At 42.0% G+C, this 60,948-nt stretch overlaps 6 protein-coding genes, 2 long non-coding RNA genes and 1 other non-coding gene across 19 annotated transcripts in view; 6 read left to right on the forward strand and 3 right to left on the reverse strand.

Annotated features, from left to right (window-relative positions):
- Positions 1-9,107, forward strand: part of slc24a2 (solute carrier family 24 member 2) — a 16,931-nt gene extending 7,824 nt beyond the window's left edge. For both annotated transcript variants that reach the window (XM_027019926.2, XM_027019927.2), the window contains exons 8-10: positions 30-119; positions 688-854; positions 7,821-9,107. In XM_027019926.2, the coding sequence (XP_026875727.2) occupies positions 30-119; positions 688-854; positions 7,821-8,070 (507 nt within the window). In that variant the 3' untranslated portion in view covers positions 8,071-9,107. The remainder of the gene's footprint in view (positions 1-29; positions 120-687; positions 855-7,820) is intronic.
- A 731-nt stretch (positions 9,108-9,838) lies between these two features.
- Positions 9,839-13,395, forward strand: saraf (store-operated calcium entry-associated regulatory factor). Its single transcript, XM_027019935.2, has 7 exons — positions 9,839-10,051; positions 10,509-10,588; positions 10,828-11,006; positions 11,185-11,644; positions 11,864-12,035; positions 12,316-12,404; positions 12,513-13,395. Exons 2-7 carry the CDS (start codon positions 10,519-10,521, stop codon positions 12,536-12,538), a joined length of 996 nt encoding a protein of 331 aa, XP_026875736.1. The 5' UTR covers positions 9,839-10,051; positions 10,509-10,518; the 3' UTR covers positions 12,539-13,395.
- Positions 13,396-13,589: 194 nt separating this feature from the next.
- trnai-aau lies at positions 13,590-13,663 on the reverse strand. The gene has a single exon. It is a non-coding gene; the product is annotated as a tRNA-Ile (tRNA).
- Positions 13,664-13,697: 34 nt separating this feature from the next.
- Positions 13,698-18,794, forward strand: xpa (xeroderma pigmentosum, complementation group A). Of its 2 annotated transcripts, none has more exons than XM_035529932.1 (7): positions 13,698-13,907; positions 14,369-14,559; positions 14,770-14,883; positions 15,036-15,141; positions 16,457-16,622; positions 17,387-17,504; positions 17,832-18,794. In XM_035529932.1, the coding sequence occupies exons 2-7, from the start codon at positions 14,394-14,396 to the stop codon at positions 17,984-17,986; spliced, it is 825 nt and encodes a 274-aa protein (XP_035385825.1). In that variant the 5' UTR covers positions 13,698-13,907; positions 14,369-14,393; the 3' UTR covers positions 17,987-18,794. The 2 variants fall into 2 exon arrangements, with proteins under 2 accessions (XP_035385825.1, XP_026875726.1); XM_027019925.2 differs by having other exon boundaries at positions 14,454-14,559.
- Positions 18,795-22,644: 3,850 nt separating this feature from the next.
- On the forward strand, positions 22,645-28,953 carry LOC113583547 (uncharacterized protein C4orf54-like). Of its 2 annotated transcripts, none has more exons than XM_035529930.1 (2): positions 22,645-27,215; positions 28,752-28,953. In XM_035529930.1, exon 1 carries the CDS (start codon positions 22,782-22,784, stop codon positions 27,207-27,209), a length of 4,428 nt encoding a protein of 1,475 aa, XP_035385823.1. In that variant the 5' UTR covers positions 22,645-22,781; the 3' UTR covers positions 27,210-27,215; positions 28,752-28,953. The 2 variants fall into 2 exon arrangements, with proteins under 2 accessions (XP_035385823.1, XP_026875724.2); XM_027019923.2 differs by lacking the exon at positions 28,752-28,953 and adding an exon at positions 28,618-28,741.
- Positions 28,954-28,962: 9 nt separating this feature from the next.
- On the forward strand, positions 28,963-30,163 carry LOC113583533. Its single transcript, XR_003411301.2, has 2 exons — positions 28,963-29,209; positions 29,870-30,163. It is a non-coding gene; the product is annotated as an uncharacterized LOC113583533 (long non-coding RNA).
- Positions 30,164-30,527: 364 nt separating this feature from the next.
- On the forward strand, positions 30,528-55,837 carry LOC118241984. Of its 8 annotated transcripts, XR_004776480.1 has the most exons (10): positions 30,528-30,990; positions 31,476-32,892; positions 34,268-34,401; positions 34,757-35,083; positions 35,805-35,929; positions 39,329-39,470; positions 40,986-41,077; positions 44,408-44,646; positions 52,139-52,288; positions 53,625-55,837. It is a non-coding gene; the product is annotated as an uncharacterized LOC118241984 (long non-coding RNA). The 8 variants fall into 8 exon arrangements; XR_004776476.1 differs by having other exon boundaries at positions 30,528-32,892; XR_004776479.1 differs by having other exon boundaries at positions 30,528-32,892; positions 39,332-39,470.
- On the reverse strand, positions 32,899-44,578 carry LOC113583531 (microsomal triglyceride transfer protein). Its single transcript, XM_027019899.2, has 18 exons — positions 44,497-44,578; positions 42,971-43,158; positions 42,698-42,841; positions 42,387-42,494; positions 41,943-42,059; positions 41,677-41,816; positions 41,352-41,502; positions 40,968-41,125; positions 39,326-39,494; positions 38,789-38,896; positions 38,239-38,451; positions 37,729-37,940; positions 37,397-37,494; positions 37,071-37,192; positions 36,540-36,767; positions 35,767-35,891; positions 34,721-34,891; positions 32,899-34,375 (listed from the first exon to the last, which is right to left on the reverse strand). The coding sequence occupies exons 1-18, from the start codon at positions 44,555-44,557 to the stop codon at positions 34,228-34,230; spliced, it is 2,661 nt and encodes an 886-aa protein (XP_026875700.2). The 5' UTR covers positions 44,558-44,578; the 3' UTR covers positions 32,899-34,227.
- Positions 50,374-59,396, reverse strand: LOC118241983 (beta-1,4-galactosyltransferase 1-like). The gene is made up of 6 exons (XM_035529931.1): positions 58,689-59,396; positions 53,065-53,297; positions 51,813-52,000; positions 51,233-51,355; positions 50,633-50,737; positions 50,374-50,538 (listed from the first exon to the last, which is right to left on the reverse strand). Exons 1-6 carry the CDS (start codon positions 58,906-58,908, stop codon positions 50,409-50,411), a joined length of 999 nt encoding a protein of 332 aa, XP_035385824.1. The 5' UTR covers positions 58,909-59,396; the 3' UTR covers positions 50,374-50,408.
- Between the last annotated feature and the right edge of the window lie 1,552 nt (positions 59,397-60,948).

Below are 60,948 nucleotides of genomic sequence, written 5' to 3' on the forward strand. Positions count from 1 at the left end.
ACTTTTAATTTTTTCTTTCTTTCACACAGAGTTCAAAGAGGTTCTTTCCCATTACATTTCTGGGTTCTATCAGTTGGATTGCCATCTTCTCCTATCTGATGGTGTGGTGGGCTCACCAGGTGAGCAGGACACACACACACACACTCACACAAACACACACACACACACACTCTCGCACGCACGTACGCACGCACGCACGCACACACACACACACACACACACACACACACACAAACACACACACACACACACTCTCGCACGCACGTACGCACGCACGCACGCACACACACACACACACACACACACACACACACACACACAGGGACTTCGCAGGTTACATAAGTATGGTAGTATTGGTGCTAGGTTGTCGGTCTTCCCTTCATCACATTCTTTGGTGTTTTCTCCACTCCAGCAAACCTGTTTGAATTCATAACTGACTTAGTCATTAGCTGATGACCTTAGTCAGGTGTGTTGGGAGAGGAGAAGCTAAACTTTACAATGACTAAAACTGAGAAACACCATTCTAAAGTGTGTGAGTGTGTGTGTGTGTGTGTGTGCGTGCACGCGCACCTGTGTGTATCTTCACATACGCATGAGTGCGTGTGTGTGAGTGCACGTGTGCACATATGAGTATGCACGCATGTGTGTTTTCTGAATCTCATAGGCCTGTTCCGGATTATCCCGCAGGTGGGCGAGACAATTGGCATCTCAGAGGAGATCATGGGCCTGACAATCCTGGCGGCCGGAACCTCCATCCCGGACCTCATCACCAGCGTAATCGTGGCCCGCAAGGGTCTGGGGGACATGGCCGTGTCCAGCTCCGTGGGGTCCAACATCTTTGACATCACCGTGGGGTACAAAAGTTCTCTCCTTCATCATCATCACAATAAAACAGCAATCACACACACTGGAGGTCATTTCCCTAACACTAGTTTGTTGTTAAAGTGCATAAATAAATGCTGTGAATTGAGCAACAAATTATAAACAAAAAATCTAATCAAAATGTAAATATATAGTGCTTTTTACATCAAATGTTGTCACAAAGCAGCTTTACAAATGTTTGAGTCCAAGCCCCCAGTGAGCAAGCCAAGGGCAACAGTCGGGAGGGGAAAAAAACCCTAGAGCATGAGGAAGAACCTTGAGAGGAACCAAGACTCAAAGGGGAGGCCCATCCTCCTCTGGCCAACAACGGTTACCACAATAATATCCATTTTAAGATAAAAATAACTAAAAAACTAAAAAATAAGCATGTCTAGTCCAACTTTCTAGAGATGCTATTATGGATCTCTTATTAAATGCTTATTTATCTCTTATTAAGCTCTTATTAAGCTCTCATTAAGCGCTTATTAAAATCATTTGAAGATATTGTTAATCCTGTTTTAAACTCAAGCTCTCGTTGAGCTCTTATTAAATTCTTACTAAGCTCTTATTAAACTTATTAAGCTCTTATTAAACTCTTAAGCTCTTATTGAATTCTTGTGAAGCTCTTAATAAACTATTATTTAACTTAAGCTCTTATTAAACTCTTATTAAGCTCCTATTAAACTTATTAAGCTCTTATAAAACTCTTATTTAAGATCTTACTAAGCTCTTATTAAGATCGTATTAAACTCTTATTAAGCTCTTATTAAACTTATTAAGCTCTTAAGATCTTATTGAATTCTTATTAAGCTCTTACTAAACTCATAAAAAAGTTAAGCTCTTATTAAGCTCTAATAAACTCTTATTAAACCTATTGAGCTTGTATTAAACTCTTATTAAGATCTTATTAACCTCTTAATAAGCTCTATTTAAACTCTTAAGCTCTTATTAAACTTATTTAGCTCCTATTAAAGCTCTTAAACTCATATTAAGATGTTATTAAACTCTTATTAAGATCTTATTTAACCTATTAAGCTCATATTAAGATCTTATTAAGCTCTATTAAACTCTTATTAAGCTCGTAATAAGCTCTTATTAAGCTTTTATTAAGCTCTTATTAGCCTCTTATTAAACTCTTATTAAACGCTTATTAAGCTATTATTAAACTGTTATTAAGCACTTATTAAACATATGCGCTTATTAAATTGCTATTAAGCTTTTATTAACCTCTTATTAAGCTCATAAGCACTCAGTAAACTCTTATTAAACTTTTTAAGATCTGATTAAGCTCTTATTAAACTCTTATTCAGCTCTTATTAAACTTATTAAACCTATTAAGTTTGTAATAAGATCTTATTAAGCTCAAATTAAGCTCTTATTAAACTCTAAGTTCTTATTAAATTTATTAAGCTCTTAGTGAACACTTATTAAACCTATTAAACTCTTATTAAACTGTCAGTAAGATCTTATCAAATTCTTATTAACCTCTTATTAAGCTTTTATTAAACTATTATCAAACTCTTATTAAGCACTTATTAAACTTATGCTGTTAATAAACTCTTATTAAGCTCTTATTAAACTCTAAATAAGCACTTATTAAACTTATTAAGCTCTTACTAAACTCTTATTAAACTCTCAGTAAGATCTTATTAAACTCATATTAACCTCTTAATAAGCTCTTAATAAACTCTTATTAAGCTCTTATTAAACTCTTAATAAGCGCTTATTAAACTTATTAAGCTCTTACTAAACTCTTATTAAACTCTCAGGAAGCTCTTATTAAACTCATATTAACCTCTTAATAAGCTCTTAATAAACTCTTATTAAGCTCTTATTAAACTCTTAATAAGCACCTATTAAACTTATTAAGCTCTTACTAAACTCTTATTAAACTCTCAGGAAGCTCTTATTAAACTCATATTAACCTCTTAATAAGCTCTTAATAAACTCTTATTAAGCTCTTATTAAACTCTTAATAAGCGCTTATTAAACTTATTAAGCTCTTACTAAACTCTTACTAAACTCTGAAGCTTTTATTAAACTTATAAAGCTCTTATTAAATTCCTATTAAGCTCTTATTAAATTCCTATTAAGCTCTTATTACACTCTTATTAAGCTATTATTAAACTCTTATTAAGCTATTATAAACTCTTCAGCTCTTACTAAGCTCTTATTAAACTCTTATTAAGCTCTTATTAAACTCTTACTAAGCTCTTACTAAACTCTTATAAACTCTCAGTAAGATCTTATTAAATTCTTATTAACCTCATTAAGATCTTAATAAGCTATTATTAAACTATTATTAAACTCTTATTAAACACTAATTAAACTTATGCTCTTATTAAATTCCTATTAAGCTTTTATTAAACTCTTATTAAGCTCGTAAGCACTCAGTAAACTCTTATTAAACCTATTAAGCTCATACTACAGTCTTATTAAGCTCTTACTAAACTCTTATTAAGCTATTATTAAACTCTTCAGCTCTTACTAAGCTCTTATTAAACTCATATTAAGCTCTTATTAACCTCTTATTAAACTCTTAAGCTCTTATTAAGCTCTTGTTAAACTCTTAAGATCATATTAAGCTCTTATTAAACTCCCAAGATCTTATTAAACTCTTATTAAACTCTTATTAAACTGATTAAACTCTTATTAAGCTCTTATTAAACTCTTAAGATCATATTAAATTCTTAATAAATTCTTATTAATAAATAATTCTTATTCTTATTAATCCTATTAAGCTTGTATTAAACTTTTATTAAGCTTTTATTAAGCTTATTAAACTCTTACTAAGCTCTTACTAAACTCTTATAAAACTCTTAGTAAACTCTTATGAAACTCTTAAGCTCTTATTAAGCTCTTATTAAACTCATATTGAGCTCTTATTAAGCTTTTATTAAACTCTTATTAAGCTCTTATTAAACTCTTATTAAACTCTTGTTAAGTTCTTATTAAACTCTTACTAAGCTCTTACTAAACTCTTATAAATTCTCAGTAAGATCTTAGTAAATTCTTATTAACCTCATTAAGATCTTATAAGCTCTTATTAAATTCTTATTAAGCTCTTATTAAACTCTTATTAGGCTATTATTAAAATATTATTAAACTCTTATTAAACACTTATTAAACTTATGCTCTTATTAAATTCCTATTAAGCTTTTATTAAACTCTTATTAAGCTCATAAGCACTCAGTAAAGTCTTATTAAACCTATTAAGCTCATATTAAAGTCTTATTAAGCTCTTACTAAACTCTTAATAAGCGCTTATTAAACTTATTAAGCTCCTACTAGCTCTTATTAAACTATCAGTAAGCTCTTATAAACCTTTTATTTAACTCTTAATAAGATCGTATTAAACCCTTAAGCGCTTATTAAATTCATATTAAGCTTTAATTAAACTCTTATTAAGCTCTTATTAACTTCTTATTAAACTCTTATTAAGCTCTTAAGTACTCATTAAACTTAATAAACTTTTTAAGCTCTGATTAAGCTCTTATGAAACTCTTATTAAACTCATATTGAGCTCTTATTAAGTTTTTATTAAACTCTTATTAAGCTATTATTAAACTCAAGCTCTTATTAAACTCTTATTAAACCTATTAAACTCTTATTAAGCTCTTATTAAACTCTTAAGATCATATTAAATTCTTATTAACTTCTTAAGCTCTTATTAATCTTTTATTAAACTCTTAAGATATTATTAAACTCTTATTAACCTCTTATTAAGCTCTTATTAAGCTTTTATTAAACTCTTATTAAGCTATTATTAAACTCTTAAACTCTTATTAAACTCTTATTAAACCTATTAAGCTCATATTAAAGTCTTATTAAGCTCTTATTAAACTCTTAATAAGTGCTTATTAAACTTATTAAGTTCTTACTAAACTGTTATTAAACTCTCAGTAAGCTTTTATTAAACTCGTATTAACCTCTTAATAAGTTCTTAATAAGGTCTTCTTAAACCCTTAAGCTCTTATTAAACTTATAAATCTCTTATTAAATTCATATTAAGATTTTATTAAACTCTTATTAAGCTCTTATTAAACTCTTATTAAATTCTTATTAAACTCTTATTAAACTTATTAAACTCTTATTAAACTCTTAAGCTCTTATTAATCTCTTGTTAAGATCTTATTAAATTTATTAAGCTCTTCTTAAATGACTATTAAGATCTTACTAAACTCTTATTAACCTCTTAATAAGCTCTTATTAAACTTTTATTAAGATCTTATTAGTCTTGTTAAACTCTTCTTAAGCTCTTAAGCACTTATTAATCACCATTATTAAACTCTTAAGATGGTATTAAACTCTTATTAAACTCTTATGATCTTATTAAATTCTTATTAAACCTACTATGCTTGTATTATTAAGATTTTATTAAGCTCTTACTACGTGCTCACTTATAAAACTGTTAGTAAACTCTTATTAAGCTCTTATTAAACTCTTAAGTTCTTATTAAACTCTTAAACTCTTATTAAGCTCTTACTAAGCTCTTACTAAACTATTATTACACTCTTAAGCTCTTACTAAACTCTTATTAAACTCTCGGTAAGATCTTATTAAACTCTTACTAAGCTCTTACTAAACTATTATTAGATTCTTATTAAACCTATTAAGCTCGTATTAAACTCTTAAGCTCTTATTAGCTCATATTAAACTCTTACTAAGATGTTACTAAGCTCTTACTAAACTATTTTAAACTCTTATTAAGCTCTTACTAAACTCTTATTAAATTCTCAGTAAGATCTTATTAAACTCTTATTAAACTCTTACTAAACTCTTACTAAGCCCTTACTAAACTATTATTAAACTCTTAAGCTCTTACTAAACTCTTATTAAACTCTCAGTAAGATCTTATTAAACTCTTATTAAACTCTTACTAAGCTCTTACTAAGGTCTTACTAAACTATTATTAAACTCTTGTTAAACCTATTAAGCTCGTATTAAACTCTTAAGCTCTTATTAGCTCATATTAAACTCTTACTAAGCTGTTACTAAGCTGTTACTAAACTATTTTTAAACTCTTATTAAGCTCTTACTAAACTCTTATTAAATTCTCAGTAAGATCTTATTAAACTTATGCTCTTATTAAATTCCTATTAAGCTTTAATTAAACTCTTATTAAGCTCTTATTAAGCTCTTAATAAACTCTTATTAAGATCTTTAGCAATCATTAAACTCTTATTAAACTTTTTAAGCTCTGATTAAGGTATTATTAATCTCTTATTAAGGTCTTATTAAACTCTTATTAAACCTATTAAGCTCGTATTAAACTCTTAAGTGCTTATTAAACTTATTAAGATTGTACTAAACTCTTATTAATCTCTCAGTAAGATCTTATTAATCTCTTATTAACCTCTTAATAAGCTCTTAATAAACTCTTATTAAGCTCTTATTAAACTCTTAAGATATTATTAAACTCTTAAGTGCTTATTCAATTTATTAAGCTCTTATTAAACTTATTTAGCTCTTATTAAACTCTTAAGATCTTATTACTCTTTTATTAAGATCTTATTTAACTATTATTAAACTCTCAGTAAGCTCTTATTAACCTTTTATTAAGATCATAATAAGATCTTATTAAACTCTTAAGCTCTTATTAAACTAATAAAGCTCTTATTAAATTCCTATTAAGCTCTTATTAAGCTCTTATTAAACTCTTAAACTATTATTAAACTCTTAAGATCTTACTAAGCTCTTATTAAACTCATATTAAGCTCTTATTAAGATCTTATTAAACTCTTAAGCTATTATTAAACTCTTATTAAACTCTTATTAAACCTATTAAGATCATATTAAGATCTTATTAAACTCTTATTAAGTTCTTACTAAGCTCTTACTAAACTCTTATTAATCTCTTATTAAACCTATTCAGCTCTTTTTAAGATCTTATTAAACTAATTAAGCTTTTATTAATCTCTTATTAAACTCTTATTAAACTCATACTAAACTCTTATTAAACTCTTAAGCTCTTTTTAAACTTATTAAGCTCTTTTTAAACTTATTAAGTTCTTATTAAACTCTAATTAAGCTCTTATTAAGCTCTTATGCACAAAACCTGGAGCAAATTTTAGCAGAACTTCCATGTGCCCCAGATGTTACTGCTGTCAAATTCATCTCATGTTCCTATTCTCTTTTCATGTTTGTGTTCTCTTCTCACATTTCTGTTTTCTTCTTTCTATAATTGAGCTCTAAGACTTCTGCAGCACCAAAACGTTGCCACTGGACCTTTAATTGATCTTTACTTAAAAGTACTTTTTTCTTTGTTGTATCCTTCATTTCTTCATAATTTTTAAGTTTTCAGTTACGTCAAATTGCCTGGGGCATAAAACCTGCATCTGTGTATGTTAACCACATGCTGGGCAGTGGGAAAGAGCAGAAGTGCAGAACTTCTTCGGATCCCTGAGGACAATATCTGGAACCACAGCTATAACCCCTCTGGCTGCCTCACCTTTAGGAACCACAGCTATAAACCCTCTGGCTACCTCACCTTTAGGAACCACAGCTATAAACCCTCTGGCTACCTCACCTTTAGGAACCACAGCTATAACATGTCTGGCTACCTCACCTTTAGGAACCACAGCTATAACAAGTCTGGCTACCTCACCTTTAGGAACCACAGCTATAACACGTCTGGCTACCTCACCTTTAGGAACCACAGCTATAACACATCTGGCTACTTCACCTTTAGGAACCACAGCTATAACATGTCTGGCTACCTCACCTTTAGGAACCACAGCTATAACACGCCTGGCTACCTCACCTTTAGGAACCACAGCTATAACACGCCTGGCTACCTCACCTTTAGGGACCACAGCTATAACAAGTCTGGCTACCTCACCTTTAGGAACGACAGCTATAACACGTCTGGCTACCTCACTTTAGGAACCACAGTTATAACCCCTCTGGCTACCTCACTTTTGATTAAATGTGCTCGTTTGTATGTTTGTTTTCCTCAGGTTGCCATTTCCGTGGCTGTTTTATTCTGCCTTGCACAGCCTGAGGCCTGTGACCGTAAGCAGCAACGGGCTGTTGTGCACCATCGTGTTGCTCTTCCTCATGCTCCTCTTCGTCATCATCTCCATCGCGGCATGTAAGTGGAAGATGAGCAAGCTGCTGGGCTTCATTATGTTCCTGCTCTACATCATCTTCCTCGTGGTCAGCGTCATGCTGGAGGACAAGATCATCACCTGCCCCGTCTCCATCTGAGGGTGTCGCCCGGCGCCCCCTGCTGGAACCACACCACAGAACTAAAAACCTACACGAGACTCGGAGAACGACAGGAAGCAAAGGCTTTCCGGCCTCTGTATTCTACAAACAAAAAAATGCAGGACGATGCATCTTTTAAAAATTCTGTGGCATAACTCTCTGTCCATAAAGAAACTGAGTATTCTGTTTCTTTTGGCAATTATAATTGCTTTTGATTATTTTTTCATTGGTGAATAGAGACTGCTTACATTTTCTATAGCTCCAAGTGGGAAGAGATGCATGCAGTATATGTTGACTGTTGTCAAGGTAGAACATAGAATTCAGGGGATGTGAAGTCAACAGGCACTAGGACCTGGGAGGCACACATAGCACCTCTCCCTCTCCAAAAACTCAGGGTAAACGTGGGATGTCGCCACCCAAATACAAACACTCAATTCAGGACCAGAATTACAGTCCTGTCACCATGTTACTACATTAATCTTTAAAAAGCCTTCTGTTACACACTGAACAAGAAAACTGAGAACTAGGGCAGTGTGATTTTGTGGCTGTGTGAAACGTTCTTTGTCTGAAAGCAGGTTAGGATTGAAGGTGTCGTACCTATAACTATTTAAACTAAAAAGTGAAATTCTACAATGCATCGGTGACTGCTGAAAACGCACTGAACACAAACAGCTAAAGTTTATTCATTGTGACTGTCCAGCATTGTAACTGATGTTTCCTTTGGAATAACCATCTGATTGCTATTGTTGTCATGTCAAAAATCAACAAATAGCAAATGTTTGACTTGGGCGTCTAGCCACTCAATCTTCAGAGCTATTGGAGTCTGACATCATCTGCACTGTAGAATTAGTGATGTTAAAGGACTCTGTCTTTATAAACACATTTCTGTTTAGACATCAAAGAAAAAAATCAGATATGTGCTGAAGTTGTGAATTCACACAGTTGATGGGGACCTTCTAATGCCAAATCACTCTTGATTATTTATTTCTCTGCAGCACATTCATCTGTTAATGCAATAATACACATTTATATATTTACCTGACTGCTTTGTCATACTATCTTGGGCATTTAACATTTACAGCCTTTGGCAGACACCCTTGTCCAGAGCATCTTACAGAAGTGCTTTTTTGTCTCTTGAGATACATCCTCGTGTGACAGTAGATTGGTCAATATAACCAGAACACTATATTTATATCATGATGCTTTAATTCAGAGGAATTTACAATCATAACTGAAGACAACTTGAGTAATTGAGGGTTAAGGGTTTTGCTCAGCCACCCAACGGTGGCAACCTGGCACTGGTCGGACTTGAACTGGCAAGCTTCTGATTACTAGTCCAGTACTTTAAACACTGACCTAGCAATGCCCCCATTTGATATTGGCATCGTCATGGACTCACTATTCTGCTTAGATAAAAACATTCAACATATCTAACCATAACCCTATATATAAATCCATCGATAGCTAATCCTAACCATACATCTATCCCCCTCCCCCAATATAACCCTAACACTAGATGTAATACTCCTATCCCAACACCGCATCTAATTCTAACCCTATATCCAATCCACCTAAAACTGTTTGAGCGCTTGGGAGGAATAAAATTTAATTTTCTGTGGTAACGACTACCCGAGAGAACTCCAGCTGTTTATCTTTTTAATTTTCCCTTCCTGATGCGTGTCTGTTGTTGAAGTAAAAGAGGCATACCACTGAGTGGAGTGACGCGATGTAGCGACGGGCACGTGTTTTTGTGTCGAAGCACGGAGTGTTTCGCATCAACTCGTACAAAGCGCCTGTCCGAGTCGACTCGAGTTGCCACGTGATGTTGGCGTGATTAATCACGAACAGTGCGGGATTAATAGTCTGCTCTTACGAGAGGCTCGTGGCAGTGAAGCCTGAGGAACCGCGAGCTCAAAGCAGGTTTCCTCCTGTAGAGGAGAAGATACAAATTATAATTGATTCAAGATACTGGACTGAAAAGGTGCATGCATTCGGTGCGAGTAGTTTAAATGCGGATCGTTTACATGCTGATGTAGTTTAGATACGTTACATTAACAGTACTGCATGAAAAAACCCAGATATGTTGGCGGAGATGAGTTATATATGTACACACGCAGTATATACGTATACCGTCGGTGGTATAAACAGCATGAGTCCAGATTATTTTGCTTACGTCAGTCAGCAAAACCAAACAGGAAAAGCAAACCAGGAAACGGAAGTAGATGATGTGTATTTTGGTGTTTCAAGTAGATTGCGCCAGGCTAGTTAACCTGCTTTACTTAAGTGAGAATTCTTGCGTTCGACAACAACGTACGAGTTTTCAGATGATGCATAACACATCGAAGCACTGAACTTAGTCACTGCATCTGTAGAGGCAGTTAAAAACCAGGTACTTTTCCAAGTTAGATCGACTAACTAGCTAGTTGTCTTAACTGCAGATTGACAAACATGGTGACCGCACTCTTCCTGTTTACGGTACATCTTCTGTTTCTGCCGTTCGTCGACTGTTGGGCCGATGGTAAGTACATTTAAATGTTATTCATTAATAAGGTGTCTCATGCCCTGCATATTTTTCACTACAATAGACCGACTTGACTGCAACAATAACAGTTTGCTAACTAGATAAAATGCAGTTGTTTAATTATTTTAAACTTAAGCCGATAGTTGTCCACAGCGCTGTTAAATTATTTTTTCATTTCGTTATTTTTCACTTGTGGATAAAGTGAATGTAAACACATCATCTCCCTTCCGCTGAAGGTGCTGTCCTGCTTCGCGACGTTAATGCTCTCACGCTGCACCGGGGCCGGTACACCACTGCCCGACGCTCCAGGCCGATTCCTCAGCTGGAGTGCGTCGGGGGGTCGGCGGGCTGTGGCGCTTTTGTTCCAGACGTAGTCCAGTGTCAGAACAAAGGATGGGACGGTGTGGATGTACAGGTATGTGCCAGCATTTAACACACAACATTCTTGGTTTAACCTTTTGGTGATGGGTGTAATTCTTCAGCTGCAATTCCTATCTGGACATCTACCGCCCTGCAGAGTGCAGTTTCGACCCTAGTCTAGCACGCCAATACTGGATTTGGTGGTTTATGTCTGTAAATCTCTCTCTTTGCAGTGGGAGTGCAAGGCTGACATGGATAACTGGTACAGGTTTGGCAAAGTGGAGGTGTCCTGTGAGGGTTATAACAGCCCTGATGATCCGTACATCCTGAAGGGCTCGTGCGGCCTGGAATACACGCTGGAGCTTACCGCTGAGGGGCGGCAGCAGCAAGGCTCCCGCGGCTTCTCCGGGTTTTCTGACTTCGCCTCCAGCTTTTTCCAGGGCAAGGGGCACAGTTCCGGCAGTGGCGGGTATTACCAGCAGGGCGTCTCCACAGGGGAGGGAGCAGGCGGCCTGATGGTCATCGCGCTTTTCCTGCTGCTAGCCTATGCTGTCTACAAGATGTTCCTGTGCAACCCTGCGCATGGCCAACAGGGTTACCAAGGCGACGGGACACAAGATTCCACCGGAGCTTGGGATGGTGACTATGGAAACATGGGCCCGCCCCCTCCTGGGTTCAAGCCTGATTACACAGGTAAGATGAGGTATAGTCTATGTCTGGGTTGCCCTGTGTTGTAGAGTCAACTTTGGTTGTAAAGTGTATATGCAGTTTGTTTGCACAGTTCTCTACCCCCCCAATCAGAACTTATTATGGACATAGTTATATAATTTCATAATCAGTTATCATACCCACTGTGGATTAGTGAATCAACCATGTGTTTGCTGACAGCTTTGTGTCTTTCCTTCATTGCAGCTCCACCCCCTGGCCATGCCCACTCAGGTCCAAGTTATGGTTTCTCTGACTCCTACACCCGCCCCCACACTGCCAGGGCTGGCTTCAGCCGGCCCACAGGGCTCGGGGGAGGCGGCTTCTGGTCTGGGATGGGTGCTGGTGGGCTGCTGGGCTACCTGTTTGGCAATCAGAGGTTAGTGGAGAGTTTTTGCACCAGGGACGTAAGGACATTTTTACTGGCAACACTAGCTGAAGGGCTGTAGGCTGATATCCCACAAAGTGATTGACAGCAGGGCTTACTTTAGCTGTGGGACCCTTACACTTTACTGTCTGGTGTTTACCGCACCCTTTAAATGGGTATTTAGGCCAACAGTTCAACTCCTTTGTTGTGTTGAATCAGGGTTTTGTACGTCTGCGTTGTGATGCAGCAGACTCGTTTATCCATCCCTCCTTCTTCTCCTCTGTGTTTGTAGACGGGGGCCACCTGTGGGCTCTGCAGGCCCTACATATTATCCCCGCTCATCTCCACCCAAAACAAGCTCAGGAACACGTACCGCTTCAGGTAAACAATAATAACAAACATTTTTAGAATTGTTTAATTAAATCATTATTAAAACAATAAGGTATGTTGGTTTTGGTGATTTTATGTATTCATTTATTTGAATTGCAGGTTTTGGAGGAACCAAGAGAAGATAAAGAATATACTGAATGTGAAGCTGTTGACTTCATATCAGAGCCAAAACTCACCTTTTGCAGAGAAAAAAAAAGTAAAATATGGCTTTATATGTAAAATCAGGAAAACAGTGGCGTGTGTGTTCTAGAACATAGATTGTTGCTCTGACCTCAGATTCAAGAAGCTCTACAGTACTTAATGATGTAGTTTATCCTGAATCACACAAGGCTGGTTAATTCTCACCAGTTACCTGGAGTCCAGATGTCCTTGCTGACCTGTGAACCTCGTTGGTTTTATGCGCTCTAAGAACAGTAGGGGGCGCTGTACTACAGCAGCAGAGGAAGGAAACTTGTTTTTCTCCTGCATGTATGTTCTAGTCAATTAATTTTACGTTTTTTTGTTGTTGCTAATTTTACCTCCTTTTGTGTGATTTTAAAGTTGCTGTATCTGATGCTGTTCTGTTCCACTGACAGCTTCATCATAGTATAAAGTTATTTAAGAATGTTTTACATTTAAATTGTAGACTGGCTGTTTTAAAATTGTGTAAATTAATCGAACTCAACTAGGTTAGTCCTCTTATTTAAGATTTACCCAATTCAACACTTTAAGACAGTCAGGTCTTTTTAAGGTAAAACCAGTTTTTGATGAAGACTAAATTGGTTGATGATATGAGAATGTCAGAAACATACCATATTCCACAATCCAGTGTCACCATAAAGTCGTTGAATTAATGTTTTTTAAAAATATATTTTACTGTCTCAATTTTAATTTGTTTCAGTTTTATTAATTATCAGTATCCGTTTCATATTGTAGTTTTTTTGTTTTTCAAATGTACTTTATGACTTCTGCTTCTAAATAAAATGTGTATGTTCTGAAGTAATTACTTCTTCCTAAAAAAGAATGCCTGACTTGATCATCATTGCGTCTTTTGACGTTGCTATTGGAAACGCATAACAGTGATTTTCTTTTTTCGTAGCTTATATATGGCTTATGCAATAAAGCAGTATCATTTCCGTTATTAAAAAGGAGTGCCAGTCTTAAACCAAAAGACAGGCAGCGAGACAAAAACCTATTTGGCCCGTACGGGGATCGAACCCGCGACCTTGGCGTTATTAGCACCACGCTCTAACCAACTGAGCTAACCGGCCGCCATGATTGTTTATAATTGTTCCTTGTACCGGGATAGCTAGCTACCTAACGCTGCAGTCAAGAAACGTTTATGAGAAATATTCAGTTGGTGTCTCAGTAGATGGCGATATTAATCCAAAAGCGACTTTAAATCGTTTAACAATTGTAGAGCACACAATACCTACAAAGCACAGCTAACGCTAACAAGCGGAACGATTGTCTTATATTTTAAGGAGAGCAGGTTAACACCAGGATATCACTTCAGTGAGTACTTCGGTCTTCTTCGTTGTTATAGGCTATCTTATCTAGATTACATTTGCATTAGATTATCCTACATGGATATCATATTAGCTAGGCTTTAGGCATGGGCAATTTAACATTAACCACCTTTCACTAAATGGGTTTCTCTGCTAAAACAGGTTGGCTCTAATACCAGAGAAATACCTACGCTAGGCGTGTCTAGTTAGCCAGCTAGCTAACGTTATAGCTGCGTGGCTCCGTTAGAGTTAGCGTGTCAGTTACATTATCTAGCGTTAGATAACCTAGCTAGGTTAGCTGTCTGGCTAGTTGTTGATAGCTATGCTATCGTTAATTGATTGCTAAAATTACGCCGGCGAAAACTTTCATCTAACGCTACACAGTGAACCCCGTGCAGGTCGGTGCTCCTTTGTTTACACAAGACTGTCAAATAAACTAAGCTAACATAACGTTGTCTATTTTTAGAGGCGATTCGAGTTGTATGCCTTAAGAATGGATCCCTTGGCGAATAGTACTAAACCAGCTGATTCCTCTTCTGGAAACCCGTTGAAGGAGCCTTTAACGCCGTACATGCTGGCCAAGATAGAGCGAAACCGACAGCGGGCGTTGATGCTGAGGCAAGCCCGACTCGCCAGCAGACCGACATCCGATGGAGAAGGTGTGTGCGCCGTCAAAGCTCCCCGAGGATAGCGTGGCATGAATTTTCTTTAAATATCTCTTATTTATTTTACAATGAGGTCTATGTCTAACATATGTTAGTTTGAGAATATTTTAAAAATGCCGCACACGTCTGTTTTGTAGACTAATAAGTAACTTCTTACACCCAGTTGCTGTGCTTAGTTACCCTGTTTGACTAATGTGTTCTCAGGCGCGACTACAGCCAAAGTGTCGAAAACCGTCGATTCTGGGGCGGGATTCTTCATCGATGAACCGCCAGAGGAGGAAAACGACCAGCGGACTGTGAAGGTGGTGAATCAGCTAGGTGACGATTTATCCCACCGGATAAACTAAACACGCCACTCATCGCATTCTTAATATATTCGGACAGAATTAATGCGATTCTAAATATTGTATTTATGTGTGTGTGTGTGTGTGTGTGTGTGTGTGTGTGTGTGTGTGTGTGTGTGTGTTTAGCTCCAGTTATAGAGCCAGATTATCTGATCTGTGAAGAGTGTTTGAAGCCATTTATGGACTCGTATCTCAGCAACAGTTTTGATCTCTCTGTCTGTGACAAATGCAGGTACAACCATACACTCATATTCTGTCTATTACACACAGACACACACACCACCACCATAAACTCTCATATTCTTTCTTTCTCTCTCATACACACGCACACAGAGCTATTTCACATGTCTGTTGGTGGTTTATGGTCTGTGAAGCTTGTTCCCCTCTCGCTCTCTGAGCTGGTATCTGGGTTGATCAGTGTACGTGTCTTTACAGCTGCACATTGAGTGTGTGTTCTGCTGTACCAGAGTTCTCAAACTGCTTTGCAGGTGTGTGTGTGTGTGTACCATGTGTTTGTGGTTTGTGGACAAAAACTGAAATGCAGAAGTGAGACATCAAAGCTTTTAAAACAGCCACCAAACCTGTTCACAGCAAAGCTGTAAAACTGAAAACTTCCATAAGGCCATATAACAGGAGGACAGCTACAAATACCCAGGGCTTCTCCAATCACACAGGAACCATGAGGGAGAAACAAGAACAACAGGTTTATCCACACCCCTCCGCAGGATTAGACAGGTCCTTAAGCGTCAGGTGAATGGGAGCAGTAAGATCAAAGTCAAGAACACGGGTGCTCTGTGAGTCATCAGATACCCAGCAGGCACAGTAAGCAGGGTAAGAGGAACTGGAAACTGCCGTCGTCAAGACCAGAAAACACCTCACGATGCATGACGCCCTCCACCCAAGAACCTGCATCCAACAGGTGTATGCCAGACTGTGGACAGGAGCCACTGAGACAATCCAGCACCTAGTGACAGGATGTAAGATACTGGCAGAGAAAGCAGACACAGAGAGGGACAACCAAGTGACCGAGATGCAGGAACATGTGAGGTGGACAAATGGGAGGATCCCCAGAGAGTGGTGGAGAACAAGGCTGAGATCCTGTTTGACCTCCAGATCCAGACAGATAAACAAGTAATGAAGAACCAGCCTGATATGATGGCGGATGAGATGCTGCAGTGATGTGGACATAACAAGTGATGTCAACATGCAAAAGAAGGAATATGAGATGTTGGGTGAGAAACCAGCAATAGCGAGAACATGGAAGGTTAACACCAAGGTCATCCCAGTGCACTTTTGTTGCACAGCTGATGAAGGACCGAATTGTCCTGTTTTTCTTGGAACCTTGTGTACCACACTGAAATTTTTACTACCATGACATCCACTACACTACGCCAAAGTTACTCCCTGGAACAAACTAATGTATGAATAAATTAATGATTGACTGACTGAATCAATCAATCTATGTAAAATGCAATATAATTGTGTGTGTGTGTGTGTGTGTGTGTGTGTGTGTGTGTGTGTGTGTGTGTGTGTGTGTGTGTGTTCAGAGACAACGAGGTGAAGCACTGTCTGATTTCCCGTACGGAGGCAAAGCAGCTTTTCCTGTTGAAGGACTGCGATTTGGACCAGCGTGAGCCAGCGATACGCTTTATACTGAAGAAAAACCCCCACAACCCCCGCTGGGGAGACATGAAGCTATACCTAAAGACCCAGGTATGACCCCTGACCCTCGACCTCTGACCCAGTGCCTGTCCTTTATCACACAAACCCACACCACATGCCCTGATAGTGGTCGCTCAAATGAGTGCTAAGAAGAAAGGAAAAATCCCGTCATTGAGCTGTGCTTGGTGAACAGCACTTAGGTTTCAGCACAAGTATGTTTTAACCAATCCAGAAGCTCTTATACAGGGAGGTGAGCCATGTTGAAGGGGAGGGGCTTCAGAGAGATATTTATGAGGAGAGCTTGGCCTTAAAGGGAAATGGATCCCTCTGATGGCAGAGTCTACCGGAAGTAGTGAGGTCACCGCTTCAAAAGCACGGTCTTCATGTGTAGTCAACATTTAAGCATGTTAAGCAGATGATGTTATCGTCCTACCTTTTATACCTTGATTTATTTTTTTATGTGAAAAACTGCATTTAATGTGAAACTGTAGCTCCAGCCTCTAGCCCTGTGATGATGATCTTGGCCTGTGATATCTGGCCCAGATGAATCTGATTTCTGAGCGAATCTGAGAGTGAAATTGGTTTGATCCTATTCAGTTGATCGGTGGTGTTTTTGTTTAGCAAGTTAACATTTGTTAAGCAGAGAACAGTTAATAAATGTTGAGGTACTTATTATTGCTGTTGTAGAAGTGTTTCTTCTGTTTTGTGTGAATTTTGTCAGTCTGTTGTCTTTGGTTAAATTTGCTAGTTAATGTTCACATGCGATCATTATTAACGTTGTCCAAACCTTGTGGATGTGTTGTGTGAACGTCCAGGTGGTGAAGCGATCTCTGGAGGTCTGGGGCAGTGAGGAGGCACTGGAAAAAGCTAGAGAGAGTCGCGAGGAGAGCAGGGAGGTGCAGAAACAGAAACGCTTCAACAAGAAGGTCAAAGGTTAGAGGCGCGCCCGCACACACACACACACACCAGGTGCCCTGAACTATTGTAGCAGAGAGGAGATGGGGACATTTGCATCTGAAGATGTAAAAGCCCATCTGACACTCTCACTACCCAACTAATCTGAGTTAATCTGTTCAGATATTCTGAATTAATATGAGTCATTCTGTTCAGCAAATGTACATTGACTTACATTGGCTGTGGAGATGCTGTCTGCAAAATAAAGTTTTCACCTTAATCAGATCATTATCTCAACATTAATCTATTATGCTTGGCCTCTTTTGTAACTTCTTATAACTTATAATCTCTCTTCCCCCGCCCCAGAGCTGAGACGAGCAGTGCGGAGCAGTATGTTTAAGAGGGACACAAGTGTCCATCAGCATGACTACGGCCCGGAGGAGCTCCTTAACGAAGATGAGGACCAGTACAGGAAGGTGTGCGCCACCTGTGGACACCAGCTCACTTACGAGAAGATGTGAACATGCTCCAAACCGCACCGGTGCTCACTCCGTAGGGAGGAGAGAAAGTGCGCACTATGCAGAGTGTGCGAGGGCTTCGGGTCAGCCTCGGAGCAGATGGAGGAATCGGCCACTTGAGGATGGCTAGGGCTGTGTGTGGGAGACCGTACTGCAGAGATCACAACGATGCAGACAACCTTCACCGTACCGCAGAGATGTGGTTTTCCCTGAACGTTTTTCTCCTTTTCTTTGTCCATTGTGTCTCTCATTCTTTTGGATATGTTTCTCTCTCATATCCATAAGTACCTGTCAGGGAAACTAACTGACTTTCTTTCCTGGAATCTTCCATTCTCATTCCTGTTACCTACCAAACAGTGGCATCAGCCTCAGAACTTGTGTGTGGTGAGTTGTTGTGGGTTTTTTTGTTTTTGTTTTTTTTGTTTGGTTTTTAAATGGTTATTCTTCACGTTCAAAAGTACCGCCTTTTAGATGCCGTTTAAGTGGTAGCCGTTCACAGAGCGGTCGGCCCGCGTCTCGTGAGCGCAGTGGTACAGCACTTGGAGCAATCAGGATGGTGTTCATGCAGTCCCAGCTCTGAACAGCAGATTTCACTGCAGAGCAGCTGTCGCTGTACATAGGTTTTAAAAAAACAAATACTTCTTTTTTTGTTTTAAACGCAACCAACTTAAATTTTGCATTTTGAATGAGCACTTTCAGTGATCACTACAGTGTAAGTCTTAAATCTTACTTTCCTTGACAATTGTTACATTGTGTGTATTTAACATTTATGATTTTCTATGAATAATAAATTAAGTACTGCCATAAAGAACTAATGTGGCTTATTGGTTTTGACATTTGTCTAGCTGTGTGTGTGTGTGTGTGTGTGTGTGTGTGTGTGTGTGTGTGTGTGTGTGAGAGAGAGAGAGAGAGAGAGAGAGCGCTGTCCTGATGAACCTAAGCCTAGAAATGTGACTCAGCACGCTCTCTGCACTCCCCCTGCAGCAGGGACAGTCCTGCAGGCCTCCCTACACGCCAGACACTGATGCACGATGTTCTTGAATTACACAGGCAGGAACATGGCCACATGGTTGGCTTTTGAACCTGTGGAACCCAGGGCAGAAAGGCAGGAGAGTAGAACCCAGAAAACCCACAGGTTCAGAATCTGGGGCAGCATGGACTTGAATGGTGCTGGACAAACCTTGATCAGCATGGCCGTCTTGTTTAGTGGAATAAACACACCTGATGTGTACTGTGTCCAACCCAGTGCACCATGGATGAGAAACCGTACTGACGTTCACCAGTAGATGGTAGGCCGTTCTCGGTCTCACTGAAACACCTTGAAAGTTGTGAGGTTCTGTTGTAAGGCCGTGTTGGTAAGAGCTTTTAAAGTCTTGTTTGTAGGTCTGAATGTTTATGGTTTTGTGGTGTGGTGTATGGAAATATAAAAAAGCTTGAATGTGTTTATTTGTGAATATAATAAGATCCTGTCAGCAGGGACGTTTGTGGTACAAACAGAAGCGACCACAACTTGTCTCTAGTGTGTGTGGGTGTGTGTGTGGGGCCTTCTTTGTCAGAAAGGCGTTAAGCATCGGCAGGCTTGTGCAGCAGATGCCGGGCGTACCAGGAGGTTTTTGATGACAGCTTTGTATCTCGCTACACTTTTTTTAGCCCTTGAGACCCTCGTGGACCACTGCTGTGTGTAGCATATCAAAGGCCATATCATTCCTAGCTAGGCAAAAATAATAATCAGGGTGTGTGTGTGTGTGTGTGAGAGAGAGAGAGAGATAAGTAACAAATTATGTCTTCATCCATTTTGATTTACAAGGCCTAAGATTAATTTTTGTATAGACTGATGGGATTTTGTCTCACATCTGAGACGTTCTGAGACACTCTGAGACAAGTACCCTGCTGTATGGACAAAACCAGCTGACACCATGTCCTCCAGAGAGACCCTGGGATAAAGGTTTAACGTGCAGAGCCATTCCATTTAACATGAGGACGTGCTTTTCCTGTCTGGAAGCCAGTTTGGGTTGTGCGAAGTGAAGCCATAAGACCCAAGGTATTTGTCAAGGTCAGTCTGGTTGATGTGGAGATCAGCTGTAAATGTTTGGTGTTCCAAGCCTGGTTGCGGTTGCGTTTCATGTCACGCGGGCCTTCTGGACGATGACTGGAGGTGTGTGTGCTGACCCTGTGCTCCTGTAGCATGGAGCCTGACACTCCTCTGCACTTTCTGAACAGCTGAAATGACCACAGAGGAGAAAGAGCCATCACCCTCTGCTCCGGTGTGTTGACGAGATCCTAAAACGTCACCTGCATGAGCCTTGAGGGTAAGTCAAGGGTCAGAGGTTACTGAGTGTATTACTGCCATGAGAATGCAGAGTCTAGCATCTGTAACAGTAACTGCTACTGGTTTCACTGGTGCAAGGTATGAAGTCTCATCTAAACTCTGTTCCCTTTCACCTTGCTGAGGCACGTATTAGCTCATGAGCAGTAGGAACAAGACTTACCGTTTTAATTATTAAGTATAGTTTTCACGTGAGTGTGTATGTGAGTGTGTGTGTGTGTTTCATGGGCGCGTCGTTATTCGTTCTGCATTACATTCTAGGAATGGAAGCGTGCAGTGCGCACTCCTGGAGAGAAGTGAAGCGTGCGCGAGCTTGTGCTTTGATTAACAGTTCCCCTATTTGCCACCTGCCACTTTATAGGGTCCTCTGTGTACGTAACCGATCTGTGGCCGCCTGTGGGCGCGACCTAAATTTAACCTCTTTGTGGAGGTCGTTTAAAATCCCAGCCGCGGACGTGTGTGCAGATGGCGCATGAACGCCCGCTGAGAACGTCGATGCTTTCCGCTCCCTTATCTACAGTCGCGCGTGAGACGGAATACTTGTCTGGAGTTGGCGGGTGCGATTGGTTTAGTACGCGAGAGCTCTGCATATCTCAAGTAGTTGACCGATGAGGCCTCGCCCACCAAAGCTCGTCCAGAAAGGAGTGGAACGCCGAGAGTGACCGAGGCACGCAGAGCAGCTTTGCCGCAGTAGCAATAACGCGCCGTCATTATAAACTGTTGCTTCAGTGGTTTTAAAGATCACTGACTTTTTTTCTGAGCACACAAACATTTTCGTGTCACACTGCCTCGCAGGTGAAGAGGACGGACTTTTACTTGTCCCATGCGTGTCACTTTGGGGAAAAACTCGCAAAGACAAGTCCTTGGCTAACGCACAACATTATTATGCACTTAAAACATGTGACTGTATATTCAGTGTATTAGTCATGTATGGGCTATATGTTTCTGTATTGGTTTAATGGTATTTAAAATGTTTTGCACTATGTTTTTACTATGCCTGACCTTTTTCTGCACATCAGCCGTGAGTACACGACTCGATAACGACGTTTATCGCTACTTTTATGATTCTGAAATTTAAATGCACTGTAGATGTGTAAATTACCACTAAAGGTAAAACTTTGTGACGTGAAATGTATAGGCTATATTTATCATATTGTTGTACTGTTAGTAGGGTTTTTTTGGCAGTAGGGTTCTTTGGCACTGTCTTGAAAGCTGTTCTGTTAACCGTCCTCTTAGCAGAAACCTAAATTCAAACAGAAAATGTGACTAATATGAGGCTCTAACTGGAGTCTTTACTTCTCTCCCTATCTCTTCCCCTTTTCTCTGGAGAAAAGGTGCCAGAGTCCGACAGAGTTTGTTTGTTTTCCAGGTCCCGTATCTCCTATACCCCCATATTAAAGAATATTATGTTAACAAAAAATGACTTTTGATATCGGCAGACTCGGGCGTACAAAACTACAAAGAAGTGATAACCTTTCAATAAAAGCAGACTGCTTAATGTCACAGTCACAACTGCGGCTGTGATACAAGACGGAATATATACATGAGCTAACTTTTGCTTTCTAAAAATACATACCGATCAGATAAAGTTCACGTTAACGTCTCTCTATGAACACCGCAACAGTGCACAGAATTGGACAGGTTGGCAAGGATCCAGCGGGAAACAGTTGCTTTTCAAACCTGGCATCGACGGGTTCTGCGGTGTTTTTGCGCTCCGCCACCATTCGCTCAAATAGTGGACGTCAGCTGTCGCGCGCCATAGAGGGACGTCGATAACATTCATTTGACAACAAATGTTTGAAGGTCCGCGTTGCGCGTGATAATGCGATTTTCTGTATTTTGCTATTAGCGTTAGTGAATGATGTAAGTCCTATTATTATTATTATTATTATTATTATTATTAATAATAATATTAATATTAATAACGGTGATTCCCTAAATAACGCACGACGAACAAGGCGTGTGTACGCGTGTGAACTGACAAGACGTGTCTTCGATATCTATAAATATAAAATGTTTCCATAATTTAGTCATCTATTATATATATAGGCGCGGTTTTCTTATATATTACCAATACACTATATATTGGAGCAGCCCAGAGTAGCGTTATCAGGACGTGATATAATCACTTTGATTTGAATTATTATTTTCCGTAATTATCAGTGTCTTTATATCTGTATTGGTAGATATGTCTTTCTCTTCGTCCTACATTGCTGTGAATGGGCCCCAGGGTTTGTCGCGAGGGTTCGTGCCCTTGCACCGTTTGTGCCAGCTTGTCATCCGAGACGGGGTCGCGCGTAACTCCGTTAACTGGGGCTGAGAGCGAGACGTGCAACAGAAACATCGAACGTGTGGGCGAGGCTTCTCTCTCTCTCTCTCGCTCTCAATCTCTGTCTCTCGTGCAGTACACCGCCAGCACTCGGATAGCCCGTTCGACCTGGGGAACACGGCAGATTACGCCGTACAAATCAGATGGAAACCCTTCAGACAGCCATTACAATCGGAGAAGCCTCTGAGCCGCTGAAGAAACCCCTGATTACCGAGAAGAAACATGACGATAATGGCACCGGCGAGCGCAGCAACGAATCAAACTATGTGGATCTGGGGAATATGCTGGACGTGAAGTCGGATAGTGCCAAAACGGTAAAAGTCACTTTCACCGGCGAGGGGAACCAACTGGCTATATTCAAAAGTAGGAGTGACACGTCCTCTACGGCCGTTAAGAGCCCCGGTGAGCGAGAGAAACACGACATTACGGCTAAAGTCCCGTTAAAAGATCACGCTGATCATTCGAAGGACATCCCGGTTGAAAATGATTACCCAGAAGCACTTTCCGGTGTCCCACCAAGCCCGTGCTCTACTGAGACAAAGTCTGAGATCTTGGGCGCCGATATCCGTAAGGACGTGGAGACAGATTTAAAAATCGGAAGTTTCCTCGCAGAGGAAAACCATCATACCCGGGTGTATGAAACACGGGCTCTGAAGTACGCGGACATGTACTTGAACAGCCGGTGCGAGTCAGAAGACGACACGAGCGTGGCGCTTTCAGATAAAAGTGCTCACGACAGCGTGACAGTGAACGCGGAGTCACACTACATAACAACGCACGAAATTCAACTAACAGAATTAGATCATGACGTGGATTACGAGCTTGGTCGTGGCTCGTGTTGGGATTATGAGGACGATAATCTTGTCTACTCGTTTGTGGATTATGCTTCCTTTGAGAGTGATGAAACAACAGAGGCGCCCCTTGAAACAACGGACAGAAGCAAGAGGAAAGGCAAGAGCAACCTCGCGCAGACTTCCCACGTGCCTACACTCGCTGCCGCGGGAGCTTTGATGAGCACGGAGAGTGAGTTTTGTGAGTCCGACAAATTAGCGAGCTCAGACGAGAGCCCGAGCAAGACTCAGAACGACAATTCGAGGGGGAAAATTCACCTCTCGATTAAAGCGTCTTCGCGTGCTATAGGTGACCCCATCAACGTTCTGGACGATAATGAAAACATATATTACTATGCCAGGCGAGCCGGGGAAAGGAGTCGTTATTTTTTAAAAACCTCTGACAGCAACGAGGACGCGTTGTATGACCGAGACCGGGCGCAATACTTCATCCCCGCCCCGGGTCGGCAACATCTGGCGAGTAAACTGAAGGGCAAAGATATCAACGAATATTCCAGCGGTGCGTCCAGTTCAGTGAGCGAGCTGGATGACGCAGATAAAGAAGTGCGTAATCTCACTGCGAAGTCTTTCCGGAGTCTCGCGTGCCCCTACTTCGATGCAATAAATCTGAGGACCTCGAGTGAGTCTTCAGTGTCCGAGCACGGTCTGAGCATCAACAAATGGTCTGCTCTCGTCGACTTTAATTACGGAAACCTGACGCAGGGTCACGAGCACAACATGTTGGCACACAGGAACTCCATGTCTTCCGTGGAGATAAATAAGTGTGCGGAGTGTAAAAACGTTAACGGTGTAGCCGTTACCAATATGAGAACAACTCAGACTGATGTGTTTTCCCCGAAAAATAAACGGGCCCAGTATAGCGGTCAAAACGGATCCCCTGACTCGTCCAAAAAAGTCGAGTTACAAAGCAGTTTTCAGCCCGCGCGAAATGAGACGGTCACACTGACCGAAACTTTGAACTTCAGCTTGGACGGCGGTTTACCTACACATGAGAGACGTGTGAAATGTATGCAGAATGCCACCGGATCGAGTTCCACGGTCGATGCTAGCAGCCCTACGCCGGCCAAGCTGGGGTGTGAGCCGGGCAGTCAACTTTTTGAAACGGACCACAACAAGGAGGACGTGCACACGAAAGCCATTTTTGCCTCGAGTCTTTTGAAAAACGTCATCTCAAAGAAAATGCAGCTCGAGCAGGAGCGTAAAATGGAGAGAGGTGAAATATGCGACGCGTGCCCCCCGGCTTCGCCTCGCCCCTCCTCTCGAGAACAGGACCTACATAGAGAGAGTGTGACCGCCAAAGGTCTACAGAGAGAAACCTCCGAAACGGGATCCGAATCATCTATATCCTCCCAGGAGGATCTCGTAGACACGATGGGCAGTATTTCTCGCGCTTATAAAGAGGAAGCACGAGAAGGCTCGCACAGTTCTGGCACGGAATTAGAGCTGCTCGGTGACGCAACGACTCCTTCTAAGGCAGAAGTGTGCGAGTCCGGCACGGGCCCGCTAGCACGCAGCCAAAACAGTGCTTTCAAAACCTGGAAAGACGGCGAGCGCGAGATCTCTGAAGCGAGCCCACAAAGTTACAGTAAACCTGCGTGCGCACCAGCGGAGATGTCAACAACCACCCCAGATCATGATGGAGAGGAGAGAGAATGTGCTGAAGGCGCGAACGTCGAAGCCGCGAACAGCAGGACTACTAAGATGTCTCATTTGTACGTGCCCAGCTCGCATCTCGTTCCTAAAGAGAGAGAACGGGCGGACCTTCCGTTACATAATCAGAGCGTGCAGAATGAGCTCGTTCAGTTAGAGGAAGAAGGGTGCAGAGAAATACGCTTAAGCGACCCACCGCGCGCCGCGGTCACTTCCAGCTGCGGTCAGGTCAGAAAAGCGCCCGAGATCAAAATACGCCTTCGCAGTGTGAAAGAAAAAAATCCTTTTAACATCGCCAACCTCTTAACCCCCAACATCGGCTACAACTCCAACTCCGTAAAACACGGCGGTGACTCCAAAAGTCATTTGCGCTCCGCGTCCGAAAAAGTGCCTCATTTCATGGTGAGGGATATCAGAGATACGAAATGTAAGCTCCGAACTCCAATCCACCACGTCCGAGATGTGCGGAAGTTGGTAAAAAGCTCTTATAGATTCGTGTCGCTGGAAAACACAGTGAATAAACTGGGCGTGTCCGCATTACGCGAGGACAGCAAGGCTGCTAAGAAAGAACCAGACAATCAGAGCTTTCCCATCCCGATGGTGATTAAATGCCAGTCAGTGAACACGAACAGCACTCCGAAGCGAGGCAGTACGGTGCGTCAGGCTTTTAACGGGGCCGAGGGCGAGAGCGCGAGAGAAGCGGACGTAGTAAGAGAGCGGTTATCGCCGAAACACGTCTCGGAATACGGCAAAAACGAAAGCATGTGCCGCGCGCAGGGATCAAAGCAGCTGATGTTCGAACAAGCCGAACCGAAAACGGAAAAAGTCAAATCTGTTAAGCAGAAAAGAGAAAAGACAGTCGACATCTGCGATAAAAAACCGGAGTGTAAATTTGCGAACCAAGTCGCTCTTGAAAAGTTAAAGGCGGCGGTCAAAACGATGGAGCAGCTGTACGTGTTCGATAGAAACGAGTGGAAGCGCAAAACGGACGCGCCGCGACCAGTAACGGATAGCCATGTTCTCTCATTAATCTCCAGTCAGGAGCATGGGTTCGCGTGCAAAATCGACTCGGAAGGCGAACAGGGGAAGGCATCCGACAGCGAGAAACCCACGAGCTCTGAATCCGTCGCGGAGAAACCGTGTGCATCCCTGGCTAACGTTGCTGGTGTGGTAGCGAGTGAGGAGAAAACGTTAACCAAGCCTGAGTCATTTGATAACAGATGTGTGGTGGGTCCAGGCGGTGCTCTCAGGACGACCCAGGGTCCTAAAACCCAGCAGCGTTCTATCAGAAGGAACTATGCATCTGGCTCGGCAAAAGGTCCTGTGTGTGTGAAAATCTGTCCATCTAAAGCAAAACCGAAGGAGATCCAGAGGGACAGGGACACTACATCAGACACCCCCACAAAACCAAAGCAAACACACACCCCTCTTCCAGATTCAGAGAACTATCTGACCATCCCTGTCAAATCTGAGCCCGCAGACATTAAACCTGCCCTCATACCTGCTGCTCCCAACGCCAAGCCCCACCCCCCTCCCTTCTACCCGCCCGTGCAGCGTTCGCCTGTCGTTAGTGAGTCGTGGTCACCCGAGATCCCCATGGCTTGCCACCACACCTTTCCTGCAGCCTACACCCACCTCCTACGTTTCACACCCCCCATGGAGGCCCCCGCGCCCACCCCCGCCCCTCAGCGCAAGCTCCTCGTGGACCCCGCTACAGGCCAGTGCTACCTGGTGGACCTGCAGCCAGCAATCCAGAGACTCTACTACCCTGATAGCGGGCGGTATCTGGACGTGCCCCTGTCTGTCGCCCCTATGCCCGTCCCGCCCATCGCCCTGAGCCCGGCAGCTGCTTATGCTCCCGCATACCTCTTCTGCCCGCCGGTCCTGGCGCCTCCCCTGGCGCAGGTGCCCCCTGGCTGTCCGGAGGGGACAGGAGGGGCGGGGACTTCCGGTGGAGCAGGAACCTGCGCTAACCCTCTCATCAGCGTTACATCACAGCAAGGGGCACGCATCATCGCCCCGCCCTCTTTTGATGGAACGACCGTGAGCTTCGTGGTGGAGCACAGATAGCAGAATGTGAGTGAGCTCTACTTTGAGGTTTTATTTGTGTATAGGGGTTGCTGTGTGTGTGTGTGTGTGTGTGTGTGTGTGTGTGTGTGTGAGAGAGAGAATGAGGAGAGAGACTGTGAATGTGTCCAGAAGAGGCAGAAAGAATTTTTTGTGGGAATGAGAGTGAAAGAGATAGGAAGATAACGCGTGTGTGTGTGTGTGTGTGTGTGTTTAAGAGACACAGACGCATATAAAGTGAGAAAGTGAGTGTATATGTGGGAATGACGGAGAGGGAGAGAGAGTTTGTGGGTGTGTATGAGAGTGGGAAAAAGCAGTGGAGTTAAAGGTGTGTGTGTGTCTGCTTGAGTGAGAAAGAGAGGGAAGGGGGGTAGTTCTGTTTCCTTATGCTTTGGTTTCACTGCAGCAGTGCAACTCGCTGAACAAAAAAAGGATCAATTAAGGACTGCAGTGTCTCAGCAGTGTCTCAAGGAGTTCACCTGTGTGTGCCTGTTTGTGTGAATGCGAAAAGAGAGAGTGCGAAGGTGCAGGAGTGTGAATTTGTGTAGCTGTATAACAGTAAGCAGTGTGTGTAAGTACAGTGTAGTGTTTTGAGTTTGGTATGTGAGTGTGTGGAAGTCGAAGCACATGCACTCGGGTGCAAGTGTGTATGTGTCTTCGTCTTGTGTGTTTGAAAGAGAAAGAGGAGTGTGTGTGTGTGTGTGTGAGAGAGAGAGAGAGAGAGAGAGAGCGCGTGTGTGTGTGTATGTTTGAAAGAGAAAGAAGTGTTTATGTGTGTTTGAAAGAGAAAGAGGATTGTGTGTGTGTGCTTGAAAAAAGAAAGAGGGTATAGGTGAGTGTGTTTTTGTGTTTAAAAGAGAAAGAGAAGTGTGTGTGTGTGTGTGTGTCTTTGTAAAGGTCAGGAGATGTAAAGCATTTGTTGTGCTGAGGCAGGAAAATGACAGCTGCCCAGGCCGATCAGAGGTCGGGGGGGGGGTAAAAAGAGAGGGGGAGATAAATTGTGAGAAAGAATCGAGAAACAAGAACAAGATCAAGAAAGAAACAGTACAAAAGAGAAAGAACGAGAGTGAAAGAGTCTACCTTACCATGCTTTTGCCTGCTGTGGTACACTGTTGTGGGCAACAGTATGGTGTCTCTCTTTCTCTCTCTCCCTCTTGCTCTCTCTCTCTCTCTCTCTCTCTCTCTCTCTCTCTCTCTCTCTCGCTCTCTGATTCTGCATCTGTCTGTGGTATGGTGTGGTATAGCTTGTTCTGAAGTGGCAACATAGATTATGACGCCTTCAGTGCCTCATGAACTATCTGAATGTATAGAAGGATGCTGTATCTCAGAAATGAGTTTCTGCCACCCTCCTCTGCTCTTTGGTGATTCTATGCGTTTGTGTTGACATACTGAATTTTCTCCACATTTACAGCCTGCTTCACGGAACCTGCATGCCAAAGAAATATCAACGTACGATACAAAAGTGAGAGTGTTTTATTCTCTCTCTCTCCCTTTTTCGCTCCCTCTCTTTCCATCCCTCTCGTTGTCTCTTTCCCTTCCTCCCAGGCATGAGGGAATGTTTGTCTGTGCTCAAGCGTCTTTGTGTGTTTGTGTTACATTTGTTTGTGTGTGTGTGTGTGTTTGTGTTCGCATATGTGTAAGCATATGTGTACATCAGTGTGTAGGTGCGTGCATTTGCGTGTGTGTGTGTGTAAATATGTGTGAGTGCATACATGTATATGTGCACGTGTGTGTGTGTTTTTGTGTATGTGGGCATCTGTGTGTGTGCGTGTACATGTGTGTGTGCATGTTTGTGTGTGTGTGTGTGTGTGTGTGTATGTGTGTGTTTGTCTCCAGGACTGCGTCCCGGTTCTCTCCTCTCCACGACTGATGACAGCAGGTCCCACAGTGGCCGGAAACCATCTGCATCACTTCCTGTGCTGTGTGTCTTCCTGCTTACAGTCTTTATTTTTAGCGCTGTGCACAACACGGCCTTTGACAAAGGTCTTGATGGGATTTCACAGGTGTGTATGCATTCAAAAGGGTCATTTGTTTGGGGTTTGCTTTGTTTTTATATGTAATACACTTTGACTTGCCTGAGGGTTTGTTTGGAGACGGGCTCAGCTGTTCTGAACTACAGCAGAGTTGTGTGTGACTCTGTGGTGGAGCTGAGGTATGCTTCCTCACCCAGCTGACACTGCTCCTATACTAAAAGACAACAGGGTTCAGTAGCATAGAGAATGTGTACAGGTTACTTTGGCTTTTTAACTGTGGTATGTGGAACTGTATGTGTTTATACAGCAACACGAACGTGTAGAGCTTTTTAGAATTTAAGGGTGTGTGTGGGCACTGTTGTGCACTGACTTGTGCGCACACTGTGTGTATCTGTGTGTGTGTGTGTGTGTGTGTGTGTGTGTGTGTGTGTGTGTGTGTGCGCGTGTGTACAAACTGTTGTGCACTGACTGTGCATACAGACACTGTGTGTGTGAGGGTATACAGGTGTGTGTGTGTGTGTGTTTGTGTGTACATATGCATGTCTTTTTCAAGTGGAAGTATGACTGATGTCTTCAGCAGCCTCTTTAAACTGTCATCACCTGTTATGGGCACCAAGGTTTAAAAAAAAAAACTGAAAAATGTAATGTTACAAAGAGGAACTTTTATTGTCTGTATTGTCTATTAAACAGGTCGTCTGAAACCACTGAAAGCCGTCCCTCCTGTCCTGTGTTCCGCAGTGCTGGGACATGTCCAGCCATGTTCACCTCTTTCTCTGTTACTGTTACGGGGATGTCCATGAAGGGGTTCTGGGTCTCCTGGTACATTTACCTGTGCTGTGACGAAGTGCTCGTGATGGATGCTTTGGCTTCAACTTTATTTTCCTTTTTCTAGTCTCAGCATTTTTATCTTTCTACAGAAAAATCATCTTGAGTGTCATTTATGGGAAGTGGATTTAATACTTAATATTGTCATATATAACACCATATGGGCTATGTATTCATGTTTGGTGCTATCTAATATAATTTTGTATATGCTATGATTCATATTGCATAACCAGTAAGTCAGAGGACTAGTAAAGGCACATTTGAAGTATTTGGGTATTTTAGAGATTGAAGAGTACCATACCTGTATTTGTACATATTGAGGCTCTGAAGCTCACTCTTGGTATAAAGAGTTTTCTGTTTTGATATGGGCTTTAGTCAGCTTTGTAAGAGCCTTCATTACAAGGCTTTTTTGTACAGACTTTACAAGAATTATGGGTCCTCTTTGTACATTAAAATATTTAGTTTGCAGATGATATACATTATTACATTTTATATATATATATATATATATAATGTAATAATGTATATAATGTATAATAATGCTTTTTTTTTTTACTTGAAAACTGTGAAAATTTAAATACATTTTTAAGCAGCGTAGGTAATATCAGAATTAACCACAGTAACAGTACTAATAGAAATGTCAATGCTGACTGCTCTTACTAATGGAAGTGTCATTACTGCTTTACAAGTACTAGCATAGTCTGACACACTGGTGTTACATTTTTTCTTTTATCATCTTTTTGTGTTTCATTTTTATTTTTGTCACATGCTTTATTTCCAGTAATTCATCTACAATTATACCACTATTTACAAACCCCAGTCCTTGAACGAACAGTTCAAATATGCTGAATGAAATGAACTAATAGTCTACTTCCCCCAGCATGGCGTGAACACTGAATTATCAGTGTTAGCATTATGTCTTCTGGATGAAATAGGCTAAACTCTTCTGTCCCAAAAGGATTCAATCAGAAGCAAACAGAATGTGGGTAAGTGTGAGTGAGTGAAGACCCCGACTGCAAGAACATTTACGAAGCAATCTCAGGCACTAGATTCAGACTAGCTCAGCATCCCAGTGCACTGTTTCAGGGTCAATGCTTTTGCAGAAAGCAGTAAATCTGATCCTAGATCAGCACATCTAGTTTAAGATGTCAAATGAATACAGAACCAGGAAATTGTGGTTTTTCACAAAAATATTATTACATATTTTATAATGCACAATTTAATAGCTTTAATGTTTATATATTAAGTACTGTCCCAAAGTCACAGTGCAACATTTTGCTTAGTGAGAAGTGCCATCCCAGTGTTGGAGTAGTCACAAAAGAAAATGTCCAATCTAAATGAAATTATGTTTAAAACATATGAAAACAATTTGTTTTCTCCAGTTATACGAGAATTCTAACATGGCCATTTGAGTAGTATCATAAAAGAGGGTTTTATTGGTTCACTCAGTTGCATGTCATTATCGGTGCAGTGGTCTGCTGTGGGACGCTACTGGATGCTCTATCACAACCCAAGACTGCCATGTCTAGAAGGTCAGATGAACGTTCCGGATAACAGAGGAGGCCATTTTGAGTGTGGACCGGAGGTGGTATTGAGATTCCATAGTGTTACCCACATGCTCGGTTTAATTCTGACTGAATTTACATGTAATGTATACCACCAGGAGGAGAGCCAGGAGCTGGGATTGGGATGATGAGATTTTGTCATAAGGTATTACAGTAAACGCAAACTAATGTTGCCATTTGGTATAAGATGAAGGAACACTGCGGTCTGAGTTCCTTAAGTGCTGTGATATAAATGCCATACTGCAGAGCTGGAAGTGTCACACTCCCCAGAATGATGACATGGCTGATACATTCACCTTACTGATACGTTCACAATCCTGTTGTCAGTTTGGCTCAGTTTTAAGGTGTCTAGATGCATTTTTTTTCTGTTTGTCTTGGGTTTTTGCAGCTGAATAGTGAGTAACCAGAACATGACTGCAAGCATCTCATCAGTCGTGGTAGTGAAGGTGTCATACCTTGTCACGCCATTAATTTGGGTTATGAAAATATCAAAGCCACTCAAATTCCTTTAGAGGGTTTTACATGTAGAGCATGCATTTCATTCTTCTTTTCTGCAGCTCACACAGTGGGTTTTGAGTTATGGTAACCAAATTAATCAACCTTATATCAATTGTGCTTTTTCTTAAGCAGGAAAGTCCATTAGAGATGTGTGCAAGTTGTGGTAATAACCTGTAGCCATGGCAACCAGTATTAGAGGGTCGGCTATCACTGCTTTTTGAATTATTTTTCTTCTCTTATGTTAGACAAATTATCATGTCCAATGCGTTCTGTAGCTTCCAGAAATATTGAGAATTCTGTTTATACTACATACAAAGATATGTTTATATTTATTTTTGATCGTGAATCCTACATCTATTAAAGGCCTTAACTCCCTTGGTGGGCGGACCCTCGCAGCAAATAACTTGATTGGCCACAACTATTTCCTTAAAAAGTTTGGCATCACGTGTAAGGTCACTCGCTGTCCCTCATTATATCTCGTTAAAGGCCTTAAATCTTCCGCTGAAAGCGGTTAAGATGTTATGGACCCCGATTGATTTACCGAGGTAGCAGATGAGCACTTGAGCGTCTGCCAGTGTGCTAGGTGAGCTCTCCGCGAGATCCTGTAACTTCACCCCGCCAGCGGCATTAGCTCCGGCGGACAGTTTGTGCGTTTGTTGACGCGGTCACCAAGGAAGCAGCGCGAGTGACAGACACGCACGCTCAGCTGTTCTGCGTCTTCAGCGGGAATGTTGGGAGAGCGAGAGCTCTGTCGTCAACCGCCCCCAAGCGGAGGTCCAACACTGAACTGCAGTACGGAGACGAACATATCTCCAACTTCGCACGGTAACGCTATATTTTAAGTAATGGAGCTTACTAATATGTTTTGAACATTAATTACTTTATCGATAAAATATTTTGTAGAAGGAAAACAATTCTGTAGAAGAAGAAAAAAAGCCCAATTAAATCTGTGGCGATATATGGCGGAAGGGTTCGGGGGCTGGGGCTTCAAGACTAGGTGAAATTGTTCATAACCGTACATTTTTCAATGACAAGTATTTTTATAGACATAAATGCCCCCCAACTGGTCAGTAATATACAGCCCTATAGGGCTCCTAAGTGCAGTTCAGCTAAGAGCATGAACAGTGTTGATGGGTTGAATCAGGTGTGTCACTGTCCCACGCGCTGTTATTCTCGAGAGGTAGCTAACGGAGCTAACGGCTATCACCGTTAACGCCAGGCTGTGTCTTTGAAACCTTGTGAAACACTGATAAAATGGTTTTTAATTAGGAAATGTGAGCTAATAATTATAATGCCCCACTACGCAAGTGAGTAAGAATGAAACAGGATATTGGACCAATGTCTAAAATTACTTAAATTGACTTTATTCATCTTCCATCAACAGAAATTAATCCCTGAGGGGTATTTACACCGACCAATACAAAAAGATGAAAAATACCATTTACAGCACCATTGTCCTATAAAATGCTGATTTATTTTCTCTCTGCTTCTCACAAAAAAAAAAAAGACTGCACTGTCACCCAGCACATGTAAACATCTTGTATGTTGTCATGGAAACTTGTTCTTCCCATTGCCTGAGATGTGTTGTGATCAGATCAAATAAATAACCCACAGCGCTTCAGCTAACCGGAATGATATTACACCTGCCGTGACACAAATGCGTACTTTAACATCAGTTATGACAGCTCAAGTTTCAACAGAACATTTAAAATAATGTGTCTTGACTTCACTATCAACCAATACTTGTATAATGTCTGCATAGGGGCACTGAGACCTAAAAGAGTAAGCCTTGAATATTTATTGTTATAAGAACTGTTCAGCTAAAATGATCCTGTCAAGACAGACAGCAAAAATAGCTCGCAGCGTTAGTCAAACATTACGCCACTGCGACCATACTGAAGTCTTTAACTCGCTGCTGGCCTTGCTAGCATTTTTTTGTGTTGAGCTATTTCTTTATCAGTTCAAAGTATACATATATAGAACCAACCTAACCTCACTGAAGAGTGCAGCACACTCAGTTTAGTGTATAAAAAAAGGCTGTTTAATTAGAGTAAAAAAGTTAAAGTACAGTCACAGCGTGTGCAAGAAACCACGTTTGCTCTCCCCGAGACCCTGAGGCAGTACAGCGCAGCTCTTTAGCTGCTCTGCCAACCCCTGGCTCTACCACTCACTCTCAAACACCTTCCTGCACATGTTGGAGTTCTCCTGATGGAGAGGGAACTCTGAACCAGGCACCAGCTGCTCCCTGCTCCTCCGCCGGGTGAAGGGTTCTCCCAAGGACAGCTTCTCCACTTTAGACACGGCCTCCCTACACACCAAGGGCAGGAGCTACAGGTTAGTAGTTGTTCTTGTCTATTCATACAGTGGCTCACGAGTTATTTTACTCTCGGATAGTCAGGCTGATTTATTACTTTCAGGATTGACATTGGAAAAAATCTTAAAGATGTTTACATTTAGTCAGAAATGTTCTGGGCATAATAAATGTAAATGTTTAGCCATTTTCCCAGTTCATCTGTGGTGACTTATAGTATATTTTTCCCCAGCTATGTACTATGTAGCAGAACCAACACATATGTAGTTCTCCAAATAAGACTGTGATGTGTACAACCAACACGTATGTAGTTCTGCACATGTGTGACGTGTGGACGGGCACCTAAACGGGAAGGTTTTCTTGTCCATCTGCATACAGACGAGGAAGGGGTACTCCGAGAACTGCACGGTGGTGATGAAGTCGAGCGCTGCCTCCATCTCGAAGCTCACCTCAATCCCCACACTCAAGAAGTCTGTATCCACCGTCACATTCCCCACTACCACCATGGCGCCCCTGTGGAAAGCATAGAACTGGCTAAGCTTCTGGCCATTGAGAGCGGTTACATCGATCTGGACATCAGATGGCATTTAGCCTGGGGGGGTTGATGGTATAAGCAGATGCTTCTCTTCTCAAAACGCCCGTTCACCTTTAATGCCCGATTCAAAATGGCCGCCAGTCATAAGTGGGTTGGAAGGTGGAATGCAGGTTGGCCTTAGAGAGCTGTGGTTTATTCGTATCTATACATAGCCTGTCTCACTGTCTGTCTGCCTGTGTGTGTGTGTATGTGTATATGCATGCCTTAGCAAAAGGGGTAGAGCTCATTTCTCTGAACACACCTGTTGCTGCCTGTCCTTTCTGTTGGCAGCAGTGGTAAAAACCAGATGCCACCTAGAATTCCTGCTCACGTAACAAAGAACAGACCTATCACCTCCGAGTTAAAGTAAATCCATCCGTCAGCATCACACACAACCACGTCACAAAATACATGCTTACTCCCAAATGGTGACAAGATATTCTCAACTTGTTGGTATTTTTTGCCACAGTCAATGTTTTCTGCTCTTTTACAAGGGCACCCTATATTTGGCCTGATGGACATGAAACCACTACCTCACCTGTCTGCCAATGCATTTGTTTCCTGGCGAGCACTTAGTCGGCTTAGCTAGCATTCCCGGGCTAGCAGCCAATAGCTAACGGAGTAGTACCTGATACAGAAGCTGCTAACGAGAAGATCAGAGGAGCACTCTGGGCCTCCCTAGCAGATTAAGGGGGACATTATATGCGCCACAAACTCATAGACAACTGCCATCGGTCGGGAACTGGAGAGAAAGGCCCTTTGCGCTCACTGGAATAGAAGTGGGTGGAGCAAATGGAGGAGAGTGTGTCTGTACCTGTTGTTAACACTGGTCTTGGATTCCCTGTACCACAGGCTAAACTCCATGCCTCCAGAGATATCAACAGCCAATCCGCCCTGGAACTCAACAGAGGCCCGCAGACCGGATTGCAGAGGGATTGCCTAAGAGAACAATTCGATTATCAGAGATGTAGAAGAAAGTAAGATTTATTTCGACCCATTGTGCGACAGAACTACTTTGATATTTTGACTGCAAGTGACACAGCAATTTAATAGAGTTGTAACAGCACTGTTAATAAGACATTATTGGGTGTTTTCTGCTACATCATGTTGTGTATCGACTGTTGTTATTATTTTAGTAGTCTGTGTGCAGTGCTTTAATTAATAAATTATGAGACCTAGGAGAATGCAGTAGAGCCCAAATGGATTAAATAAATATTCCTCAAATTCCCAATGTTTGTTCTACAAGAACACAGTAATTACCAAATGGATACCGAATCAGCAAGTGCAAAGCAAAAGCCCTCAGTGTGGAAGCAAAACATACAGAAGCTGGTTTGATAAAGCTGGACACAAGTGATCACTAAGAGTTAACTGAGTGGGTTGGTGTTTGCTGGACCGGCAGGCCTTTTGCTGTGTTGCTTTAGTAGGTGTTGCTTTAGTGTGTAGGTGTTGGGTAGTTGTTGGCTGAGTGGGTAGGTGTTGCTGAGTGGATAGGTTTTGGTAGGTGTTGGGGAGGTGTTGGCTTAGTGGGGAGATGTTGGATAGGTGTTGGCTGGATCAGCAGGGTTTTAGCTGTGTGTTTGATGTCACCTGAGAGTGGTCTGTCAGCAGTATGAGCCCCTTCACCACGTTAATGGGGTCTCCTGACAAGGAGAACATCTTGGCCATCAGGTCACTGTAACCCTTGAAGAAGGTCACGGGGCGCAGCTGCACGTCCAGGAGGATCGCTGACATTCCTGCAAATGATTCCAGGTCCTTCTCTCCCTCATCAGCTGTGGCGGCGATTAAAGACTCCAGGCCCTGGGCTTCGATGGCCACCTGTGGTGAACCAGTGAGAAGCATTACCCAGGAGCCATTAAAGCCATGCTTGGCCTGAATGGGTCTGTCTGCTAGTCAGTCTAACTTGGGCATTGATTAGCATTTCTTCTAATTCTGTATTTATGATCATAAACACTTATGTCTTATAAATACTAGAAAGTATGTTTTTATTGTGTGCTGTGAGTTGTTGGTTGCTGCTTTTAGATCTGATGAAATCAGCTACAAGGTGTAAAGTTCCTGTGATCAAATTTCTCTGGCTAATTGAATAAGAGGTCCCTTGCTTGTGTGCTGTGGCTGCAGTACCTGCAGTCCATGTAAGAGGGCGCTGTTGCTCTGGCCGTAGATGTTCATGTTGCTCCTCCTGAGGATTCCAGAGCCTGAGTACAGGATGTCCAAGCTGTAGGTGGAAGTGACATCAGTGCTGCCTGTAGGAAGACAGATGTGTTGACATCACTGCAGGAGCGCAGTATGGGACACTTTAAGCTCCCTGATAAATTACCTAATGAAGTAAATTAAGGGATATTTTAAAATTTCCTGTTAAGATTTCTCTTTAACATCATGTTTGTATGTCAGAGTCAACAAAATGAAGAGTTGTAACAGTCAAAAGGTGAAGGAGTTGAGAAACGTACGTGTCATGTAGCCAGAGTATGCAGATGAAGAGCCGACCTTTGAGAAACGGTCATAGTTGTGAACGACCATGTCCTTCAGGACTCTGCGCACCAGTTTACTACAGAACACAAGGGGAAAGGTTACAGACCAGACAGCCATTCATGACAGACCAGGCAGGCATTCCCGAGCAGTGGCAAGGCTGTGAGAAAACATAGGCATGCCTTGGGAATTCATGAAGTAATCTAGACAGGCTTGCTAGACAAAGCAAATTTACAAAAGCTGCCTTGCCTCTCGGCAAGCCGTAAGTCGTAAACTACCTGTCTGCCTGTCTACCTGTGCTGCTAAGGCTCACCTGGCAGGCATGTCGAAGCGCAGGATGTCCTCCACTTTGGAGAGCATGTGCTTGTTCATCTCATGGGGAAGGTGACCGATGGAGAGCAGCAGGTTCTTCACCTCGGCGTATGAAGGCGTGCCACTCAGGATCATGTCCGCCGCCGCCGAGCGCACACTCTTCTCATACACTCTGCGATTCTGATGGTACACTCGGTTCAGAGTCTGTTTCACCTATTCACGCCGGCCGGAATGGGACGAGAAGGGTGGGGAATGTAATACTGATTTGTGAACTTTGTTCAGTAGATGACGATGCCCTCTAATGTGCGCCATCTGTGAATTAGCAGGCTGTCTGGCTGGAGGCTATCATGATCGACTCGTCACTGGTGTTTCCATGTCTCTCTTCCTGTTTGATCTGTTGGTTAGCTGGATTAACCTGTATTATCTTAAACAGTGACCCCAACCCCAGTCTAACCCCATTATCTAATACCTCCTCTGCTGTGCTGTTGAGTGTGTCAGAATGCACACTAACCTCGGGCGTGATGAATTCTGGGCCATATCTCTGCAGTGCCGTGATGGCAGTGGTGCTGAAAGTGCCTGTCTCTGACTCTGCGAACCGGGCGAGCAGGGGCACGGCCTCAGGAAGCAGGGCATTCTTCAGAGCCAGCAGATACATCTGCACTTGCGCCTCGTCCTGTGTGCTCTCTGGCCCAGCCAAGAGTAGCTCCCGCACCGTAACGACTGCCTACACCGCCCCCAGTGGAGAAGCACAGTATTACCATGGCTTCATTCACCACTGACCCAAACACTTTTTAGATTGGATTTAGCTCAGTTTGATTGTTCAGGTTAAGTCTTTTCTGGTCTGATTTATTTCAGCTTGTCTGATTATAGTGGGATTCACTTTATTCTCAGGATTCGATTTCCCTCATATTAGTTAAGATGTGATTCAGTTGAAATCTGACTTGTGGGTATAAAAATAAGCAATACACTCTTTTGCTTGTTCATAGAATTTTTTTTTTCCTGTTTTGGTAGTGATTGACACTGAACTTGGACGTTGATTAATAATGCGTGTGTGTACTCACTGGTAGGTCACATCCTCCTTTTTGACACAGTTTTCTGACCAGTGCTCCCATGATCATCACAACAGACTCCTTTATCTCCATACTGGCAATCGGTCCTTTAGAGATATCCTGCAGAGAGAAAACACACATGCATGCATGCACACACGCACACCACACACACAACTCAGAATCATGCTTTCTTGATTTAATGCCTCCACAATTTTGATGAATTAACAAACAAAATTCTTTTAAATTTGCTGTCCAGATATTTTTAAGAGACCAGTTGCTTCTTCCTCATTCATTGGTTGTACAGTCTGGATTTATTTTGTTTCTGTAAGGATTGTGTTGTGGTTTTGTAGGGTTTGTATTACATTTTGCTTCTCAGAGCAATAATAACTACACATACTTGGCAAGTCTTTAGAGAGATTTAGATTTAACGGATTACACCTAAACACACTAATCTCAGAACTACTGAAATGGTTGCAGGTAAAGCTATATCAAGTAGAGTGTGACCATCAGACTGATCTGATGTCAGTGGGTGTCACTTTTCCCTCTCACCAGTAGGGCCTGAAGCATACTCTCGGTGGGATGGGAGGAAAAGCCACAGGCGTACAGGAAACGCTCCTGCAGGACCACACCGTCCGCTTTATGGAAGTCCAGGAACTCCAGCATGGCCGAGAGAGAAGCAGGAGTCTGAGCAGAGGTGACCGCATCCACCAGCTGAGGGCTAGAGAGGCCAAGCAGAATATTTAAACAAAGCAAGGCTGCAATCTGAGTCCAACTTAATACATAAACAAACTGGCCAAAAAATTAGAAGATTAATCTATTCCAGGACTAACTTTAAAAGACCAAGAAATAAAATTTCTGATGTATGCAGATAATTTAGTAATACTAGCACCAATGGAAGAACTTAAAAATAATCTGTCAATACTAGAAATACATGGAGACTGGGCCCTCAAAGAAAATAGACAGAAGAAAAGTAATGATTTTCCAAAACAAAAGCAGATTACAAGAGAACAAAAATGCCAGTTTTACTTTGAAGCTACCTTAATATCCCATACCAACACCTATACATATCCAAGTGTGAAAGTAAACTCAAAAGAAACTTTTAAAACTGCAGTTTCATTGCTAACAGAAAAGGCATGGAGAACTTGCTACACAATCTAATTTCTAGATTTAATACCCATATTACAATTTGGTTAAAATCATTAATTCAACCAATAATGTTATACAGCAGTAAAATCTTGGCACTAGAGAACATAGCAAACTGACATTTGTGGCAAAACACCCACAGAATTACGGCATGTTGAATTCTGCAAAGACATCCTTTAGTTAAACTGGAATGTCTCTAATCTGGCCATCAGATCTGAACTAGACAAATTTAAAAGTCCTTCTGGATATTGAGAAATTCTGGCAAATCACACCCAGGACTTGCTTCACCACAAAGCCTTTATCAGCAATAAACAAAATCCAAATGACCCACTGCACATACTAGCCAAGAAGAAAAACCTAGAAAATAGCCCAACTCAACCTGCGACACTGAAAGACTCAAAGCCAACAATCAACAGTATGCTCATCAGGAGAGATCAAAACTGAGTCACTTTGTTCTTTCATGTCCAAAATACAAAACCATGAGAAAATCCTTTCTGTAGAGAATTAAATTCCCAACCTCCCTACCCTGACTGATACAGAAAAACTGAAAATATTACTGGAGAAAATGTACAAAAGGACCATAAAATCAGAGAAAACACTATAAAAGATACATTCACAATTATTTATACTGTTTGTCATCTAATGTCACAGTTATTGTTCACTTTACTGTATTCCATTTTGGTTCAGACATTGAAATGTCTGTGCTGCAATTTTTGTTGCTGTTTTGTTTATTTTATTCATTAATTTTCTATCCTCTATAAAAACTCTTAATTTGTATATTATTACATATACTGTATTGCTTTGGCAATATAGATATTTTATCCTGTCATGCCAAGAAAGCATTTGATGTGAGTGTGAGAGAGAGAGAGAGGCAGGCAGGCTATTACATTACAGACTGGCTGTGATGGACAAACTCTTACACCACAAACAGACTGTAACAGAGCAGTTCTTATATCAGTGAGAGACACAAAGAGAGTAGCTTTTACATCACAGAGACCGTGATGGAGAAATTCACGAATCACAGAGAGAGTGATGGGTCAGTTCTTACAGTGATGTCTTGCTGCAGTTGCGAAGCACTCTGAGGATGTCAGCCTTGGCGGTGTTGCGGAGACTGTGGATCAGGGACAGGAAGCTGCGTGGTGCTGATGCCTTTGACAGGTAGTCTGGCTCCAAGTGACCACGCACTGCTCTCCATGTGTCCACCAGCTGGACACACACACAGACGCACATAAATCATCAGAGAGAGGATTTTTTTAGCACTCACATTCACATACATTTACATCTCACACACAAACTAACACTGAGTGTCTTAACCATTCTCTCACACACACACACACACATTCTCATGCATGCACACAATCACTTGTCCAACACCCATTGGCCAAATAGTAAAAACTCACACACAGGCAGACACATCTGTGGAGAGACTTACGGAGGGGCATCCTTTACACCGTGTCTTTCCCTTTTCCGTGACCACGCCCACAGAGAAGAGCTTTGCATCCACTTGCTTCACCACACGTACGGCGTCTTTCCCGGCTTCTTCCTCCGGTCCTGTGGTCACCTCCCACAGGGACAGAGACTGCCTGGGAAAGCACATTAGATCAGCAACAACTTAGCAACATCTTGCTAGCATCTCAGCATTAGAAACAGTTTAGCAGCTTATTTCTTTCTCTTCATTCCTGTCTTTCCTTGATTTCTTTCCCGTCTGACGTCTTCTGTCCCTCTTATCCTTTTGAACTCACTTCTGTCTGGCTCACCTGGACAGGATCTTAGTGGCGGTTGAATGGCGACTGTTGATGGATAGGACGTGCAGTTCCTCGGCAATAGCAGATTTCATGAAGCCATCTTCCAGGGTGATAACTGTTACTGCGTTTGACTTCCAATTCACACCCAGAACCTAGAGAGAGAGTGAGAATGAGAAATCCTATTACTTACTGAAGCAACTAAAGCTTCAGGAATACTGTTGTGGTAATGAAGGGCTTGTAGCGGTGAGAGTGAAGCACGCGTGTGTGTGTGTACTGACCTGGCTGTGACTAGTGAATCCTGTCTCTTGGGTTTTGCAGCTCTCCATGTGTTTTGTGCGGATCACCTGATTTTTTGTAGCCTTGTACTCAACTAAGCACTTTCCTGAAGCATCAGCCTACACACACACACACACACACACACACACACACACACAACTATATAGTAGCAGAAACCTCCAAGTTCCACAAACAATTTCCCATCTGCTCCAATATTCCCTACAACTACACCAACCTCCACCTAGCCTACCCCAATCCCAGACTACCCACCCCACATTGCTCAACCTAGCCTACCCCACACTGGTCCACCTAGTCTACCCCAGACTACTCCACACTGAACATTGTCTCCAACTACCTCCACCAACTACTAAATTAACCCATCATATGAAATCAGCAGAGCATCCTTTTGTGTCATTCTGTTGATGTCATCATCTGTCAGCCATTACCTCCACCATCTTTCCAGATTTGAGCTGCATCATTAGCATACTGGCCACACCCCTCTTAAGGTTCTTGATGGTCACAGGTTCCACCTTGTATGTGTAGAGGCTTCGCACCTGGGACATCATGCACAGTATCCATTTACATAATCTGCCTCCAGGAGAGCCACACTGTTTTCAGCACTAATCAATCAATCTGTCAATCAATCTATTATTAATCAAACTTGTGCCTGAAGAGGAATACTATAATACTTTTATATCACTATTTGTCATTTGCCTACTGCATTGTTTACAGACATTTGTCAGACTTTTTTGTTTACCTTGCCCATCTTCCAGAGCAACATGAAGGGTCTCTGCAGTGCCTCCAGCTTTTCTCTACCCAGAATGCTCTCTGTTGTAGAACCATGGAAGATGTTGTTCTTACCCGAGCGTTGAACTGCACTCTGCAGCTGAACATTTGAGATCTGAAAGATGAGACAGTGAAATGTATTGTGCTGTCCTTAAAGAGAACCTCTGTGCTTACTGGTTCTCACTTGTACAACACTTATGGAGAGAAACTCCTGTAGAAGACCCAACCACAGGTGTCCCCTCACCTGGACACGGAGCAGCTGCTCGTCCTGGTTCTCTGGGTTCCTCCAGGTCAGGCTGATGTCTACATCGCTGGAGATCTGGAAGCCAGCAGTCCCCCTGGCAGATGCCCTGGGTCGGTTCAGGCCAAGCTCCACATTGTAGTGGAATCGGTAAAGCCGGCCATTGTTCAGCCGGGGGCCTGCACTTGCACCTGATCAAACACACCGCACACACACACACACGCATATACACACACCATGCTGATACAAGCTGTGGCTGGCTCCAGGTCAGCAGGAGATGTTTACTCAAGATGGTTTGAGTCAAAGGAGAATCCATGGTCAGATGGCCTAAGACCTGTGGCCTGGTATGGGGTAGTGGCAGAGGACAGAGGCATTCTGGGTAGAGAACTCCTAACCCCCACAGAGTCTTTAGTTACCAGAGACTGCAGTGTCTGAGAAACACCTGCACTCACTAAACAGTTTATCGCATCTGAGATGATCTCAGAACATTGAACGTATGATAAATGAGGAATAACTTTAATATTTTACAGAGGGTGTCTTGCCTGTGCACTCAGATCACTTTCACAGCACAAAGGGGCATGCTTGAGTGTTGTGTTTGAGGCTCACTCGGTGTGCTATTTAGTGCGATATCTGCTTTAAATGTTCATGTTGTAACAGCTGGGGTGGGAATTCAGCCCTATCTACACCGGCCGTAGGTGGGAGCTAGATAACAGCAACAAGTTACCCTCACAACATACCAGCTCCAAGGCAGAACTTGATCTGCTTACACATAGGGACAATCTTAATCTATGCTAGCAATAATTTATTTAAAGATACATTCTGTTAAAGTTGGTTTAAATCTCTGTTACGGCTTTTTCAAAGTGCTCTGTAACAAGTGTCAATATGTGTCGCCTCTCTCTCTCTCTCTCTCTCTCTCTCTCTCTCTCTCTCTCTCTCTCTCTCTCGGTAGAGTCCAGCCTTGTCAATACTGACGTGTCACTCTCAGATTTCATCACAACCTCACATCCTTAAATCAGATTTTGGACATCACACATCTGCCATTCTAGGCCATATAAATGCACCACTTTTACCATGCCTGCTATCAGAAGTACAAGCTTGGTCTAGCACAAGTTTAGATGTTACCCAAAGGTATACAATTCAGTTTCAATTCAGATTTTTAATCATTAACTTATTTTGGGCATAGAATGAATGAAACTAGAGTTGCCATCTGGAGCTTTATGTAAACTATCAGTTATTAGTAATGTGTTGTATTGAAAAACTTGCAACTAAAACCTAAAATGCCATTTCGTTTTTCACGGGTATTCCTGACCAGTTTAGCACTAATCTTTACTGCTTTGACACCAAGAAGAAATCAGATAAAATTGATTTTAATGGTTTGACCTAAAATAAATAAATAAATAAATAAACTAAAAATAAAATACTACGATTTAATCTTTCCAGGGTATGAATGAAAGTGAAGGACCACTCCCAAACACATCAGTCTGCTTCTGAAGTCTCATTCTGACCATGAGAGAAGGAAAAGCCCTTACCTTGCGACGGGACACCGACGAGGGCAGTCGCGCACAGCAGAAAAGCGACGAGTCGCTGCATGGCCGGCTCGCCGTGTAACCCGTAAAGTTCAGAGAGAAGCTTGACGTGAGGGCGAAAGAGCAGACAGGCGTATGCGGCACAGAGAGCAGGTAGGCTGTTGCTTCAATTATGCTTATCTCCAGCGAGGGCAGACTCCAAACTCCACGCTCCGGTACTAAGTACGTAGTATCCGCTAATGATTAACCCACAGCGCACCGAGAGTGGAGAATCACTGCTCATCCGCGGGGCATGAGTGGGAGGTCGACACACACTCCGCGCATCCGAGCCACTACAGCCCATCAATCAGTGCTTGATGAAAATACGTGAGTGGGGCGCGCGATCTCAGTGCGGCCAATCACCGGGCAGTCGTTGATGAAAAGAGTGCGGTTATCGCATTTTAAATCCTTTCAAAATCAGCGCGAGAGCCAAGTCTCACAGTTGTCTACCGGCTGTGATTAATAATCTGACTTGCCAGGTTGGCGCTTGCACAGTTTACAACCGCAATAAGGTAGTTAACTAAATATGCTGATCTTTAATCACATTGTACTCTCCTGAATGAAATCATTCTCATCGGTAATTACGCAAATGAAGCCAGGCAAAGATCACATGACGCCTCCGAGCGCGTGGAACATTTCGTTAAATTCCGAAGTTTCCGTGTCAAACGTCGTACGATCACCTATCAACAGAAAAGCGCTGTCTAAACGTCACTTTATGACAAGCTCCGAAAAACGAGTTCCGTTGCACTTATAGGAAAGGGATTGATCAAGCGACTGGTCTATCAAACTCATCTAAGCCTACTTGTGCGTCATATGGCTTATTCGGTGCTAAATCTTCAATGAAATGTGCCATGTAGAGTCTAAAATGTAGTGCGCTGTTTAATTTTAGAGATGAATTCGAAGGATTCTCCGGTTGACTGCGCGGCAGTAGTGGAAAGTGATGATGATTTAGTCAGTAACAGCAGTCGACAGAGATGTGATCCCGTTAACGCGACTGCGTTACAGCGATGCTCGCTACAAAACGCCAAGTAGGCAAACGAGAAGAAAAGACTGTATGACCTTCAAAACAGCCCGCTGAGTGAATCTATTCTCAATAAACTGTAGAGCGAATTGTCATCATCTGTTATCATCGTATGATTATCTCGTTAGCCTACTCTCTATGGTACAATGACGTGTTGCATGAAGGAGTCTTAGTTGAACACCAGGACGTTTTCCACATATTCTAAACCAGATCAAACATTTTTTGCAAATTACAACAATTTGAAGAATCGAAGGAATCAGAAGGCGAGACAGAAACAAGGTTGACATGTTTATTTATTGACAATGAAATCTTGCTACCATAGAGTTAATCTGTTCGTCCGGATGCGCGCGCTGGTTGTTGCGCAGAACCACATCCCGGTTCAGTGGGGAAACGGCGGGGGGGCTGGCCAGCGCGTGCTGTTCCCGCATCCGGCTCGCCGGTTTCTGTGTTGCTGTTTTCTCTTCGAATCGCATCAGTGTGCACGGCGTAAGAAACGGAGAAAATGTGTTACTGCGCGAACATTTAGAGGCGCTAAGAGCGAACTCGTGGCAATTCTGTCGCCCCCAATAGCTTTGTTACACGCACGCACGCACACTGTTATGTATCTTGTTTCTGTCTCGAGTCTCTTTGTCCAGCTGTTATGAGCCCTTGCTGTATGTCTCTGTTACAATAAGTTTGCAGTATCTGAAAACATCTCAGCATCAGCAGTGTTGTGTCCGATGGGTGGGACTCTCATTTATCCCATGTGTACCCCTCTATGTGTGTGTTTGTGTTTTCATACATGCGCTGCAAAGCGCGCGCTTCCGGGTGGAGGGCGTTGTGAGTGCGCTGCTGGGTCGCGCGAGCTGTTCTCATCCACGCGCGCCGCACCATTCTCAGTTCACATAACTGCAGCATGCACGGGAAGGGCGGTTGGAGCACACGCACGCACTGTTCTGACCTGACCTGCAGGAGAAGATCTTCTTTATGAGTAGTTCGGTTCAAAAACATGACAGGACCTTTATTTCACGTGAGAGAGAGAGAGAGAGAGAGAGAGAGAGAGTATGAAATATGTAAATGGAACGTATTTTAATAGTTTCGTGCAAAGCTTAAGTCGCGTTTATTTGACCCAAAATAATTTTGTCTAAGCTGTATTTAAAGACAAAGCAGAAGATGACCATGTGTCGACTGTCTTTCCAAGCGATGTGACAAAACACCTGTCAAGCGAAAATCCATGGCGGAAAACAGTAAATCACAACGACCTGCAATGATGCCGTTATACCCGCGCACGGAGCTAGGCGTCATTTTTTAGAAGCAGCTGTTCTGACCTTCCTGACATTCCCTACCCTGTTCAAACCAGGCCAGGAGTTGCTTCATTACGAACCCTCTTCAGCAAATTTGCGATGACGGCATCAAACATTCCGATTCTAAAGTTAGGAATGCGGATTATTACGTTATAATAACTTGCATAGACCGTCTATGTAGCTGACCCAACTAAATAAACTGTTACGGGTATACTGAACCATGTTCAATATTACGCTAATTAATTAGCATTTGTGTATGTAATATGTGGTTATTACGGCTAGCTGGTCTATATTTAGGCTTTTTGTTTCCCTGTGCCATTAATGTAATCTTTTATAGTAATAAACAGAAAATGGTGTGGAGGTAAAGTAATAAATACACAACCTGTTTTTCAGTCTTGTTATGATCAACCACTAAGTGGAGGTATGATGGTATGATCACGTCTCTTTTTAAAAAAACATTTCATTAAATTAAATGAGGACGACACGGCCCGCCTTCCTCATACTAAAGATTAGTGTTGCTCTGATACTTTAAGGGTTGGTGCTAGGCCGAAGCCCCCTCTGGCCACCAGAGGGAGGCCTCGAGTCAGGCACGCCACTACTCAGGCTTAACGACCAACAGCTGGGCTAGGCATATATAAGCCCAGTGACCCAATCACTGAGTGCTGGGTCTTTGCCAAAGTTCTGAACCAAGCTCCTAGCTGGTAACTGTGAGCCCTTGTGCTACACCTTACTTCTGCATTGTGAGGGTATCCATGTTTTTATACGTCCCCTCCCTCCGCTCTCCAGTTTCCCCCCTCAAATTTGTCTCTCTCCAAGGCTCCCCTTAGTCATTACAGTTCCTCCCTGTATTCTGGTTTTGTTTGGGAAGTTTTAGTTTGGTTTTCCCCAGGGCATTGGGGCTGCCGTTCTCCCTTTTCCCACACTCGCCGTGGTGTTTAGTTTTTTTTCCCTCTAGTTTTGTCATCCTCCATTCCTTTGAAGGAATACGCACAGGTAGTTTTATAGCTGCCGCAGTCTAGCGGGTCTTTGTCTGCCTTGCAACAAAGTGGCCGAGGTTGAACTGCTCTTTTGGTTATTTACTTTTTTTTGTTTTACCTGTTCCACGATCTAACTGTTCTGCACACGGGCCCACCATTAGTGTGTGGTTGCTCACCCAGTAGGCTGTCAAGTCACCAAGCTGACTTGCGTTTGAGCCCACCTAACAGATACAGTTGCTGAACCGCTGAGAAGTCGCGTTCAGTTTGGTGGCTACTGCTTGTTTTTGAATAGGTAAATTCTCAACAGTTAGCGGTTAGGATTAACTTTACAGAAATTCATCTGACACTGTACAGATAAAATCTCTTCACTGTCATGTTTTTGTCCAGCACAGAGCTCTTTTAGTGTTATTAATTTACTACTAATGACCTCTAAATTTTCACTTTTGTCAAAATTCCTCTGGATGGCACTCATTAAGAAGGTGGGAAGTTATATGGAAGTTAGGGGGTAAGGTGTCGGTTTTCTTGGAGTCAGGTCATGGTTTGCCTTTCTGCTTCCGTGTCTGTCACCTTAACCATGTGCTATGTCTGGCCATCCTCTGTTTTGGTTGCTTGTTTCTTTTTTCATCCCTGGTTTTCCGTAGATACGGATTTGCCTCCTGCTTCCTCACCAGCTTTCTTCTTAAGGCTGTAAGTGATCTGAAACTGGAATCTGTTACAAAATGGAGACCAGCATCATGGGGTTAGATGTTTAGTTTTATGCAAGAGTGATACATTCCTATGGTTTGGAATGACCAAGAATGGGTGATGTTCTCCCTAAAAACAGTGATGCCATTCTTGAACACCACAGTTCAGCATTATGCTTCAACACTGTTCTTGAACACCACACTTCAACATCATTCTTCACCACTACAGTTCAACACCATTCTTTAATACCATGGTTTAACACCACAGTTCAACACCATGGCTGACAGCTAGTAGTTTATGATTTCCAGTGTCGTAATTATACTGGACAAAGCATAGTTTCTTACAAATGTAGGCTATGTGAGTGAATTTAGACAGCTTATCAGAACTTGGTGACAACACTAACACTCTGGCCATTGCACTGGGAGAAACGTTACTGCAGCCTTGCAGTCTATGTTTCCTTATTGAGATTTATTAGCAGTTTGAATCTACTTTTCAAATATAAAGGTGTGGGTTGTGTGGTTGTAGTTGTTTGGTCATAACACAGTCCTGTGTATTAGATGTTGGCACCAATTTGTTTTGTAGGGGTAGCTCAGTGGTTAAGGTACTTGAAACCCCACCACTACCAAATTGCCACTGTTGGGCCCCTAAGCATGATCCTTAACCCTCACTTACTCAAGTTGTGTTGAGTCATAATTGTAAGTTGCTTTGGATAAAAGCATCACCTAAATAATGTAACTGTAAACCCCAACCACTGTAACTACCAAAAAAGTAATGTTTTGCACTTCTAAGTATCAGCATTGATCCCTGTATTTCCACAGTATTTTAGTTAATTGGCATCTTGGACTCTAAACTACTGGACTGGCTAGGATACATTCTGTAAGTAAATGACAAAGCACTTTTGTAAGTCACTCTGGATAAGAGCGTCTGCCAAATGTAAATGTAAATTTCTGTAGCCCTTTCTAATGGTTTATGTGGTGGTCAGAGTGGGAGATGTGATGAGTCACAGTTCTATAGTCCAGGGATTCTGGGTCAAGGGAGTAGCTTCTTCATCTGAAACAATGACATGGCTGGTTTACAGTAGTAGGAGGAGATATCAGATGCAGGAGATTCTAACCTCTCAGACTCAAAGATTTCTGTTTGATTAAAAAAAAAAAAAAAGAAAGTAGATTCGTGAAAAGTGGAGCAATAATAGATTTAAAAGAACAGGCAAAAGTGTAGAGTGTGTAGCCATGAAACAAATGATAAGAATGACCAGCTGGATAAGTGAATGAAAGATCAATAGATGAAGGTTTGATAGATGAAAGATCACTTCTCACTGTTCTGACAGATTTTTTTCTACCTGGTTTTCCTTCAAGGAGGTGTTTAACGAAATCACACTGCTTCAGATTTGCTCATTAAAAGAATGACGGCACATAAATAAGAATGAATGAATGATTTTTACTCCACCAATCAAATTATTAGAACATTTATTTTCCACAAAACCTAGACATTTTCCCCATGAAAAAATGATTTTGAAAATTTGTACTCCTCAGAATATTACAAATGAATAGTATAAAACATCATTATTTCATTAATTATAACTTAGTGTAACTGTGTCTAAAGTCTACCAGCATAGTTTTATATATATATATTCAATTTCACAGTGGAACATGAAAACCTATGTAGAATATGTATATAAATATTTCTCTGAGATTCCCACTCGCAAGAACCACTAGCCAACAGATAAGCATGTAATATTTAAGAAATACCCATCTAAGGTTTGCCAGTCTCTCCCAGTCCTGCAGATGCCCAGTACTGCCCAGTACTGCCCAGTTCACTGGTCCTCTGCATTTGCACACCTGCTCACCTCTCCTAAACCTTAAAAGACAGCTGGAGGTCCAAGAGGTTAAGCACTTTAAGAGAGTATAAGGCTCAGGGTTTGCCAATGTCCACGGTGATTTTGGTGAAGAGTTGGTCTTTCTCCACTTTCACCACATTGTATGTCAGAGAGTTGATGCCGTCAGTGTCCATTGTTTCTCTCGTGTGGGCAATTTTTTCAAACCTGCACATGAGCGAATAGTCTTCACATGCCTGTGTGTGTATGTGTGTGTATGTATGTGTGTGTGTGTGTGCGCGCACACGTGTGCACATTTCACCTCTGAGGGTTAGGAGGGTTCAGCTTATCTCTTTCGTGATGAATCATCTTGCATTTGCCAATCAAGACATTAGGCCGTGATATGGACATTCCTCTAATCGACAACCTCGGATCAAAGAACAAAACAAACTGACCAAAAACCAGCGACATTCACAAATAAGAACAGTTTTGATGAGCTCTCACAGGCCACTGTACTGAGCAGGTTATGAAACGTCTGCTGTCACTGCACCACAACCCTAGAACAGCCTTCCTTTACGGATTCCCTTGGTCAAACTCATGTCTCTGTTAGAGGACCAGTTAAACCAGTTAGTGGCTCTGTGGAATTACCTGCCGTGTTGTGGGTTTTAGTCCAGGTTGTGTAAGACAGCAACATCTCGCTCTTGGTGCTCTTAGAATGTGTACATGCTCAGAGAATAAAAACGTAACTTACAATTATGACTGAGTATACCTTGAGCAATTGAGGGTTAAGGGTCTTGCTCAGGGGCCCAAAAGTGTCAACTTGGCAGCGGTGGAACTCGAACCAGCAACCTTCCGATTACAAGTCAAGTACCTTAAACACTGCCCTGGTTACAGTGGGTCAGTGGAAGTGTATGTTTCTCACCGGTTGGAGATATCATCATCCTCCCCCCCCCAGCCCCAGTAGTTGTTGGGGAAGCCATTGATCTTCAGGTACTGGTCTTTACTCATCGCAGAGATGCCACCGAAAATCTGATTATATGGTAGCCTGCAATCCCACACAACCAAAACAAATCACACAGACAATACAGAGACACAGACCTAGAACATTGCTGAGGTTACATTAGTCTGCAAATTCCCTCACAGTATTAATTATAAGGAAGTACAGTTATAAGAAGGACACGTCTGTGCCATCTCATTGTCTCTTTCTGTTATCATGTAACATGGAGTGTAAAGATGGTATTAGTTACAAGGAAGTGTAGTAGTGCCATGGCCACCCCCCCCCCCCCCCCCCATTATAATATGATTATAATAGTAACAATATTATTACACTAGATCATTGACACCATTGATGGCAGCTAACAGTACATTAAGGATTTAAGAGGATTTTAAAACAAGATATTGTTTTGGCAAACAAGACATGTACATGGGTAAAAGAATGACACTGTCCCTGACTGCCCTTCGGCTAAACATCGCTAAGCAGGGTTGCTATGTACACACAGCACCTGAAGCCGAACTTGTCCAAGGCGACGGCGAGGTGCCGTGGTTGGTCATGGCAGCGGTATGTGTTGCGGTCATCCATCGGGATAATGTCGACGTCGCTGAAGACAAAGCAGTCATAGTTGTAGTCATTCAGAGCCTCAGCATAGCCAACATTTAACAGCTTCGCCCGGTTAAACGTGTCCTCGCCGTCCTACAGACAAACACAAAGATGTAAAAGTTTAGGTTGTAAACACAGAAGTCCAGCTGTTTGTCACCCAGCTGATTCTACTAATAAGTTCTACCTGCTCTTACAAAGCCAGTCCAGTGTGACACTTTCCTTTCTGTTCAGGCCAAGACATCTGGAATCGAGTAACAGAAGGGATGTTGGAATGCTCACGTGCACAAAAGGACTTCTGAATTGTTGGTGTTGGCTGAAGGGTTGGGTTTGGTGTAATGAAGGACCAGTCAGACAACGTTTGTGAGTTTCACGATGAACACGGTGTGTATAATACAGTTGAGGGTGAACTGCACAAAATGATTTTGAGTGATAGCAGTGCTGATTGTTGTACATCAGAGGTAGTATTCCATGTACCATCTACTGTTATCTGGTGATGTGGTATCCCTCTCCTCTCTCGTGTGTGTGTGTGTGTGATTGTGTGTTGACACCACCCATGGCAGGAATCCTTTCTCTTTAACTTCCTCTCCTACAACCATTTCAACATGGTTACTGAATTCACACAAACCACTGAGTCATTTACAGTAGTTAATGTGGATAATGGTGTTAAGATCAATAACTCCTTCATATCTGAATAATAATTCACACTAATTACTGAGTCATTTGCCTTAATATGAACCACCAAATACTGGAGATTAAGAGGTCTTCATCTGATCCCAGAACAGTCACACCTACCTTCATGTTAATCTGAACTAGTAGAAAACTAGCCTTAGATCAGAGTCACACAGGTTTCCAGGCAGAGATGTTCGATAAACCTAAGCATACACAGAGCTGTGTGGAACTGCAAGCTGATATATGGACAAGCTCCATAATGTTTTACACCTCTGGAGTGTTTAAAAGGACAATTCACACACAATCATGCTAGCCTCTATGGTTAACACACTGACATGCAGACACAAGGCATCACGGGAGCCGTTAGCATTGTGGGGAACCCTGGTAATGTTTCTATTCACACAGGAAGCTTTTCTGAGTAAGCTGTCTGTAAATAACTGTAGTATAACCGTGTGTGTGTGTGTGTACGCTTTAAGGCTGAATGTCACCTGCTCAATGACGTAGACCCCATATTCCAGCTGTTGTCTCTGCAAAATGGGATGAAGATAGTACAGCCAGTATTTGAGGTGCTGCTCCCTGTGTCTGTAAGGGATAATGACGGCCACTTTCTGGACAGACAGACACTGGGGCGGTTTGTAGTGTCCCCTGTCCACCAGCAGGAGCTCCTGTCTGATCTGCTCCAGATACATCAGATCAGAGACCTCCACACGCAACGGACCCACTGTTGGGGGAAGAGACTCGAGATCAAGTGAAGTTGTAGTTGTCATACACACAGTACAACATGAGGTGAAGTTATTGTGTATGTATTATATTGACATGAGGTCTGAAACACAGGCAGGAGTCAAACCAGGAAGATAAAACCATAACTGAACCACTTAGTATACAACATAAGGTTGGCATTACTTTGTGACGTGTGTGAAGGGGGTATACTGAGATACTGAAGGACCCTGCCCACCGCTACCATTATGACTGTGTAACCCTCAGAAGCAGGTAGATCGAGCCTTGGAAGTCACAACCTCTGCATTTTATCTTCTAACTCTTGCTCCAGGTACATCAAAATGAAGAGTCGATACATAAAGAAAGCTGATGCCCTACAAAAGTGTGATCAACATCACATCCTGCAGTTTTCCTAATGTTCTCCAAGAGCACAGCAGAAACCACAACACTTGGGTGCATATTGTTGCTCCTTCTATAACTTTTTTCCTTTACTCTCAATTGCTCTCATTTGTACCTCCTGCAAGAACTGTGACCGAGTTAATATAAAATACGTATGCACCAAGAAAACACCCCACAACAACATTATCAACCTTGATAACTCTAGGAATGGAGAAACCAACCACCAAGGTTATCGGTGGAGGCTCAGCAGCAACCAAGGTACCATCCGGATTGTCACGCACCTCAAATGGTTTGCTATCATTTTGAAAGCAAACGGACATTGCTGATATTATTAGTGGAAGAGCTACCATTTCCTGCAAGAGGCAATCTACTGTTTGGATAAGGAACAGATGTAACAAACCCAAGCAGGTGTACTAGGAACCTAAGCAGATGTAACAGGCATAACAGAAACCCAAGTAGCTCAATGCTTAGTGGCAGTCACATCCTGTACGTTAGAGCATGTACAATGTAGTGCTAGTGGTACTTCTATATCTCTCATAACTAGTTTCTGAGTGATGCATTTTTGCCTTGTAACTCCTGAATCTTATGTTGAAGTGACTGGACCTTCAGGCAGTCAAAACTGAAGTCAATTAAGGTGGGGTCCATAAAATAATAAAACAGCAGTAAAAAGCAACAATCAAATTAAGAACAACTACGTGATGTGTAACTCCAACTCGTCCACAGCGGAGCATGCGCACTGTCTAAGGAGAATAATTCTTCTCCCAGGATTTCTGCCAAAAACAAGAAAGGCAAAATAATGAAACAAAGTAACACACTTGTTCACCAAAAAAAAAAGGACTGAGCCAACCTATCTGAAAAACAGTTAACTAGCCAGAGAAATCTCATTAACAAATCATTCTAGTAATGATGCCATACCAATTATACAATTTTAAAGTACATAGCATCATGATAATATTTAAGTGTAAAGAGTATAATACATTTTCAAAAATTAGTTGTAGAGATTCAACTACAACAAACAAATTTGTTAATCTTAGATGCTAGGTTAGCCAATAAAATATCAGCGCAGCACCAACAGTTAGCCACGAGAGGCTTAACTGACAATAAAGAACAAAGTTTGTACCATGATTGGATACAGCCATCACAAAGCAAACTATACAAGCACTACAAATAATTGAAAGGCATATCATGCATCTTAGAACTTTCCATAAAATTGCATTTTAAAACAACCAAATAAAATACAATTTCCGGACCAAAGAACCAGTGTTTGCTCCAGGAAGTCGACCTCATTAAAAGTGAGTGTGCCAGAATGGTAAAGGCCAAATTGTTTTACTGTTCTTTCCAATAACAAGGACAGAGCTCCTCTTTCATAGACCCTCACTGGGGCCATCCTTGATTACTGATCTCAGCTTCTGTGAACATCCTGTTGCTGTTATCAGTCAAAGGTGGTGTGCTCCACAAGTTCATCTCCTGTCGTCTGAAATGTATCCTTTGACTCATCTGGATGAGTATGGAGAGAACTGAACAAACAAAAGATCTACATGTAGCTAGTTTTGCCATTTGATACATGTAGCCCATATCCTACCATATCCGAACCACAGAGGCTGGTCCAAGGGTTACTGTCTCATCTTTTTTCACTTAATAGCATCAGTTACTCTATTTAAACTCACTGAACCAAATGCTTAGTGTGAAGTTGTCATGCAACCAGTTTCTCCCAGGTCAGCCAACATTAAATATCACATTTCCCCAAATCCCATTCACAGAAAGGTGCAACATTCCACCAAACAATCAATTACTTGTTCATCCTCACCTTTAAGTCACCTGTTTCTTATTATCCATGCTTATGTAAACCTGTCTGTTTCTTAGCCTCTCTGGGAAGTAGTGCTTATACTCTGCCTTGTGTGTACTGAGTGGTTTCTTGTCTTTGCCCCTGTTGTGCTTTTTGGATTTTTCCAGCTTGTTTCTTGCTTTGGATTTATTTACCTGGTTGTATTTTTCCCTTTTGTTATTGGATTTTTTTTTTTTGACTGACTCCCTCGCTGGCATTTTGGATTCTCCCTCTAACTACATTCTCTGTATGAACAAATTTCTTTCCTTTATCCGTACATGTCTTACCTGTTCTGTCCATTACAGAAGCATCGGTGGCACACACTTATACTCCTTTTATCTCTTCCTTCAGCTGGCATGTTCCCATAGGAACCTGGTTACTTTAACTCCCTACATTTTTAAGATACAGTCATCATGGGTAAAACGACTGACTAAACCGAAAACCGCAATGAATTGTTGACTCTGTCAATATATATATATTGTAACGGCCCGAGTGCCGCTGGGGCAAGGAGCAGGACGTACAGACTCGCTTGGTGGAAACAAACGTTTATTAACATACGCTACAGACACCAACACCCACTTATAACGTGATCAATGACTAACAATTCTGCTCACACTGACAAGGGTTTAAATACATACAAACGTAACAAGGCTAAACCGCTGCAGGTCTGTGCGTAGCAACAGAGGCGTGGTTACAAACAAGACACGTTCAACGAAGAACTCCCAGAGCACGCGGCGGACCATACCACGTGACCAGTGGAAGGGGCGCGTTCCCTGACTATTTGCCTATCCATCTATTTCTTTTCTACTGCTTGATTCACCCCTCCATCTTCCAAATGAAAATAATTTGTCAAAGTTGATATAAACGTTTGATTTATGACATAAAATATATCCACACTTCATAATGATGGGGCTTGTATTATCAATCGGCATAGCTATCAGGACTGAATTCATTTATGAGGGAGGCGTTTGTAACGAAACATTTTCCGTCTACTCAGCTATGAAAGTCAGGAATCCGGACCACATATAAATTAATACAGGACGAGCGAGTTTATTGTGCTGTATTTTCTGCCAACCCGGATATTTGAGTTAAAACTTGTTGCGTTAAGACTCAGTAATTCTCCCCCAGCTATATCGAGTGAGAGATGTATCACCCAGGTTGAGCTAAACATCCATTTTTGTTATGTGATTCGGGAGGGTCGCTGGTGAATCTGCGCACCACACAGACATATAGTAGCTATTTTCTGTTTTGATTATTGGCCGAAACTGCATGATATTGCAAGAATACTTAAGCTTGTACTGTTTCTAGGTAGAAACTGCAGGTTTGCCGTGTGTAAAGTACGTGTGTAAAGGGACACAAAGAAAAAATATTCCCACTGCAACGAAAAACCAATTATACCATTTTAAAGTACACAGCATCATGATAATATTTAAGTGTAAAGAGTATAATACATTTTCAAAAATTAGTTGTAGAGATTCAACTACAAAATATTTGCCAATCGTAGTTGCTAGGCTAGCCAATAAAATATCAGCAAATATTCCCACAGCAACGAAAAAAGTAGGTTGCGCTTTATAATGGCCTACTTTCGTGGGAATGACAATAAAATATGTCAACAACTCTGTAACAGTGACCGCATTTTTGTTTTTCCTTTTAAACGACTGAGGCCAAACAGAAAACTGCATTGAATAGTTGCCTATCTATCTAATTATCTATCATTTCTACTGTTTGTTTCATCCCTCCATCTTCCAATTGAAAATGATGTCAAAACTCTTTTAATGTTTAATGTAGATTCATCAAAGTTGATATAAACGTTCGATTTCTGACACATAATAATACACACTTCATAATGATGGGGCTTGTATTATCAGTCGGCATAGCTATCAGGACTGATTTTTTATGAGGGAGGCGTTTGTAACGGAACATTTTTCCACGTCTACTCAGCTATGAAAGCCACGAATCCGGACTGTATTTAAATTACTACAGGAGGAGTGAGTTTCTTGTGTTGTATTTTCTACGAACTCGGATATTTGAGTTAAAAAATAATGATCTCCCAGGTATATCGAGTGAGAGATTTATCACCCAGACCAGTGGTTGAGTTAAACATCCATTTTTCGTTTTGTGATTTCGGGAGGGTCGCTGGTGAATCTGCGCACCACGAGTTTATCCCGCCTTACTCCAGAAACGGTGAGGCAGAACGGCTCGCTGTTTCACACCGGACGCGACTCGCCGCGGTAGTCCGTGTGTAAAGGGACACAAAGAAAAAAATATTCCCACAGCAACGAAAAAAGTAGGATGCGCTTTATAATGGCCTACTTTCGTGGGAATGACAATAAAATATGTCAACAACTCTGTAACAGTGACCGCATTTTTTTTTAATCTAAAACAGTTTCCGTTCATAGGAGTTTTTCAGTTTTTCTTCGAAAAGTGAAATACTGATGGAGTAAATAAAGAAAATGTAAGTCTAGACAGTGCTGCTGAGTGACATATAGTAGCTATTTTTTGTTTTGATCATTGGCCGAGACTGCATGATATTGCAAGAAAGCTTGTACTGTTTCTAGGTAGAAACTGCAGGTTTGCCGCGCGACAAGCGGCAATAACGTTCGCTTACTGCGTCCAAATAAATTCTATTTATTAAATTTATATTTTTTCCAATGCGAGGGGAACAATCACGGGAATTTGTGTCCGGACGGAACTAAAATTGTAGGTAGTTTTTCAAGTTGAAATTAAACCTGCGTCAATGACTACTATAATTAGCTGGGTTTGGTGAAATAGCAATTCGCCTTGTAATTTTATCAGGGGAGCAGGAAGAAAAACACCTACTTGGACGATCCGGACGGAAATAAAATCACAAAGGAACATCTGTAGAAAAGCAGTTACCCCAGGACCCAAGTAAATTCAATCCCGGCCGAACAGGGTTTATAGTCATAGTTTCATAGTTGTTACGATGGTCTTTGGCAAGACACCTCGAAGTCTACTTTCTAGTTTTTAATTATAAAGCAGATCACCTTCTAGCATGTAATCCCAACTGTCTAGTTCGTTTGTCCAAAAGGTACAGCTACATTGTTTAGAAATACGGTTTATATGATTGACACTTAATGAAAAAGCGCAACCGAGCCGCTTTGGAATCGATCATCTGTCTTAAAGTTTTTGTCTTATTGGTTAGGTACGTACCTAAGAGCGGGGACGTCTCGGGACAATTCTCCAGCGTTTTAAATGCTTCAACACCGTTCGCTTCTTCCGTCACTTCAGCGATTTGCCCGCTCCGCGCATACCCGCCAGCGCTGTAGGTTCTCATGTAGTAAAATAGCATCACTAAGATTTGCAACACTCCCAGCACCACTATGACAGTGTAGGTTTTACTGAAAAGACCAAAATGACTGAATTTTCCCATTAATTTCCTATTACAGAAAGAGTAATTGGTACTATTCGAACGGGATGGACATATGCCCGTAATTTGAATAGGCCTACAGTGTTTATGACGGAATAAGAAATCTCGATATAAATTACAGAGGTGGGAGTGGCTATGCAAACAAATCACGCGCAAACCTTAACTTTTACAGGTACAAAACTTTATTTCCGCATGAAATATTAATTAAACGTTAAAAAAACTTAAAGATGGTCTAAAGTCCTCACTCAATTGTCTGTAAGCGTACACCCATCTTCTATTCAGATTTTTTATATTTAATATATCCGCTTCTAGTAAGAGGAAACTGAGTTTTCTATCGGTCGTTGTATAGTTGGTAAAGAACTCCAGGCAGACGACAGAGCGCTTAATAAAAAATTTAAAAAATAAAGACAGACATGGCGGTCTTGTTTTGGACTCAAATCACTGAGGAACGTGGGTAATTACGTTACCCCACGCCACCAGGTAAAATTTATCCCGTCACAAGACTTTGTCAAACTATAAATCAAGAATAAAGTGGGCAGAAAAAAGTCTGGGTGTTCCTCATACTCCAAAAACTCCTACAGAGAAGGAAAAACTGTTTTCACCTGTTTTTTATTTTCCAATTCCCAAATCGCCTCCTTCTGTGAACGTTAAACTAGGATTCCTTGGACACGTCTTGGTTTTATGCAGTTTCTGCATTACCTAGGCTTTAGTTACAGTCTCGGAAGGAGAGCCCTGTTTGTCTTATTCAAACAATGGGCGTCACTGACGCTGCCATGTGTCTAGGTTGAAGTAACTGCTCTACACTTTCATCAACCTAATTAATCTCCAGCATTTCAATATGATATTTTATTCCAATCCAGTGATCAAAAACAAAACAGACACTGTAGTTGGTAGAGAAGGTCTTACAAACAGTGACAGAGTAGCACCTGTAGCACAGATACAGTCAGCCTACTCTATTGCTGACTGTCTCTGTGCTACAGGTGCTCCTCTTACAGAACAGACAGTGATAGGACAGCTCTTACTGCACATAGACAGCGATAGAGCAGCTCTTATAGAACACACAGCAATAGACCAGCTCTTACAGAACAGTATGCGATAGAGCAGCACTTACAGAACAGATAGCGACAGAGCAGCTCTTACTACACATAGACAATGATAGAGCAGCTCTTACAGAACAGTATGCGATAGAGCAGCACTTACAGAACAGATAGCGACAGAGCAGCTCTTACAGACAGAGATATAGCATCAGACACCACAAATGTTAGTGGTAGAGCAGCTCTTGCTGCACAGAGATAGTGATCGAGCAGCTCTTACAGCTGGCCCACAGTGTCCACGTACCACATTCCATGTGGTTTTCAGCTGTGTGTGCATGTGCGCGCACACACACACAGCCACACACACACACACACACACCATGCTTAGTCATGAGTTTATATCTAATTTGTGCACACACACTCATGCATGCAAACACACTAACTCTGAAAGTGTCTTACGCATTCATACATACACCTGCACACAATCACTTGTACAACACCTAATGGCCATATAATGAAAATCCCTCAAAACTCAAATCAAAAACTCAACCCCACTGCTGTTTCCCAGGCTCATACACGGGTGGACACGTGTGCAGAAACTTACGGAGGGGCATCCTTTACACTGTGTCTTTCTCGTGACCACGCCCACAGAGACGAGCTTGGCATCTACGCTCTTCACCACACGCATGGCGTCTTTGCCGGCTGCCTGAAACCATCTTTCAGACTTATGACTGTTCCCAAGGATGACTTCCTGTGCATACCCAGAACCTGTAAGAGAGAGGGAGTGGGAAGTAGGGAAATGGAGAGATAAACAAACAAATTGCATAGCTGTGTATAAACCGATGAGACTAGGTTTTGGGACTTTGGTGTTTATGAATTGAAAGACTAGTAATAGTAGGGGTGAGACTACAACATGAGTATAAGACTCTAAAGGTGAAGTGTGTGTGTGTGTGTTTGTGTGTGTGTGTGTGTGTGTATGTGTGTGTGCTGACCTGGCTATGGCTGATAT

This window comes from Electrophorus electricus, chromosome 9 (genome assembly GCF_013358815.1).
Source record: "Electrophorus electricus isolate fEleEle1 chromosome 9, fEleEle1.pri, whole genome shotgun sequence".
In the NCBI taxonomy this organism is placed as follows: domain Eukaryota; kingdom Metazoa; phylum Chordata; class Actinopteri; order Gymnotiformes; family Gymnotidae; genus Electrophorus; species Electrophorus electricus.

What these genes read in the sequence shown, in the direction of transcription:
- LOC113583547 (XM_035529930.1), top strand. Translation starts at nt 22,782, where the DNA reads ATGGAAACCCTTCAGACAGCCATTACAATCGGAGAAGCCTCTGAGCCG.
- xpa (XM_035529932.1), top strand. Translation starts at nt 14,394, where the DNA reads ATGGATCCCTTGGCGAATAGTACTAAACCAGCTGATTCCTCTTCTGGA. An exon ending in GAAGGTGGTGAATCAGCTAG is followed by an intron (nt 14,884 to 15,035) that starts GTGACGATTTAT and finishes GTGTGTGTTTAG; the next exon opens with CTCCAGTTATAGAGCCAGAT. An exon ending in AGCTATACCTAAAGACCCAG is followed by an intron (nt 16,623 to 17,386) that starts GTATGACCCCTG and finishes GTGAACGTCCAG; the next exon opens with GTGGTGAAGCGATCTCTGGA.
- saraf (XM_027019935.2), top strand. Translation starts at nt 10,519, where the DNA reads ATGGTGACCGCACTCTTCCTGTTTACGGTACATCTTCTGTTTCTGCCG. An exon ending in GGGACGGTGTGGATGTACAG is followed by an intron (nt 11,007 to 11,184) that starts GTATGTGCCAGC and finishes CTCTCTTTGCAG; the next exon opens with TGGGAGTGCAAGGCTGACAT. An exon ending in TACCTGTTTGGCAATCAGAG is followed by an intron (nt 12,036 to 12,315) that starts GTTAGTGGAGAG and finishes CTGTGTTTGTAG; the next exon opens with ACGGGGGCCACCTGTGGGCT.
- LOC118241983 (XM_035529931.1), bottom strand. Translation starts at nt 58,908, where the DNA reads ATGGGAAAATTCAGTCATTTTGGTCTTTTCAGTAAAACCTACACTGTC. An exon ending in GATGATGATATCTCCAACCG is followed by an intron (nt 50,738 to 51,232) that starts GTGAGAAACATA and finishes CTTTGATCCGAG; the next exon opens with GTTGTCGATTAGAGGAATGT. An exon ending in AACCCTCCTAACCCTCAGAG is followed by an intron (nt 50,539 to 50,632) that starts GTGAAATGTGCA and finishes GCTCATGTGCAG; the next exon opens with GTTTGAAAAAATTGCCCACA.
- LOC113583531 (XM_027019899.2), bottom strand. Translation starts at nt 44,557, where the DNA reads ATGCAGCGACTCGTCGCTTTTCTGCTGTGCGCGACTGCCCTCGTCGGT. An exon ending in CCCTCTTACATGGACTGCAG is followed by an intron (nt 36,768 to 37,070) that starts GTACTGCAGCCA and finishes GGTTCACCACAG; the next exon opens with GTGGCCATCGAAGCCCAGGG. An exon ending in TGCTGACAGACCACTCTCAG is followed by an intron (nt 35,892 to 36,539) that starts GTGACATCAAAC and finishes TTGTTCTCTTAG; the next exon opens with GCAATCCCTCTGCAATCCGG.